General features: G+C 42.9%; 1 protein-coding gene and 1 long non-coding RNA gene across 2 annotated transcripts; one reads left to right on the top strand and one right to left on the bottom strand.

Annotated features, from left to right (window-relative positions):
- Positions 1–3,268: 3,268 nt before the first annotated feature.
- Positions 3,269–13,993, top strand: LOC309610591. The gene is made up of 2 exons (XR_014234063.1): positions 3,269–3,316; positions 3,689–13,993. It is a non-coding gene; the product is annotated as an uncharacterized lncRNA (long non-coding RNA).
- TGIF1 (TGFB induced factor homeobox 1) lies at positions 13,774–22,180 on the bottom strand. The gene is made up of 4 exons (XM_082353610.1): positions 21,606–22,180; positions 21,170–21,354; positions 15,576–15,802; positions 13,774–14,768 (listed from the first exon to the last, which is right to left on the bottom strand). The coding sequence occupies exons 2-4, from the start codon at positions 21,183–21,185 to the stop codon at positions 14,193–14,195; spliced, it is 819 nt and encodes a 272-aa protein (XP_082209736.1). The 5' UTR covers positions 21,186–21,354; positions 21,606–22,180; the 3' UTR covers positions 13,774–14,192.
- Positions 22,181–59,764: the final 37,584 nt, after the last annotated feature.

Genomic DNA, 59,764 nt, shown 5'->3' with positions numbered 1-59,764 from the left:
CCACAAGGATGACAGAAAAGGAAAGAAAGGGCAGTCCATGGTTCCTCCTCCCTCCAGCCCCTCTGTACTCTGTGAGCTGAGAGAATGTTGGAGAACGTTGGTAGGATGTGAGCATATTAAGTGAAAAAACAAGTAAACAAGAATTTACTTTTATGTACTGTTTCCACTGTTCTAGTAAGAACAAAACGTACATGTAGGAACAAGCTACGAAATAGAAAGTGTGTAATTTGGGTGATTTTGTATGTGTTACATGCTGTTATATTTAAAACTGGCATTGCACAATATAAAGATGGATGGTAAAAATTCATGCTATTGGGGCTTCCCTGGTGGCACAGTGGCTGAGAATCTGCCTGCTAATGCAGGGGACGTGGGTTCGAGCCCTGGTCTGGGAAGATCCCACATGCCGCGGAGCAACTGGGCCCGTGAGCCACAACTACTGAGCCTGCGCGTTTGGAGCCTGTGCTCCGCAACAAGAGAGGCCGCAACAGCGAGAGGCTCGCGCACTGCGATGAAGAGTGGCCCCCGCTTGACGCAACTGGAAAAAGCCCTCGCACAGAAACGAAGACCCAACACAGCCAAAAATAAAAATAAATAAATAAAATTTAAAAAAAAATTCATGCTATTAATTTAAAATGGTAGTTTTTCTTTCCTGAAAACAATAAATAATAGAAAACACCATGACAAGTTGACAGAAAGGAGAAAGCTTTACATTTTAGTACCTTTAATGGTACTTTTTTCCTGTTTTTTGAAGTGGTCCCACATGTGCATTTTGCACCAGGCCCTGCAAATTACAGCGCCAGCCCTGAATTTGAATTATGGAGCTTAGACACCTGTATTTGAAAGCCTCCTGCTGAGACATTCTGAAGCAGCCAGAATCTAGAAGCTGGGTGCTATTTCAAAAGCTTCCCAGGGCTCTCTTCCCACCACCCACCCTGCCCCTCTCCCCTTTGGCCAGTAGAGTCCTGAACACAAAGGTTCTCTGAGCACAAAAAGTATCAGCCTTGCATAGCTGTGGCTCCCTCAAATGAGACTTAAAACTATTCTTCAGATGTCCTCAGTGTTAAGCATACAGTTGCCCAGCTACTCTGAAAAGACTGCTCAGTTTTAAACGCACTACATCTTGACTTCAGAGGCTACACATTTTTATTCCTTGGAGTCATAAGGTTCTTTCCTATCCAGTTTCTAAATGCCCCTCTGATTTCTAAGTTTACAATTACAGTCATTTTCCTAATCGACTCCAGGTTTTCTTGGAGCTCTGTCCTCAAGAACTCTCAGGGGCCCTTAAGCTGCTCCCCTGTTCTGTCTCCAGTGAAGGCCAACACACGTGGTCCTGGCAGGACCAGCTGGCACTCCGCAGCCACAAGGCCACGGGTCCCCCTCTCCCGCCTCCGTCTCCTTCTCGTGGAAACACCTCGTCTTCCCCCGCTTCCCTGTCCCCTCCCCCCACCCTGCATCCTCTTCATCAATTCCCATTCCTTCTACCTGAAGCAAAACACTTGGGACTCTCCAATTTGTGTGTCTGTGTGTGTGGCCATGCCACACGGCTTGTGGGATCTTAGTTCCCCGACCAGGGATGGAACCTATGCCCCCTGCAGTGGAAGTGCGGAGTCCTAACCATTGGACTGCCAGGGAATTCCCTCCAAAATTTTAACACAGACTCTTCTCTTCCCTGGACTGAAGCGTCATCCCTAAAGTTTAGTCATCCTTTTGATAGTTTTGCCCAGAGAAAGTAGTCATTTCATCATTTGCAGACCCCTATATTAAACTTTTTACTTACATTCTGTCACACAGTAAACATTTTACTTAAGTTCATGATGATACGATTTTAGGGGACTTTCAAACAACCTACAGTTATCAGATCTATACGTATTAGTATTTATGTCCTTAGAAAGTTAGAGCTTTCAGAGGCTGAAGAGGTAGATTTAACCCAACCTTTTAGCTTTACTGGTGAGAAAACCAACCTGGAGGAGTTACGGTCACCCTGGCCTAGTATCACTCTTAGTTCTTCTGAAGTAAAGCTCAACGTTCTTCCTTCTTCATCAGGCGGCAGCTTCAGTTATAAAGTTTTTACTGAACCAGGTTTGTTCTACCCTACTCGCAGCGAGCCAAACACTAAGACACCAAGCTCTGCAGCAGAGAGGGTTTATGCATAAGACAGCCTAACGCAGAAACAGGAGAAGGAAGTCTCAAAATCACCTCCCAGAAGGCTGAGGGCCTGGGGTATTTATGGGATGAGTTGACGTCCCAGGCGTGGGGATCGCGGAGAAAGGTGATGGGAAACAGGTGCTTCATCCTCGTTCTGCGCAGGCGCAACTCAGCCGCCGCCTGTGTACTTTCAAAGGCGAAGGCACTTGGCGCGATCTGAGGGTGGGGTTTTCGGCCCTCTGACGTCAAAAGGTTACCGAGCACACACTAGAGCATGCCCAGATGGAGGGTCAGTGGTCCCATTGTCTTTTTTCTTGCAATTCTTATTGGAGTATAGTTGATCTACAGTGTTGTGTCAGTTTCAGGTGCACAGCAAAATGAATCAGCCACATATACCTACATCTACTCTTTTTCCTTCTTTCCCTATCCAGTCTTAACCAGCTCAGCTCCGACTAGACACAGCTGATCTAGGTTCTTGGAAAACATCTTATTGTTTAGGCTCCCGAGCGGCTTAGAAGACAAGCAAGGTTTTTGCAGCAACATTTAAAAGGACCTTGATCAGTGAAGGCAGGTTACAGGTGAAACGGATTTAACTAATGATTACCCACGGTATCGCAGTCACCCCTCAGTTTCCCTGGGGGGTTGGTTTCAGGGACCCGTGGATGCTCAAGTCCCTCATATAAACTGGCCGTAATACAGTGAATACAGTTGGCCCTCCGTATCCGGGTTCACATCTGCAGATTCAGAGGGCTGAGTGTATATCAAAACCACAGAAGGCAGGAAGCTTCTGGGTTCACGAAAGCATTCACGTGCAGGGAGGGTGGAGTACCCAGTTCCATGGAGACAGAAGCTCCTGTGCTGGGGACCCTTCCGGACCTCACCCAATGTACCTCTTCATCTGGCTACTGTATCCTTTATAATCTCCTTCACAATAAACTGGTAAAGGGATTTAAAAAGGGGTAAAGAAAGAAAAAAGGAGGGCAAAGAGTGAAGGAAGAGGAGAGTTGAAGGAGAGAAATTTTCCTTGAGTAATGAGGGAAGGAAGCAAAGGCAAAACATCCAAGAATGGACACGTGAGATTCTCTTCAGCCAGTTCCTGTTTCTGGTTAAAAGACTGTGATGTGTGATGAATAGTCTCTGGAGTATAAAACAGACAGATGGGGCTTCCCTGGTGGCGCAGTGGTTGAGAGTCTGCCTGCTAAGGCAGGGGACACGGGTTCGAGCCTTGGTCTGGGAGGATCCCACGTGCCGCGGAGCAACTAGGCCCGTGAGCCACAATTGCTGAGCCTGCGCGTCTGGAGCCTGTGTTCCGCAACAAGAGAGGCGGCGATAGTGAGAGGCCCGCGCACCGCGATGAAGAGTGGCCCCCGCTTACTGCAACTAGAGAAAGACCTCGCACAGAAGCGAAGACCCAACACAGCCAAAAATAAAAATAAATAAATAAATAGATAATATCCTTTAAAAAAAAAAAAAAAAAAAAGTAAAGGATAGATTAATTAAAAAAAAAAAAAAAAAAAAAAAACAGACAGATGAAGAAACTGAGGCTTGGACAAGTAACTTGAAAAGGTTAAGAGACAAACGCAGTTTTCTTATCTAAATAATCCCCAAAGAGCCCTCCAAGAAGAAATGAAAAAAATTTTTCTGTCATAATAAATTTAGCATCTTTCAGAAGAACGGGGAAAAAAATATCACAAAAGGCACAATGAGATCTCTTCAGAGGATTCCTCTTAAGTGAGCCCAGAGGGAGCAGGAGAAAGCAAGTCAGAGGCTCTGGATGGTCAGCCCTTTAGTAACTAAGAAGCAGTGTTATTTTGAACTTTGCAGGAATGATGCCAGTGGTAAAACTTCAAACGGCTAGTTTGAGAGAGATGATGATTACCTAGTCTTCAGCATAACGGCCACCACTCTCTCCAACGTACAACCCGTTTCTGAAGCCCTCATACCCCTGTTTTGTAGAACAGCCTCAGAGAGAAGGCAGTAGGCACAGCGTTAGGGGTGGGGGACCTGAACTGCTGCCATTGTGAAGACAGGCTGGAGGCAGGAAGAACTGGCGGGGCCAAGCCTGGCAGGACAAGATCAAAGGCTGAAACTGGATTAGGAAACTGCCAGGCTGGCTGTGTCAGGCAGGACTCTGCACCTGGCCAGGTAATGGTGGGTGTGTGGAGGTAGATTCATTCTATCTAAGATGCAACAACATTTGTAGATCAATCTGCTTTGCTCTAAAACTTTTAAAGCGTTTTCCCCTCGTTTCTTCATTTAATCATCTCAACAACGTTGAGATTTAGGTTTTATTTTCACCAAATTTAGAGAAGAAGCAGCCAGGCTTAGAGATGACAAAAAACTTGCTTGAGGCTACATAAATTCAAATCTCTTTCACCTGTGCCCCCAGTTCTAAAATACCTCCCGAACCAACATAAAAAATAAAGCTTTTTCTTTTTCTTTTTCTTTGACTGGGCTGCGTGGCTTGTGGGATCTCAGGCTTGCAGTATCTCAGTTCCCTGATCAGGGACTGAATCTGGGCCACGGCACTGAAAGCCCAGAATCCTAACCACTAGGTCACCAGGGAACTCCCTAAAGCATTTTTGAAAATCCAAATACAGATGTATAAAATCCTGGAGGCCAAAATTGCATGGGCCTTGAAAGGGAAATAAAGCCTAAGGACTAGTATTGACTTGTAATTGACTGTAGAATTCAATTAAAAATTTTAAAAAGACTGGATGTAATCTAACCTATCACCCTTGAATATAAATGTGTCTTGGTAAGGAACAGTGCTGTATGTTTGTAACTCAGAATTTCCAATCCATTGACAGAGTCCATATTACCCTCACCCACACCTGTTGAGTGCCATTGTGATGGACAGAATATATAGCACTTAATAGCTGCTGTACTGATAAGAGTTCCTCTACACTGAACTGTTTCTCCTGGTTACTCAGCATCAGGCCAGCAGACATTAATTTAGGTACCCGCATAAATGTCCTTGTAAGTGAGCCTAAGAGCCCTAATCCTCCATTGGCAGAGATTTGAGTTATAAAGAGGGACACCCCTGGACGCCCCCGCCCCTAACCTGTCCATTTAACATTGTGACACCAAGTATTATCATGGAAAATGCCCTTTAACTGAAGAAAACATGCTGTTGTGTGAACCCAGTAGGCAGATGGAGAAACAGGAAGGCTGAGATTAGGGTCTGCTTTACAGTTCTTTTGATGTTTCCCAAGCCAACTGGGGAAGCCGGTGAGGCTCTGAGAGTGATCAAAGGCGCCTCTGCAGGTTCAGATTAACAGGGAGTTGGCGAATCAGGGCAGCACCTGCCTGCGAATAGCAATACACCTCACCAAATAAAGTTAATCTTTTAGTCAAGCTTGGAGGTGACAATCCTTTTAGAAAACTTACTCAGGCTAAGTTTATTCTTGCTGTGTCTTAGGTCTCTGAAGGGAAAATAATGCTCTGCTTTTGTTTCTTCCCATAGAGGTATTTATTTATTTTAAAGCTGATCTTTGCCCCGGGTGTATACCATTTAACACCTCTGGCTCTGGTTTCACAAAAGGTGGATGTTTGGGGGTTTGGAGGAGAGGGGTGGAAAGGCACTGCCATAAATCTTTACTTGCCTTTAAAACTTCAAGTGTTAGGAATTCCCTGGTGGTCCAGTGGTTAGAACTCTGAGCTCTCACTGCTGAGGGCCCAGGTTCAATCCCTGGTCTGAGAACTAAAATCCCACAAGCTGTGCAGTGTGGCCAGAAAGAGAAAAAAAGAAAAAGAAAAAACTTAGCGTGTTATTCGATGAAGCTGTACCTCTGTCCCAGAGCAGTTCCTTCATCTCTATTTGGGGAAATATTGCTTAAAAGACATATTTTTTTTGTACAGAGGAAATTGAAAGGAGCAGCACAGAGTAACTATAGCCACTAGAACAAGTCTAAAAATTCTCAATCAAAATAAAAAACAGAAACATACTAAAAAAGGTAGTAGGCCAAGGTCACAGGCTCAGAAAGCCAATACTTAGGGAAATGAAATGCACTGAATAGTAGATTAAGTGTTAAGACTTAGCACAGAGAAACTACAAAACAGATTTCTTGGCCTTGGAGAGTTCATTATTCCAGGCCCTGGCTCATCATAAGGTTTAGGAAACCAAGAGGATGTGTCACATTCTGCAAGTCTCCGTGGCCAAAAGGAAATGGAGTGGTGGAGGGAAGGGGGAGTTTGATAGCAGAAAAATAAGTGGAGGTACTTGAAAGAGAAAACTTGCATATGATCATCTGCCAAAGCGACCATCAAATCTTTACTGAACAGTCTGATAAAAGTGGGATGGTTCCAAGTTGTTTCATTTCAGGCATAGTATGTGGAAAGTGAACTTGCAGAATCTCGCAGGGAACGTGGCTCTATTACGGCTGGTACCCACACACAAGCTGAGCTCAGATGAGCCTGTTTCCTCAGCTACACAATGGGAATAACATCTCTCATCCGGGTTGTGAGGAGTAAATGAGATATGCACCCAAAGTGTTCAAGAACTGTTGTAATAATAATATAACAAATAATAAAGTCTTCAATAAATACTATAGCTTTTCTTTTCCAAATCACTCTAACATTTTTCATTTCAGTACTGGACTTACAGATGCTACCAGAAAACCACGTTACAATTGGAAGGACCGTTGATGAGAGAATTTAAAGTACGTGATGTTCCAGATTGTGGAGATTGACTGTACGAATAGGCTGGAGGAAAAGAAAAGTTAGCTAACGTAAATATACACATAGGCATTTCACAAACTCATTTGAATAAATCAAATTCCAAAACAAAAATCACTGGAAATAACTTTTTACTTTTTTTATTATTATTATTTTTTTGCCACACAGCACAGCTTGTGTGGGATCTTAGTTCCCCCACCAGGGATTGAACCCAGGCCCTCGGCAGTGAGAGCATGGAGTCCTAACCACTGGACTGCCAGGGAATTCCCTAGAAAGAACTTTAAAGCAACAAAACATTAGTGATCAGATTAGGTAACAAGCCAAAAGGTAACAAAATTTTATTTAAAGGGTTAAAAGTTAAAAAGACTATCTTTTACTGTATTTCAATCTATTTACAGTCTCTAAAAGCCCTATCCTCATATTAAAATTTATACGAAAAGAATACATGCCTTGGCTTCCCTGGTGGCGCAGTGGTTGAGAATCTGCCTGCTAATGCGGGGGACACGGGTTCGAGCCCTGGTCTGGGAAAATCCCACATGCCGAGGAGCAACTAGGCCCGTGAGCCACAATTACTGAGCCTGCGCGTCTGGAGCCTGTGCTCCGCAACAAGAGAGGCCGCGATAGTGAGAGGCCCGCGCACCGCGATGAAGAGTGGCCCCCGCTTGCCTCAACTAGAGAAAGCCCTCGCACAGAAACGAAGACCCAACACAGCCAAAAATAAATAAATAAATTTTTTTAAAAAAGTTACTTAAAAAAAAAAAGAATACACGGCTTTAGTATATTAAATATATATATATTAGCAATAATTTGAGGCAAGATAGAAAAGCTGAATTTGTCCTAAGATCATAAATTTGAGTGATCCAATCAAATGTGACCATGTTCAAGTTTCAGTAATTTATTTATAAAGACAAGTTTGGAATATTAAAAAAACCAAGAGAACCAAGTTGGCAAGGCTTCTTAGGATAAAAATTTACCTTCTAGAAAAACCCCTCTGTTGTTTCATTTTCCGTATCTCTATGCTGTTACTTAAATGTCTGTTCTCTGCAAATCTGAGTACATTCCTATCATGGGATTTGATTCCACTTGTAAGTCACTGACTCAGTGCTTCAGAGTTTGTACATTCTCCAGTGTCTATAAAACATTTCATTCAAGAACTGTTTCCTTGACATTTGGTGAAATCCTTGTAGTTGTGGTCTCCATCGCTTTATCATGCTGCCCTTATTTGTCAGCTGTCCTCTTGTGACCGTCAACCTTAAGTTACTCCTTTTCTTCAGCCACAAGGTATTTGTTGAATATTTTCTGCTTTCAGTCTCTGAATCATAAAACCCATCTCAGATGGCAGTCTGTTTTTAGTGAGAGGTCAAGACTTGACACATTCTCCTCTCACTGAGACTTGTTTAAACCTTGATCTCTGAATACTGCTTTTTACTCTCTGGCCGGGTTCCAGATATAAACTTTATTTTTTGGTTAGATCCAAACCCACGTTTACCTTCCTGCAGTGTTAGGTCTATTTGTTAGTGTCTTGGTTTTACATATTGTATAGGCTATAGGTATACCACAGTATGAGCTCAGTGCCAAATTAAACTCTCATTGGTTAAGCTGACCTGGGTGATAATTCTACAGCAAATTGCATTTCTTTTACAAAAACTGTCAAATGCCCCAAAAGACTACAAAAGCAAATTTTTATAGGTCTGCAAAGAGAATAAATTGTCAACTCCCAGTGTTCTACTTACAAAGAGACACAGTGGCTAAAGAATAGTTTAGGGCAGTGGTTCCCAAATTTGTTTATGTATTAGAATCACCAGGGGATCTTTAAAAAATTCCTAAATCCAAGCCACAGTTGTTTTTAAAGCTTTCCAGGTGATTCCAATGTGTAGATAAGTTTGAGAACTCCTGATTCAGAGTTTAAAAGTAACTAGAGGGGTCAGTCATTCACTTTCAAAAGAAGGGAACTTCGAGGGGGTAAGACGTGCAAGTTTGTACCTTGATACCTGAGGGCACACCTCATTCTTCAGAAGACTAAGGGTGGCAGAGAGCTGCAGCCTTAATGGCTTGAGATATCAAGGACAGAGTTGGGGTTGGTAGTGCAGATGAAGTTAGGAGAGGAATCCTGGAAAGGAAGGAGCAGCAGAAGGAGCAAACCTCAAACTCTGAACCCCAGTGAGTCCACTGAAAGGCAGCAGCTGGAAGCTGAAAGAACTCATCAGAGATCTGAGCTACTACCTACTACAGGCGAGAAGGAGACTGAGGTTTCAGTCCAGCCAAATGACTGGCTGCCAGAACACAAATTAACACTCTTCAGAGGAATGTAGCAGAATCCAGAGTCCTTATTAATGTATCATCCATAACGTCCACTGTATAGTAAAACATCATCAGACAAGAAAAAAGTATCAATACGTGACTCCTACTGAAGCAAAATGCAGTCAAAAACTTTAAGGAAGCTATTATAAATAACTTACAGGAAAACATACTCTTATTTAATAGACTGACGGGGAATCTCAGCAGAGAAATAGCAATGATAAAAAAAGGACTAATTGGGAATTCTACATGCGACAAATACAATAACTGATGTCAAAATTCACTGGATGGCCTCAACAGCACTTTAGAGACAGTGGAAGAGTTGGTGAATTAAAAATTAATACAAACGATCCAATCTGAAGATTAGAGAGAAGCAAGATTAAAGAAAAGGGACTTCCCTGGTGGCACAGTGGTTAAGAATCCGCCTGCCAGTGCAGGGGACACGGGTTCGAGCTCTGGTCCAGGAAGATCCCACATGCTGCGGAGCCACTAAGCCTGTGCACCACAACTACTGAACCTGCACTCTAGAGCCCGTGAACCACAACTACTGAGCCCACATGCCACAACTACTGAAGCCCATGTGCCTAGAGTCTGTGCTCCGCAACAAGAGAAGCCACTTCAATGAGTAGCCCCTGCTCACCCCAACTAGAGAAAGCCCGTGTGCAGCAACAAAGACCCAACGCAGCCAAAAGTAAATAAATAAAATAAATAATTTATTTTAAAAAAAGATGAAAGAAAAACATGATAATCTCAGATAGTGTACTGGAGTTCTAGAGATCTACTGGAGTTCTAGAAGGAGAGGAGAAAAGAGAAAAAATTTTTGAAGAAATAATGGCCAATATTTCCCAAATTTGGTAAAAAACAAAACAAAACAAAACATAAACTTACAGATCCAAGCTCAACAAACCCCAAGCAGGATAACTACAATTATACCTAGGCACATCATAGCCAAACTGCTGAAATACAAAGATGAAAGAGCCAGAGAAAGACATTACATACAAGAGAACAACGATACAAGTGACAACTGATGTCTCTTCAGAAACAGTGGAAGCCAGACAATAAATGCCTTTGAAGTGATGGAAAAAAACAACCCAGAATTCTATCTTTAGCGAAACTATCCTTCAAAGATGAAAGTAAAATAAAAGTCATTTTCAGTGAACAAAAATAGATTATTAGTCACCAGCAGGCCTCCACGATTCTCAAGAAAATTCAAGCTGAAGAGAAATGACATGTCATTCAGACTCACAAAGAATGAAGAACATCAGAAATAGTAGATATTTAGCAAATATAAAAGGCTATAGGGACTTCCCTGGTGGCACAGGGGTTAAGAATCTGCCTGCCAATGCAGGGGACACAGCTTCGAGCCCTGGTCCAGGAAGATCCCACATGCTGTGGAGCAACTAAGCCTGTGTGCCACAACTACTGAAGCCCATGCGCCTAGAGCCCATGCCCTGCAATAAGAGAGGCCACCACAATGAGAAGCCCGCGCACAGCAATGAAGAGTAGCCCACTCACCGCAACTAGAGAAAGCTCACGCACAGCAATGAAGACTCAATGCAGCCATAAATAAATAAATTTATATTAAAAAAAAAAGACTATATACAGGCATACCTTGTTTTATTGCACTCTGCTTTATTGTGCTTTGCAGATGTTGTTTTTTACAAATTGAAGGTTTGTGGCAACTCTGTGTCAAGTCTATTGGTGCCACAGCATTTGTTCACTTCATGTCTGTGCCACATTTTGGTAATTCTCGCCCTATTTCAAACTGTTTCATTTTTATTCTATTTGTTACAGTGATCTGTAATCAGTGAGTTTTCTTTTTTTTCTTTTTTCTTTTTTCTTTTTTTGCCACGCTGTGTGGCTTGTGGGATCTTAGTTCCCCAACCAGGGATCGAAACCACACCCTCGGCAGTGAAAGCCCAGAGTCCTAACCACTGGACCGCCAGGGCGTTCCCTCAGTGATCTTTGATGTTATTAAGTATTGCAAAAAGATTATGACTTGCTGAAGGCTGAGATGATGGTTAGTACTTTTTATCAAATAAAGGATTTTAAAATTAAGGTATGTACATTTTTTTATTGCACATTTAATAGACTACAGTATAATGTAAACATAACTTCTATATGGACTGGGAACCAAAAAACTTGTGTGACTCACTTTGTGATATTCACTTCATTGTGGTGGTTTGGAACCAAACCCACAATATCTCCAATGTATGCCTTTATACATTCTCTTTTCTCTTAATTTTTAAAAAAGACACATGCCTGTTTCAAACAAAAATTATAACATTATACTGTTGGATTTATCAGGTATAGCTATTATATATGAAAAACAACAAAAAAAGAAGAGAGTAAATGGAACCATACTGTTCCAAGTTTCTATATTTTGTATGAGGTTGTATAATATTAATTCTAAGTTGACTGTGATAAATTAAAGATGTATACTGTAATCCCCTAGAACAACCATTAAAAACAATATAGTTTGAAAGCCAATAGAAAAATTGGCAACAACAAAATATTAAAAATATTCAACTAACCCAAAAAAAGGCAAGAAAAGAGGAACAGAGGGAGGAAAAAATCCAAATGGTAAACTGAATCCAAACATATCAGTAGTTATATTAAATATAAACCAACTAAACACACCAAGTAAAAGGCAGAGATTGTTAGGCCAGTTAAAAAAGCACGACCCAACTACATGTTATCTTAAAGAGATGAACTTTAAACACAAATTAAGTTAGGGCTTCCCTGGTGGCACAGTGGTTAAGAATCCACCTGCCAGTGCAGGGGACACAGGTTCAAGCCTTGGTCCAGGAAGATCCCACATGCCATGGAGCAACTAAGCCCGTGTACCACAACTACTGAGCCTGCACTCTAGAGCCTGCGAGCCACAACTACTGAGCCCACGAGCCACAACTACTGAAGCCCACGTGCCTAGAGCCCATGCTGTGCAACGAGAAGCCACCGCAATAAGAAGCCCCAACGAAGAGTAGCCCCCACTTGCCACAACTAGAGAAAGCCCGTGCGCAGCAATGAAGACGCAATGCAGCCAAAAATAAATAAATTTTAAAAAACCACAAGTTAAAAGTAAACAAATGAAAAAAGATATTTCATGCAAATATTAAGCATAACAATTATTTCTATTTGGCTCCAATTTGAATAAACACTTTTTTACATGTACCTTTCCGATTACATTTGTTACACACCAGTTATTTATCAACCTGGATCCATTTGGGGTGATTCTTTTTTTTTAATGTTTGGGTTTCATTTGACCCTTGACATTTATTTTTCTTTTAAATCACTCACATGACTGCTTTCTCCCCTCCCCCCCCCCCCCCAGTATGATTAATGAAATGAAATGTCTTATCAAGGGAAGCCTTTCAGGATTTGCTGGTCTCCCTTATCTGTACTCAAAGGATTTCGGCATTTGATCTAGCTATTAAAGCAGGTAATGATTCTTAATCCCCTTTGATTTTTCATTTTTATTTGTTTACTTTGCTCCTTTTATATACATTATTTCATTTTTGGTTTTGTCTATTTCTGCAACTCTGAGGTGGGGCTAGCCCACTGGAGGCTGATGAGCCCTTCAAAGCTGCCCCCTTCACAGGCTAGAGGCACCACCTTCTCCTCCCTTGTTTTTTCTTCCAACTCCCGGTTGTCCTCATCAATTTTTCTCTTCCGCTTAGAGAAGTCTTTGAGTTTAGCTCTTTCTACAGTAGGCACTTTCTCAACAGAATTTCAAAATTAGACAAACTTAAGTTTGGAAGAATTTTCCTACATTCTTAAACAATACTGAAGCTCTAATGCCCCCTCAAACTTAGACAATTCATAGCTGGGGCAGGGCTGGAAAGAACATGACTATGATAACAAAGAAACCTCATACTAAGCATGACTACAAAGAATGGTTTTGTGGCATGTGACAAATCTGCTCAACCATGTAAGTGAAAGGAACACCACCAATTCCCTTCTAGCCATCCTGGCTTCATAAAGAATTGCCTGTCCCAACAAACTCCACTTGTGTATGGCACCACTTTTCACAAACCGTGACCTTAGGAAAGAAACCTAATAAACTAACAGTCCCATGGGAGACAGAACTCCACTGCTTTAACCACTTTAGACAATGTTTTAAAAGATGCTTTTAAATGTAAAGGCCTTACCTAACTGGACCACTGAACAAAAATTATTTTAGACGGTAACATGCAAGAGGCAATACTAAGAACTGCTTGGGTTGTTGTTTACTTCTGAAAACTTGAGCCATGATCAGGTGCTTTGAGATCTTCCTTTTCAACGTGGGTCATGTCTTAAAATACGCAGACCAGGTCACCAAGGGATTTAGTGGTTAGCTAAACACCGATGGAAATGATTCATTCCAATTTACAGCTTTAAGTAAAGATTTAAGGGCCTGCTATGCCTCCTATCAAGAGTAAATTATCACACATCCTGTTTATACAGACTGGCTTGTCCACAGTTCTTCAAAGAGCTGGTGACACCCCCCTAACTCACACTCCACCCTACCCCCAACTTCCTGCTCATTGGGGTGCTATATTCCTTCTCATTTTTAAGAAGCGCCTCCCTCAACAAAATACTCTGCATTACAGTACTTTTTAAAGAAAATACTTTATTACGTCATGAAAAAAATGCATCAATCAACTAGATTCATACTTGTTTGAAAAAAAATTGAAAATTTATTAATTAGACAGTATGGGCATCCTGTTCCACATGGGAATGAGAAGATGCTATAGGTTCTCTAAGTATTGCACAGTCTGAAAAAGACACCAACAAAAAAGGGGGAGAAAAAAAAAAAAAAAATCACATGATCTTGGGAACCACCTCACATTATGAATAACCTACCAAGAAACATTTAAAAAAGAAAACCCTTTGTTTCTACAGTAGCTTTGAGTTTATAGTTCTTGGAATGACTGTATTCCATTGACAACATCTCAGTAACAGGAAGCTTCATTTTAGCAATCCCATGTGCAAATATTAATAAAAAAATATATAAAATAATGCAATTCATCTCTTGCCATCATCCCAGCAATCATAACATTTCTGAGAACTGTTTTGCTTGAAAAAAGGGGTTAAGCCATAAGTTTTGCCTGAAGCTCCATTTCTGCAGCCCGTTTGAGTGCAACATCTACCAGAAGCTGAAATCCACTAAAATCTTGGTTGAGGTCCGGTGGAGTAGGGGGAGGAGTGTTGAAAAGACCACTCTGTGTGTGTGCACTTGGTCCAGATTTACACGTGTCCTCTGGGTACATGAGGGAGGTGTCTGTAAAGCTGCTGGCTGCCATCTGCTGTATATCTGTGTTTTGTCCCACACCAACTGACTGGCAGAGAGAGAAAGGCACATCTTTCAGTGCAGTCACAGTGGTATGACAGATAACGGATGGACGAGCCAAAATGGATCCTGGGGATGATGGCTTAGGAGACAGTGGCCTCCCTAGGGCTGGGTTGGGTCCAGCTGTACAGGAGTGAAAAGGGCTCTCCTCTAGAGCCGGCATGAAGTTTTTGATGCCTGTCGCTGACTCCACAGAGCTGGCTTCAGATATCTTGGCCCCTCGGCGGGAAATTGTGAACTGATTTGGATCTTTGCCATCCTTTCTCAGCATGTCGGGGAGGAGCCTGCGCCGGGCGTTGATAAACCAGTTACAGACCTGAAATCACACGGGGATGTTTTAAACGCTTTAATGCTCCGCCAACGCGCCCGAGAGCCTTCTTGGGGGCGCCTTACCGCTCTCTCTCTTTGCATTAAAGGAGGCATGAAAAGGCTTATCGGGACCTACAAAGTTATTTAGAGGTATTTGAGCCCGGCCAAGAAAAGAGAGGTGTTTCCTGTCATAAACTTCCTCTTTTCCTAATACAAATCCCCTTTTTGGTCTCTCATCATCCTTAAACCTTTTCAGGAGGAAGGAAAAGAAAGGTATACATTCTCAAACGTTTGAAAATGATTTTAGAGAGGGAATTTTACCTTTTAACTCTCCCCATATTAACCTGTTATCTACCGCCCCAGCATTTAAGTTAATCAACTACAGGAAAACCTTTCCTGTATGAAAAGAGCCACTCCTCCCAGTTACTGATTTTTCCCAGTTCAAATGACTATGTCAACAGACAGAACATGAATTACCTCACTGAAGTCTGAACTTGTTTAAATATCAAACCAGTTTCCTGGGCAATAGAATAAGATTTAACCTCCTTCTTATGTTTGTTGCATAAAGGAAGGCTCTTTTAGGCATTAAAGGAAATGCTTTTTGACAGATAACTGTCAAGTGTTTCTGTTTCTCTATATAGCCAGTTATTAGCTGTTAGCACTATAAAGTTTACAAGAAAAAGATATGCCCCCTTTTTTTTCTTTTGAGTGGGGAGGTACTTAAAGGCTTGCTATACAGGAATGCTGTAAAGCGACTTTGGGGAAAAAACCCACCACACCCCCAGGGAATACAGCTGGCGTTCCTTTCCCTTACCTGTAGTGTTGAGAGGTGTGTTTGTTGGGACAGTAACGCTTTTTCTTGCTCTGAGGGGTAGGCATTGTATCGGTGTTCATACAGCCAATCGCGGAGAATCTGAACGGACTCCTTGGGCAGGTTGCCCCTCCGCCTTCTCTTGCCTGAGCCAGCAGAAGAGGAGAGGTCCAGGGGGCTGTCCATGCTGTCATCTTCCTCGGTCTCACTGCCAGACGCGGCAACAACACCTAGGAGAGGACAGAGGCCAGCCGTCAGACACTTTTATCAGCAAAGCTCACCTCTTTTGACCACTCAGCACAACTGTGTTTTCTCAACTCCTGAGAGCCAAACAAGCGAAGAACCAGTGTTTTCCGTCCTGAAGCACCAGAGCTCATGCGAAATCTCAACAGTAATTCGACTAGCAGCATATTCTAGATTCCCAGCCCACTGGCAGATTCCCTTTCGTACCCACTTTCCTATAGGATTCAACATCTCACATTCCTTTTGAATGATGCTCAGAAATGTCTAATCCAGCAAGTGAGACAAAGCTGCACCTAAAGCGAATAGCTTGCCACGTGTGAAAGAGGAAAGGTGTCATAAGCAGGCGGGATGTGTCTGACAACCTTCTCCGTGAGGTCATTGCTAACTAGGAAAAACAATCCAACGGGTAAACTAATGTACCTTTGAAACACTGTTCTTCCTCCCTCTTCCACTGAAGGTTTTGAAATAAAAGGGAAGATTTTTTCCACTGATATAAGCAAAGAAAATTACACTTGTAACCCAGTTAGTATTCTAAGCATAAAATGCATGGCAGAATTTTCTGCCAATTCCTTTTCTTTTCCTGTTCATTGCTACCTCCACTTATTCAAAACTAGACACCTACTTTTAATGGACAGTACTAGTCACTTTTTACTAAATACAAACAACCACTGAAGTTTTCAGTTTCACTGCATAAAAATATTTTTCAATTTTTAGTACTTAATGTAAGAGGTCAAAAGATGCCTAGTAGTGAATAAATTTTAAAACTTCCGTAAATTTCAACTGCCAGTTTAATCCGAACCCAGGATACTACATATCAATAAGCAGAGATCAGCTTTAAATCGTTACATGACAAAGAAAACTGAATATGCAACCCCCAGAGGAAACTCTTTTGTTTACAAGCGCTTTAATCCTACCAGAAATTTTTAAAAAGTCACACCCATAGGGAATATTTAAATCACACATAGACTGGGTTCTACAAAACTTCAGAGTTGGCCCTTTTAGACACTTAAAGATAATTTTGAACTTTAACCCTTCCCCGTTTCAAAACTACAAAAGGCTACTCTGACTAAAGACGTATATTCTCGTTTTTGAAGACAATTTAGAATTTTTTAAACATAAATAAATTACAAACTACAGTATGCTTGAAAAACCAGTATTTCTATATAAAGGAAATTAAAGTAGCATGACATTTAAAGGTAGGCATTCTTAACTTTGTTGACACAAGCTCAAGTGGTTTACCTTGATAGGAAATAAAAACAGAATATTCCTCAGAGTGATAAACCATTCAACGTATCTTAAAGGAACTTTTCCCAAACCCCATCCTTTCAAAGCATTTTAACACAATGAGACTCAAAAAGCTACTCATTCAAAGATTTGTTGATGAGCTAGCTCGTCAGTTAATTGAGTCTAACTCTTCTTGGTGACACATTTTCAGTTTTGGACTGCAGGGGGCAGAAGATGCTGGAGGGAGTGTCCACAGAAAAGGCAGAACCTTCCAAAGACAAAGTAAAGCAAGTTCTAACAAAAGAGTAGGATGATCTTGCAAATTCACTTTGGCTCAAGGCTTAATTAACAAACAGCCATCAATAAAAGGCCCAGCAATCCTAAATTTTAACCACAGCTGTGTATCTGATGTTTCTCTACCCAGATTTCATTAAACTGCTTAAAAAAAAAGGAGGCACATTTAAAACTGAAAGTGCTTTCACTGTTGAGAAGATGAGAAACTTTTAAAACCTGTGTTGAAACTTGGGTGAAGAACTATTAACAAAAAAACCTTAAGAAATTATAAATGTTCCTGTTTTACATTTGCTCTGATAAAGAAATCTTAACTTTTAAAAACGTGTCAAGTAACTTTAAGACTAAAGCAAATGTGAATAAAGCAATTTGTTTAAACTCTTCAAAAAGTCTGAAAAGCCAGAACTTTTTCTCTAGGCTATTAACCCCACCTCCCCTTTTTAACGTTTTAGAAACAGTGTGAAAGTCTGCTCACTGAACAGTGAATTCCCAACTGTAAATTGATAATCACAAATAGTTTGAAACAAACAAAAAACCCCTAAAGCCTGTCCTTTGATCTGCTTACTTAGTTTGACAAGAAGCCTGATCTTTCAAAACAGGTTAGTGACACAAAAGCAGGTTTCAGTTAAGCAACACCAAACTGCAGCGACTTTACTCTGTTCTCAGTTCATTTAAATAAAAGAGCGGCCAGGCCTCCGGACCTCTTAACAAATATTTCCAATATGTGCACAAAAGCTGACGGAACAGGAAGTTAAGACTTCAGTTCCTTGGCTGTGCCAGCTGATATTTCACTACAGCAAACCACGTTTGCTGCTGTCAGGACTGTTTTCATTAAAACTCTCCCTCCGGATTGTGGCTCAACTTGGAAAAACAAAAAGACTTTTCCAAGTTACTCATTTCCTATTGTAACAGAGCTTTGGAACACTTTCCCGGTTACGACTTGTTTCCAAACGTCTTACTCTGCTCACACTTTAAAAAATGTGGTGGTCGGGGGCGGGGGGGCGGTGCGGTGCGGGGGGATCACAAGCCTCTTTTACTCCATCCACATACAAGGAAATTTGTTTAGAAAGCCACAAGATGGCCTATGAATCCCACAGCCCTAAAAAGCATTTTTTCCCCCCGAATAGTAACAGGGGGAGGGGCAGAGCCCGGGGGAGGGCCAGAGAGACAGTGGTTGTGAAGTTGAACTCTTAAAAAAAAAAAATCTGTAAGAGGCTACAAAAGGATCTGGGAATAAGAATAACCGAAGGCAACGCTTAAGGGTATAAATAGGAAAAAGCAAACCTAACCTAACAGGTTTCCTGATTAGAACATCTCAGGAGAAGCGACGGGAAACATACTTAACCCCCCAGGCACTAAATCCAAGGAGCGCTGGGATGAACCCAGCCGCAGAAGTCTGAAGCAAGAATCCCACATCGTCAGAAACCGGGAGCAAAGAGACTTAGGGGATTCTCCTCAACGATTCTTCTGCTTGTTTGAAAATCTTTTGGGGAGGTCTTTTGGGCATTCTCAGTTTTCTAAGACGAGACACTATTGTCACAAACCAGTCTTACCAAATCCCCGGCTCCGCGATTGAGTTTTTAAGTGCTTTTGTTTTCAACAAAACTTTTAAAGATTTTCACGGACTTTTATAAAACGGACAGTCCAACTCGGCGAGCCAGGCGGGCCAGATCTCTTCCGGAGCCCTAGCGGAGGCCACTGGGCGCGGGGCCCCCAGGTGGCTGGAGGCCGGGGCGGGGGCGGGCAGGACCTAGAGGGACTCGCCTAGGGAGGAGCCCGGCCCGGCCGGCCCGGGAGCTTTTGTTCCGCCAACTCCTCGGCCCCCGCTGAAGTCGCCCCTCCGACCGCACGAGTGAGAGCAAACCCAGGCCTTGGAGTTTCAGATTACAAGAAGAAACTGAAAACGGGGCCGTGAATCTCAACCTCCTCAGGGGCCTGCCCACCCGCAGAGGATTTGCCAGGAAAACCTAAAAAGGGAAAGAAACCCGGGCAACCTCGGCAGTCTCCGCTCCCCCGCAAGGGCTCCGAACCAGTCGCGAAGTTTCCCCTCCAACACGTCACCTTTCATTGTTTCCATGAGTCGGCGCGGTAGCAGTACCTCGCGCCCCGGGGCAGCGCGCCCCGATGATTCCCCAGGGACCGGCGGGTTCCTGCCCCGTCCCCTGGCTGGGGTGGGGGGAGGGCGCCGAGAGAGGGGAGCCGGGAAGGACGGTGGGGCACCGGTACAACAGCGGGGGGGGGGGGGTACCCCAGAGCCTTGCGGGTGGTCAGGGAGGATCATCACTGCCTTCCCCGCCAGAGCCCGAACAATGGGGGGAGCCCGCCCCGGCGCAAGCCCAGCTCTGGTCTCGGATCACAAGACGCACCCGTCAAAAACAACCCAACTTGTTCCAGTCAGTTCACCAGGAGGGAGAGAACGCCTCCCAGGGACGATCTGGACCTGTCAGCCTTCCACGAGTTGACCTGGTCTCCCTGGGCGCCCCCGGGCACTCCCCGCGCGCCTTTTCTCGCCGAGCCCAGTTAAACGTCCAAACCTCTGAGCCCCCGCTCTCGCCCTTCAGGGTCCGCGGGGAGTTAGTTCCACTACAACTACCAAGGCCCCGGGGTGGACGTTTACTTTGACTCCCGCCCGCAAAGCGGGAGGTGGGGAGCTCCGCGTGTTTCAAAGGCATCAGCCCAGGATCAAACGAACAGAAGTCCAAGGTGAAAATGTGGCCGAGGGAACCCTCTCGGCTTCGAGGCTGCCCCACTCTAACGGGAGTCTGTTCTAACCGTATTCGCTCGACGAGTCTGAAAGAATGTGGAGCTGGAGAAACTCTGGCCGCAGCTGGGCATGCGCAGTAGTCACCCCTCCCCCCACCCCGCCCGCGCTGGCTTCCCCGAGCGATTAACTTCTGTTTTGAACCACTCGACATAAATCACAACCGAAAAGCCAACTCCGGCCCACGACGGAACATTCGGGGGTACCTCCCTGCTAGGGACTGAAAAGTTAACTTCAAGAGGGAGTTAACATTCTTTGACCTTTCGTGGTGGTCTTTTTTTTTCCTTTTTCTTTCTGTGTATTTTGTTTTTAAACCAGACTGACGGCAAGTTTTAGTTATAAAGCTTCCAGAACGCTTCGTGGAAACAATGACAGACTCACTCTTTGCATGTCACACTTGAACTCATTCTGACTGCACGCCGCTTGCCATCAGTCCTAACTCTTCCTCCTGCCCCAGATACATCGTGGGAAAACTTGTAGAGGCTGGGAATTCTGAAAAGTCTAGCTTTCCAAAGGGACCGACACCCGGGGCGACCTGGGGTCCAGAGTCGCCTTCCTCCGAAGGTGTAAACGCCCCATCCCTGGAGAAGACGTGCCCGGCCCAGCCGGGAGTGAGCGGGGGCCCAGGAGCCCAACTTTGAGACAAAGGAGCCGCGGCTCCGCCGGCCGGGCCGCCCAGGGTCCCGACGGGGAAAAGCGGGGCAGGGGTGCCCCCGACCCGGACCCCACTCCCCCGCCCGCGAGAAAGAGCAAGAAGCCACGCGGCGAGCGTGGGGTGTCGGCGGAGACAATGAAACTTGGAGGCGCACAAACAAGGCGGCGAGCGTGTTTCTTGACAACGTGCCAGCAGCGTGGAGAGGCCCGTCTCCCCACAACAGCCCCTCGTGTTGTGTCTAGAAGGAAAACAACAACTGCCATTTCAGACGCAGCCTCAACAAAGAGAACGGCCGCCACTCGGGCCTGCGAGCCCCGGGGCGGAAAAGTCCACCAAGTCACTCTCGCCCCGAGCCCAGCGCCGCCCCTCACGCACGTTTCCCTGGTACTCGCGTCCACGGCGCGCGCAGCCCGCGAGCCTTACCTTTCTTGCTTTTCATTCTGGAGCTCCCCTTCCAGCGCGAGGCGACGCTGGGGTCTCGAGGGGCTAGGAGCGAGGGCGGAGGGGCCGAGCGATTGTCCTCCTTCCCGGCCGACTCTCCCGCAACTTGTAGGACGCGCTCCAGCCGTTATTGCTAAACAAGGCGCTCGGATCCCAGGCTCCCGCTCCTTGGGTGGAATTCAAGTGACACTTGGGCTTCCTCCTGCCGGGATCTTCTGGCAGCCGGCCGGGGGCTCTCCCTCGCCCAACTCGCTCCCCTCCCCACTCCGCTCCTTTGTTCCCCGCTCCTGCTCGGCGCACCTCGGCGCTGTCAGAGTGAGCGAGGCGAGGAGGGAAGGTACAGGAGGTCCTGCCTCCGCCCCCAGCCGCCCGCCCCGTCCCCCGCCCGCCCCGCCGCTCCTCCGCCCCTCCCCCGCACCTTCCAGCCGCGGAGGACGGCACCGAGCGCCGCGGCCGCGCCGCCTCAGCCCGCGTCCCCGGGCCGCTGTCACCCGTCCCTCGTGGGGGCGGCCGAGCCCAGAAACGCGATCGCTGCTCCCCACTGCGCGCACGCCGCCTGCATCCCCGGCTCGGCGGCGGCGACACCAGCCGAGCGCCCCGAGTTTCTACTTTAGGCCTTTCTTCCCGGGGCTGGCGAGGGTGCGTTTGGTTAGGAAATTGCAACAGATGGAAAAGAGGCCTTCTCCTCCTCCCCCTCCTCCACCCCAGGGAAGAAAAGGCTCCCCTTTCGTTTTTGACAGCTGCCCCAACTCCACCGTCCCCGCTCTGGCCGCAGGAGAAGACAGCGGCTGCTGGTTCAAGGGGCGGGGCTCCGTAGGAAAAGTATTCGGGACAAGAACCAACTTCTTCCAGAATGCGCGGCTGCCACTGACACGCGGGCGCGGCGCGGCGCACCCTTCTCCTCCGGGGGCTCTTCCTCCACAGCAACAGTGGGGGGCGGGGGGGGGGGAGGATGAGACACAGACACCCCGGGCGAAAGTCTGTTTCCCCCGGCTAAAGCTGCGAGTTCCGGACTGGATTGCAAGGCAGTTTCGAAATCTAACATGTTGCGGACAGACACTTGTCATACTCACATGCTCTTTAAAAGTCTCTGCCTGGGGACGGCCCGGACGCGCGCCCGCCCCGCCGAGACTCGGCCTGACATCCGCACTCCCGGACCCGGGCAGCTGTGCCGCCTTTATGGGAAGGGGGCTACCACCCCGGGGGCGCTCATCTGTTTCGGTGAACAGAGTCTACTTTTAGGACTTATATCCTGCTAGGGGACCCTTCTCCCCACCCCCCCACCCCCGGTACTTCAAACAGAAACTAACCATTAAGTAAATACATGTTCCTGTTGCTTTATTTTGGTTGAGAGGAGGACTCCAGTAGGAGTTCCTAGATGAAATTACCCTTTAAAAAGACCAGATGCTTTAGGCTCATTTCAAGAAACGCGTGCCCCCTCCCCGCCTTCTCCTCTGCGTGTAGTCTTCGCGTGTTTGTCCCCTTCGTTGTTTTGAAGTAAACGAACTGTCACATGCCACACTAAGACTTTCCCCATCACTTAAAAAAAGAAAAAAAACCCAAACGTAAATAATTTAGCCTAATAGAGACGTCAGCTCCCGAGTCTGCCTCCAGTTTCTGCTCTGTGCTGTTTTTGTTTTGTAATCTCTGTGAAGAACCCGGCAGAAGCTCCGTGGAAATAAGGTTCAACCCAAGGAGGAATAAGGCAGCCAAACGATGACTAACTAGATTTTGGAGCCTCTGTTTTAGGATTACACTGAAAATTAAAGCCAGCCTCCCACCCACTCACCCTCCCAAAAAAAAAGACACCCCCGCCCCGAGAGTGAATAAGGCCAGAGTTTACAAAGCTTGGGTGGTTTTTTCCCATTACAGGACTTAAAATGCATAAACAAGGAAAACAGCGTCACTCTAAGAAGGGAGCGACCTTACGATTTTTTTTTTTTTTTTTTTTTTTTCCTGTGGTGTGCCGACGGCTCGGCACCTAAGAGAACACACATCTAAAAGGGCCAAGGGGGTAACATGGTCCTGGGGGAAACCACCAGCCTGGAAGGGCTCCCCTGCAACTTGCCGGTGCGCAGTTCCTTCCCGGCCTGGCTGCAGATGAATCAGCGGCTGCGCCCGCGCGCAGGACAGATGTGGGCCGGGGAGGGGCCCGTTAGAGGGCCGCTCCGCTCCCGCGTTTGAAGGGTTGTTTGTTGCTGGGATTGGTGGCTCACATCCGTTGGGGACCGGGAGAAGGGGGAGGAGGGACGCAGGAGGAGGAGCCGGAGCGCCGGCGCTGCGCCTCAGCGGTCGGAGTGGCAGGAGCCTTGTCTGGAGCCGGGCGGTTACTGGGGAGACGCTTTGTTTGCTAACTTCGAAAGCCGCTTCGGCTGCCTCGGCCGCTTTCGAAGCCGGTCCACGAAACCCGCCTTCGGGTCGGCTTAACCCTCCCCCTGGCCGTTTGCACCAGCGCGAGACAAAACTGTTTCCTTCTTCCGCGTGGTTCTCCGCGGCCACGCGGTGGCTCTCATTATGTACACAAAGGTATCTTTTCCTTCGTCTAATGAACTTGGCTGATTATTGCGATTCTCAAGCAACCGAGATGGAAACCGAGGGTTGCAGGGAGTTTATAGCTAGAAAACAAACTTTACCGGAGAAGGGGAAGGGGCGCCAAGAATTAAAAGCCTCTTTTCAAATGGCCAGGAGGAGAGAGTCGAACTTTCAACTCTCTCGCTGGAGGTCCGGCTTGATCCGGGCAATGCTCACCTTTGGCTCGAGCGAGTCACACCGAAGCAGTTATTAAAGCTGGCGAGATGCTCCCGAGAGGAACACGGGCCCCCTCCCCCGGGTCGATGTCCTCCCTCCCACATCCCCAAGGCCCGTCCCAAACTTGTTTGAAGCTTTGGATTGTTGGTGCATTCTGGGAAGAAAGTGCCTGGAGTCTGCGTAACACAGGCCAGGAAAACAACCCGAAAGAGTGGGCTTGAAAAACCAGCAATTGCTTAGGATATTTTTGTTTATTTGCTTTTCTCAAGGTGGAAAAACAAGTTTCAGTTCTGGCTCTGTGAGTCCCTAAATGTCCCAGGTAGGGCCTCTCGGTGAAACTGATCCAGTGTCCTTTAAGATTCTTCCCGGGTGCTTGGGGGGAAAAAATTGTGGATTCACATTTACTATGTATTATTTGCTGAATTCATATGGATGTTACTAATTATATTGGAAAATTGTATGAATGAAAAGTGAGAAAGTGTTTGGTACTTGATCATCGTTTTACACCATTATTTTTTCCCTCCAGGCACACAGTTCCATTTGGTGTCTTATCTTCCCAGGCTGCCTCAAGGCCAAGAAAAGACACAGAGTTAAGTTACTTTTCACAGCTGCAAACCCTTCAAAAGCAAAAACTCAAAAAGAAACTTGGAAAGGCACATAAGCCAGAAAAGTGTATCAATACTTGCAGTTATTATTATTTTGATACCTGGTCCATCAAGTGATTGGAGACTATTTATTTCCTTCATCTCAGTGACCGTTGATAAAGTCTGATTCCACGCGGCACTGTCTTACACGGAGGAATGATGACTCACAGTCACTGGATCCCTTTTGCTTCTCCTCTCTGGGGAACAGATATTTTTATAAAATATGCAGACTGCGGGGCTCCAAGCACTGCACAAGCGTTCTATAATCATCTCTTGACATCTCAGGTCAGGGGGTCCTAGGCTGCTTAAGGAGAAGCCAACCATTGTCTTTTCAAGGGCCTGGGGCTGGGCTACAACCATCTTGTGGTGATTTTTATCTGTCCCATCAACATGACTCTCCTCCCCTTAGTTACATGAATAATGTAACTTGTGCTACTACTTTTGTTTGTAATCACTTTTCTCCTGGCCTGCATTTCCCTTCCCAGCCCTTTTTTCCCTGTGTAGCCCAGGCCTTTTTCTTTTTCTTTCCCTAGAGGGGATTTGAACTCAACAGGACAAAGCAGAAAGATAATTGTTGAGCACAGCCTCTAACCTCTCTATTCTCAACATCATGATCTGTACTGTGTTTTACAGTTTACGAAACAATGTAAATGACCTCATTTAATACTCAAACTAGTAAGCTAGGTTATTATTTTTTTCCTAAAGTCAAGATAACACATCCAAATATAACAAAGCTAAAAGGTATAAAACCATGTACTGGACATAAATTACCTGGCTGTAAATCAAGTGTTCTCCGGCATCATCTGTGGAGGGTCTGGTGGATGTGGAAGGCAGTATAGGGCAGAGACTGACCACAGATTACGACACCAGGGCCACCTGGACACATGGAGGTTGCTCTAAAACCTGTCTCTTCTCTGAAATCTACCTGGAGTTTTACCAGAGGCTCTCTTCCAACCTGCCTGCTTTTTGTGCTTTTTTTCTTTCCTCATTTTTTAATTACAAAAAAAGGGGCGGGGTGGGGTGGAAAGTAGACTGTTCTCAAAAATCCAAGCAAGAAAGAAGTATACATAGTGAAATAGGAAAGACCTCTTAACTGACCCCTTCACTCTCCATATGCGCATATGTATACTACACTCAAATGTAAGAGGGTTTTCATTGTTATTTGCTGTTTTCAAGTCCCCTCTGCCTGGGATGGCCCCATAGCATTTGCTGCCTATCTGGCTTTTTCTCACCAGTCAGAATTTGGCCTAAATATCATCTTCTCAGAGGAGTCTTCTGTGACCACTTGACCTAAATTTAGTTACCTTTGCTGCCACCATCTAGCTCAGGGGTTCTCAACCGCAGTCCTGTTTGGGGCTGGATAATTCTCGGTTGTGGGGGGCTGTCCTGCGCATTGTAGGATGTTTACCAGCATCCCTGGGGGCTAACCAATACTGGCTGGTAACACCCTCCCCCCAAGTTGTGACAAACATCTCCAGACATTACCAATGTCCTCCAGAGGGGACAGAAATTGGGGTAGGGGGACACCTCTGGCAGAGAACCACAGGTCTCGCTCAACCCTTTATTTCTTTCTTCCATAGCCCCACAATTTTTTTTTTTTTGGCTGCGTGGGCTCTTAGTTGCTGTGGGCGGGCTGTTCACTGTGGCGTGCAGGCTTCTCTCTAGTTGTGGTGCGCAGGCTCTGTAGTTGCGGCATGAGGGCTTACTTGCCCTGTGGCATGGGGGATCTTAGCTCCCCGACTAGGGATCGAACCCACGTCCCCTGCATTGGAAGGCGGATTCTTAACCACTGGATGGCCAGGGAAGCCCCATAACACTGCAAGTTTTAATTATTTTGCTCATTTGACTGTTAGTGTGTTCGTTGTCCTTTGACCCCCCCCCCCAATAAAATGTGTGCTCATTGTTAAATATTCCTGCACTTGGCACAAGGCCTCAACCATAAAGGGACCCAATAAATATTTCTCAAACAAAATAATGCGTGAAAATGAGACTGTAAGAATCATTAATGAGAATACAATCCGTTATTGTAAATAACATGCCAGGCAGCGTTAAATACTTCACATATTTTAATCTTTATTCCTGAAAACATCCTAAGAAGCATGCCTTATTATTATCCCCATCTGACAGACGAAGAAGGGCAGTTCAATCATTTGTCCCACCATTCTGATCCCTGGTCCATGATCCAAACAATAATGATATTCTGCAGCTTGCTTTTTTCATTTTAGTGCTGAGCATTTAAATAGTGTCTAATTTGTAACTAAGCACAAAAAGAAAGTGCAATTATAGTTAAAATATTCAACAATTGATAAAACATAGGCACCAACCAATGCCAGGAGCTCCTTTGGATTGTAAACGAGGGCGAACTAAGCCAGTGTGTCTCAGCAGAATGTCAGCTTGTATGCAGATTTTTGGGGGCTTGTGTGAGTATATTTGTAGGAGTCCCTGGAAGGTAGACTAGCTGAGTCAAAGGGCTGTGCATTCAAAATTTTCACAGATGTTGCCAAATTGCCCTCCAAATCATCTTACATATTTAAATCCTCTTTCTCTGCACCCTTGCTAACACTGCACATTATCAATCAATTTCATATTTGTCAATCTAGGCAAATACATGACACCTAATTTTTATAAGGTTTGCATGTCTTGGTTTGAGAAGGTGAGAGCACGTTCTTGTGCTTTTTGTGCATTTATTTCTTCTTTTCACCTATTCATAACTTTCGTCAAGTTTTCTACTGTGTTCATTGTTTTTCCTGTTCTTTTTTTCTTCTTTTTCTTTTTCTTTTGGCTGCTCTGCTTCCAGGATCTTAGCTGCCTGACCAGGGATTGAACCTGGGCCCTCAGCAGTGAAAGCACGGAGTCCTAACCACTGGACCACCAGGGAATTCCCTTTCTTCCCTTTTTAAAATGGTGAGAACCAGCCTGTTTTTGTATTAGCCTAAAAGCATTTGACAGAGAATTAAAGGAACAAGGTTAGATGGGCCAATCATGAAGGCAGGGGGGGTGATGTGTCCTGATTTTAAAAAAAAGAAAAAAAATATATAGTTTGGAATAGTACCATATTTATGGGGTAAAAGTAAGACCTTCAGAATACTGTACCAGTTTTTAACTGAGTCCCTTTCTCCTCTTTCCATCAAAGGGTTAATCCACTCATATGTTTCCATTTATCACCATTACCTCGTCTCAAAGCTGTAGAGGACCCATTTATAATAGCAATAAAACGATGAAATATCTAGGAATAAAATTAACAAGAAATATGTGCAAGTTTTATGAAGAAAACTTTAAAACCCTACTGAGGGACATAAAGGAAGACTTAAGTAAAATAAAAGATATAATTTATCCTTTCCTGCAAGATTCAATACCGAAAGCATAAAGATGTTTATCTTCCCCAAATCGATCTTTAAATTCAAAGCAATTTCTATTAAAATTCCAACAGGATATTTGTTTTTAAATTGCTACACTTCATCAAAATTAAACAACCACACAATAGCCTGGGAAATTCTGAAAGAAGTGTTGGGGAATGGGAGGAGGGCAGGGGAAACCCCTTCAGATATTAAAGTGTATTTTGAAGTTAATAATAATTAAAATGTAAGTGTTCTGTACTGAGAATAAATAAAGAGGAAACAAAGAACAATGAGAGTTTAGAATATGATATGGACATTTAGATTTTGGCAAAGGTGACTTTTCAGATCAGGGGTAAATTGAATTGGGACAATTGACTACTTTTAGTTAAAAATCAAGCTGGATCTCTATCTCACTCCTTTAACAAAAATAAAACTCATCTGAATCAAAGACTGAAATGTTAGAGATTGACATGTTAATTAAAAATGCACCCCTGTATGTTCTAGAACAGTGGTCCTCCAGGCGGGATGTATGTGGCAACTTTGCCTCCCAGGGGACATTTGACAATGCCTGGCGACATTTTTGGTGATCACAGCTGGAGAGGAGGGCATGCTACTGGCATCTAGTGGATAGAGGCCAGGGACGCTGCTGTTTTACCGCACACAGGACAGACCTCCCCAGAAAACTCATCCTGTCTGGAGGGTCAGTCGTGCTGAGGTTGAGACCACTTGTTCTGGAAGGAGGCATGAATATGATCGTGGAGTGGAGAGGCCTTTCTAACAAGGACACAAAATTGAGACCCAGTAAAAGAGATCCATGTGTATAAGCATTTTGTATTTTTAAAAAACTTGTGTATGGGGCTTCCCTGGTGGCGCAGTGGTTGAGAATCTGCCTGCCAATGCAGGGGACACGGGTTCGCGCCCTGGTTTGGGAAGATCCCACATGCCGCGGAGCAACTAGGCCCGTGAGCCACAATTACTGAGCCTGCGCGTCTGGAGCCTGTGCTCCGCAACAAGAGAGGCCGCGATAGTGAGAGACCCGCGCACCGCGATGAAGAGTGGCCCCCACTCGCCGCAACTAGAGAAAGCCCTCGCACAGAAACGAAGACCCAACGCAGCCAAAAATAAATAAATAAATAAATAATAAAAATAAAGGAATTCCTTTAAAAAACAAACAAACAAACAAAAAAACTTGTGTCTGAGGAAAAAAATCATAAAATTTTCAAAAGCAAAAAAACTGGGAAAAAATAACTGGCAGCACATGTCAGGCACAAGACCTATTTACCGAACTTATGGAGAGCTGATACAAATCAGAGGAAAAAAACCCTGTTTTTAAAAAGTAAAGTTGGGCAAAGTCTATAGATAAGCAGTTCAAAAAAAAAGAAAAAGAAATCAAAATAAACAGAAACATGAAAAAAAAAAAAAGCCACCATGAAAACTTTATTTTGCAGTCATTACAGCAACAAAGTAAATCAGACTGAGCTGATATAGAAAGATTACTAATATATGTTGATAAGCTTTTTTGTTTTTGTTTCTTGGGGGGTTTTTGGGAGCACTGTGAGGCTTGTGGGATCTTAGTTCCCCCACAGGGAATTAAACCTGGGCCCTCGGCAGTGAGAGCTTAGAGTCCTAACCACTGGACTGCCAGGGAATTCCATGGTACGTTGTTTTTAAGCAAGGCGAAGAACATTATAGTATTACCCCCTTTTTAAAAAATTATTTATTTGGTTGCTCTGGGTCTTAGTTGCGGCTCTCTGGCTCCTTAGTTGTGTCATGCGAACTCTTAGTTGCGGCCTGCATGTGGGATCTAGTTCCCTGACCAGGGATTGAACCCTGGCCCCCTGCATCGGGAGCTCAGAGTCTTAACCACTGTGCCACCAGGGAAGTCCCTAGTATTGCCCTTTTGTGTAAAATGTTTTATGCCTATATTTTTTTGGAACGATACTCAAGGAAACATTAACAATGGCTACCTTTGGAGGAAGAGAAGGGTAGAAAGGAATGAGACGCATGGCAAGGAGGGTTTTTTTTAATCTTATACTTTTTTGTACAAGTCTGAGAAATGAGAGAGAGACAGACAGAGACAGAGGAAGAATATGAGCTGGAGTTGGAGAAGGCAGGTGCCCAGTCTAGACTGGTCTTCATCATTTTATTTTACCTTCACTTATTCCTTCTTCCCAGCTCTTCCTTTTTTTAATGGAGATCTGAGTTTCTGGCTTAGTTTCCTTCTCTTTAGAGAACTTCTTTTAACGTTTCTTACAAGGCAGGTTTACTATCATCATTTCTGATGACTAAATAATAGTTCGTTGTAACTATGGATATAATGTATGTACCAATCCCCATTTATTGGACACTTAGGTTGCGTTCTGGTTTGAGTTAGAAGGGATTTTCAAAACTCATATAAAAACCTGAGCAGGGGTCTAAAATAGGATGAGCTATATTTGGGGCTTTGAAGTCTGGTTCTACAGTTCAGGAGCCAGGGGTGGTTAATCATTAGCAAGTGTGAATAACCCCCAGTGACACCCTGGGAGTTCATTATTCACTGCTATTTACAGGAAGTATCAAAGGCTGTCAAACCATTTGAATTGGATTGCCAAATCTGCAAAACTGGAAAGGTTAATCCTGATGCAGGTAATTTTTACAGAAAATTGGGCCAAGCATTATAATATGTAAAAAGAGAGCAAGATGCTTTCCTCAGAATGAATGAATAAAAGCTGTCGATGTATGGATGGAGTCCGCATACCCCCTGAAAGGCACGCAACATTTAAGGAAAGGCTTTCTCTTCTATTGGTGTGTTCTTACCAGGGGACAATCTGCTTCCTAAAGTGTTTCATCAGGCCTCCACAGGATGTCGTGCAAAAGCCAAAACGATTATTCCGTATTACCTTAAAAGGGAGGAAAACATATTCACTTCCAAGCTACTTGGATAAACTTTATCTTTAAAACTTAGGTATATTTTATTTTATTTCTCCAACCCATTTTGGAAGCTCTCCTCAGCAACACACTTACAGAGTAGATTAGCGGGGGCAAAATAAATTTCTAAATCAGTCCATATTTGTCTCTCCCCTTCCGTTTGTGCTTGGCAGCAATTCATACACATATCTACTAGTCTTGAATACATTTTATTATTTTTTTAAAAAAACCTTAAAAATAGCCAGGTGACCTCACAAACAAGGGCTTTGTCCTGCCTAGAATGTCTTTGTTTTTGTTTTTTTCACTTTTTTTGATGTAAAAATGTAAATATATCTAATAGTGGAGATCCTAGTGTAATAAATCCCCAAATATTCATCACCCAGCTTCAACAATTACCAACCCATGGCCACTCTTGCTTCATCTATACCCTCACATACTTCCTTCTCTCCTATGTAATTTTGAAGCAAATCCCAGACGTTCTGTCCCTTCTGGATAAGCTCTCGTAGTTAATGCTCTGCTTGCTTGCCTAACACCTTCCTCCCTAGGCTCGATGGTTTGTTTACTAAAGGAGCTAAGAAGTCCCAGAATTATGCCTTATTGTATTTTCCTTTCTAGCTATTTCTCTTCCTGTGGTTAAGCATTTTCTTCTTGCCAGAGAGAACAATTACATTTTATCTTTAGATGGGGCTTTAAAGCTTTTAGTTCTACTAGCCTCTGTTAGACCAATAACTGAGGTACATTTTCTCTTTTGCACAGTCCTACCCTCAAGCATTTATATCAGTTTCTCCCATTTGAACTTGTCAGACAATTGCCCTGATTTTTTTTTTTTTTCCCTTGGTTCAGGAAGCATGTTCACCAAATCAGTATCTCACTTTGAGGTCTCTAGAAATATTGTTCTACTTTACTGACAAAGGAAAACATTACTTTAAAAATTCATGGCTACAAATGACTTTAAGGCAAATTATTTCCTTCTCGTGTGTGTATGTGTGTGTGTGTGTGTGAGAGAGAGAGAGAGACAGAGACAGAGAGAGACAGAGACAGAGACAGAGACATACAGAGGAATAGGAAGATGGGGGAGTAAAGTCTAGAAAGATTTGATACATCTAGTATGGAGTTGTTTTCAGCCAGAACAGCCAAATGGTAACATTAAAACACAAACAGGCCTTATTTAAGTTTTAAAACATAATATTCTGACCATTAGGTTTGAAAAAAGTAGAATCATCAATAGCTTATCTGAATGCTTTCCCTCCCTCCCTCCCTCTCTCCTCTTCCTCCCTGCCTTCCTTCTTTCCTTCCTCTCTCCCTCTCTTTCTGTCTCTCTCTCTCTCATAATTCTTGGACACATTATCCCTCATTGGAAATCACAAATCTGTGACTAATCCTAAATACTTTATACTTCACAAGAATCCCATTTAGTTGTTAAAACTCAACAAACCAACTATTCCCAAAAATGGTTTCTAGATTTCTTGAGTTAGGTACACTTTGCCTTCATCTAATAAAATATGTTCATCCTACCAGCTTTTTTATGGGAAAGAATAAACCCATACCTACACAAACTTCTATTTGATTAGTCATTTGTCACTTATTTGTCTGCTTGAAAAGTACATTTTCCAAACGTTCTGTAACCACAGTGCTTTGCCTTCTATCATTTTTTTGAGCCTCCAAGAATTCTTGAGACATCATCACCCCAGTCTAAAATATAAGCCCCTCCATGGAGCTTTGAAATCCAATTCACAAAGTAACCTACCTATTTTTCAAACTAAGGATGCTGTTTAGACAAAGTTTCCTCTCCCTCACCTACCCCCCAAATTCTTCTCTTATTATTTTGCAAACTGCCATCAAATCATTTCTGCTCAGAAAATGAAAAATCAACTTTAGTCCAGGAAAAAAATAACGTAAATTTTGTTTGTTGGACTTCAAGTTGTGTTAAGAAGATTTGAGTAAGTTACTCTTAAGGAATCCTTATCTGGTAACAGGCGGTCTAAACTGGAAACAAACAAACAAACTGAAAATACTGGAGTGGGAAGTTTACACTCATTCCTCATTGATTAGCTGTGGGATTAGAATGCCTCACCTCCACCGGCACCGCCCCCTCTCACAGAGCAGAAGGCCGTTATCAATTGTTCTCAAGAAGTACAGCTGAGAAGGTTTGCAAGACATGCAAAAAGAGTTTATACTCTTACTTCCGGGATAATGAAATTGAAGGTTTACTTCCTTTTACCTGGGGGTCTCGAAATCTACACTCTAACCTACATCCACTCCAGACCTTATTTGAATGTCCACAGAAATAAAACAAAACTAAACTAAACTAAATTTGTGTGCTTCTCTTCCAGGATTCAGCTTTGTCTATTGCAAAATTTGACAATTTATAGCCTTAAATGTCAATGCCTGTGCCCGAGTAGGTGGGATTTTGCTTTCCCATTCTCTTGCAAATTTTCTGCAATGAGCTTGGATTCCCTTACTTTTAATCAGCATAAAAAGCCATACATTTATTTTTTAAGTTTTAAAAAAAAGCTGCCTATCCTTGGCACCAGAGTATAGATACAATTACAGGTTCTACATGTGAACTGAAAGAGTGATATTATGCATTTGACAAATATTGGCAGTGATTCTTGAGTGCTCACTATGTGTCAAGTTTTTAAGCTGGTTGGTGTGAAAATAAAATAAGTAAGCAAAGAACAATAGGTGAATGTGCCCAGGGGGACAAAGTAAGAGAAAAGATAAGTAGTTCAGGGCATTTCAAAAACTGGAGGAAGCAGAGTTTGCAAGGATTTGAGGAAACGGAGGCCTGTTGCTCAAAGCCAGTGACAGAGCAACTCACCAAAGTACATCTACAGTCTAGAAAAGGGGTGTATTCTTTGATCCAGCAACTATACTTTGGGAGATTTATTCTAAGGTTTGGTGGTCTGATTTGGCAGATACAGAAGGGAGTCATGGAAGGTAAACCTCAAAAAGTATGGATATATCGAGGGACTTCCCTGGCAGTCCAGTGGTTAAGACTCTGTGCTTCCACTGCAAGGGGGTGCAGGTTCGATCCCTGGTCAGGGAACTACGATCCCACATGCCGCATGGTGTGGCCAAAAAACTCCACAAAAAACAAAAAACATACTAATAAAAAATGTATATTGAGGTCAAATTACCAGCCTGAGGTGGGGTCAGGCCTTATTCTGCAGGAAATGATGACTATTCGGCCATACTTCAGGGAGATGAAGTTTGCCGTTTTCTCTAGAATGAGTTAGAGGCAAACAGCCTGCTTAATACGGTTTTAAAAGATTAAAGGCCCAAGATTTCATTGTGCCTGTGAGAATGGGAATGATTTTTTTCACTTGGCAGTTTTAAGTTTCTAAAAATAAAATTTACTGAGCCTATCTGATAGCCTATTTATTACAAACACTTAAAATATAGAAAACACTTTACCATCGTTTATACTGTAAAAAGATAATGAGTAACCTAGATAATGCGAACCACTCCAGGCCAGGCTGGAGCCAGAATTTTGACTGCATAAGTCAGCTGTGTTACGTGGCTTTATTTTTCCTGTTCACACTGCAGAGGTCAAAGGGTGTGAAAGGCTTGCAAAAGGCTAGATTTCTCAGCTTCTCCAAGCATCCTTGGGAGGTGTCAGCCTGCAAACAGGAGGTTGGCTAATTACCGTGGTTATGAAGTGCCTCCTGGGCCTGCTCATAACTATTTTTTAAATAGGCTGTTTCTCACCTTGATTGGCAAGATGTTACCAGATCTCTGATGGAAAAGAGGCTGTTCCTTAACTGTTTTTGCAGAATGAAACTGCAGAATCAGTTCTGGGGAAGTCGAGCTGATGTGGGGTTGAAGCATTTAAATCTGGGGCTGCCAACCCTCTTTTTTTTTTTTTTTTTTTTTTTGTATGTGCGGTAAAATATATATAACATGAAATTTACCATTTTAGCCATTTTTAAGTGCATGGTTCATTGACATTAAGTACATTTGCATTGTTGTGCAACCATCACCACCATCCAATTCCAGAACCTTTTAATCTTCCCAAACTGAAACTCTGTTCCCATTAAACACTAACACTCTCTCCCCTCTCCTCAGCCCCTGGTAACCTCTATTCTACTTCCTGTCTCTATGCATCTGACCATTCTAGGTCCCTAATATAAGTTGAATCATACAATATTTGTCCTTTTGAGTTTGGCCTATTTCACTCAGCATGATGTCTTCAAGGTCCCCCCTGTTACAACATGTGTCAGAATTTCATTACTTTCTCATTTACCTTTGTTTTGGAACTTTTTATTTTAATATAATTTCAGCCTTACCAAAAAAGTGGTCAGAATAGTATAAAGAAATCCCATATACTCTTTACTACCCAGATTCCCCAGATTTGGTTCATTATTTTACACACATACGCAAGCATTTCTCACGTATACCCTTTTTTCCAAGTTGCAGATATGTTGCCCCTTGAGCCCTAAATACTTCAGTGTGTATTTCCTAAGAATGAGGACATCCTCTTACATCATACAATTATCAAAATTAGGAAACTAACGTTGATAGAATGCTATTACCCAATATTCGAACCAGATTCATATTTTGCTAGTTGTCAAATAATGTTCTTCATAAGCAAGCAAAAATTTCCTTCAGAAGAAAGCAAACATTTCCTTCAGAAGAAAGCAAAAATGTCTAGACTAAGATCTGATCTAGGAGCACGCGTTGTATTTAGTCAGTGTATCTCTTTAGTCTCCTTTAATCTGGAACAGTCTCTTTGTCATTCACGACCTTGGCATTTTGGAAGAGTAAACCCCTGTTATTCTACAGAATGACCCTCACTTTGGCATTGTCTCCAGCTTCTTCCGTTAGATTGAGGCTGTGCATTTTTGACAGATCGCAACAGTGACATCAGTCCCTTCTCAGTGCATCATATTAGGTGGCAAATGATTTCAATGTTCACGTGTCCCCTTACAAGTGAACGTTACATTTGATCACTCTGTTAAGGTTGTGTCTGCTGGGCTTCTCCACAATAAAGGTATTATTTTTCCCTTTGTAATTAATAAAGAAAGGTCGATGTCCTATTCGTAACTTTCACCCTCTAGTTTTATAATCCATTATGATTCTAGCTTGAATCGAATATTACTATCATATTTATCAACTGGTGATTTCTAACACCATCATTTCTCTTACATTTATTTGTTGGCATTCTACTGTATGGAAGAGCTTTTCTTTCCCCATTTCTTTCTTTGCTTGTTTATTTACATCAGTATGGATTTGTGGAGTTATTATTATTTGTGGAGTATGTTATTCAGTGGGTTATAACTGGTTACTATTTTTTTTAAACATCATAAAATTTAATTGTATCAATTGTGCACTCATCATCTGGTTGATAAATGATTACTTAATAGCGATGTTGTATATGGCCTTAGCTCCTCATTATGAATGGGCCAATTTGATATTTTATGACTTGCAGAGTAGCTGCAAAAGAGATACGTATGTTGTATAGTATTTCTCTTTCCAATATTTCTCACATTTGTTAATAATTGCAGCCTCTCAAAAATCCCTCAAGTGAAGAAGTGCAGACATATTGAAATACTTATTTAAATAAATAAATTAGAGAGGATGCCTTTGAAATACTGTTACTCCATTCTTTGAGGACTTTCTTATTTTCTGGTACAACAAAATGTTCCAGGCTCATGTTGGCTTTCCCTGCCTAACCCTGGAATCTATCATTTTTCCAAGAAGCCCTAGTTACTTTCAGTGAAAAAGGATATATAGACACCAAGATCTGGGCTCTAAATGTGCAATGTGCATATTACTACTGGAGTGTCATTGCTTCTAGGTCCTCTCAGTAGACAGAGGTAGAACACACACACACACACACACACACACACACACACACAATATCCAGTTGAAAACCATGAATTCACACTAATACCTCTGATTTCAATCCAATACCACAGGCTTTATTTCAGTCTTCCTATTTTTCATGGTTGTAACTCTTCTCTGACAGTAAGAAACCTGTTTCCCATTACTCCCAAGATAGTGACTACTTGTTCAATTGTAGAATATACCAGCCGTGCCTCTACATGGCATGACTTATAATTCAATATTCCTTTGTTTCTTTTCTTTAATCTGAGGTTATAAGGTCAAAATACCATGTTCAAAAGTTACTTGAGAGCTTCCCTGGTGGCGCAGTGGTTAAGAATCCGCCTGCCAGGCAAGGGACATGGGTTCGAGCCCTGGTCTGGGAAGATCCCACATGCCGTGGAGCAACTATGCCCGTGTGCCACAGCTACCAAGCCTGCGCTCTAGAGCCCGCGAGCCACAACTACTGAGCCCATGTGCCACAACTACTGAAGCCCGCACGCCTAGAGCCGGTGCTCCGCAACAAGAGAAGCCACCGCAATGAGAAGCCCACACACCACAACGAAGAGTAGCCCCTGCTCACTGCAACTAGAGAAAGCCCGCACACAGCAACGAAGACCCAACGCAGCCAAAAGTAAATAAATAAATTAATTAATTAATTAATAAAAAAGATTTCTACAAAAGTTACTTGAGTCAGCTCTTCCTTCTGTCCTCTCCAGTGTGACTGTAACTCTTTTGAAATACATTTAGGTTTATTTTTTAAATTTATATTCCCTTCTATAGTTGCCCCACATTCTTTTGATTTTATCAGTATTATGATAATGATGACTTTTTTGGTATGTAAAACGTTAGCGTGATTCCAAAATCAATACTGAGTGGAAGGCTCACGCAGAGAAGTGTCAGTCCTTCAGGTCATTGACAACATATACTATCAATTGTTTTGCTTGAAGAGATAGGCTCACCTCACTCATATTTGAGAAAAAAACTGTCAAATACCCATGTCTGAATAACAAGTTTGTCAATCAGCTGTTCTTTGAAGTAAAAATGGTGTTCCATTAAAAACTGGCTACTTCAGCTTGTAACTCAAACAGCAGAAGTACTTCATGGGTATTTCCCATTTAGTCACACAGAATATTCAAAAGACATGTACTCAGGTCAAGTTTGATAACATTACTAATTTTTACAGCTGCTTCAAGAATATTCTTAAGGGAAACTGTTTTTTTTTTTTTTTAAACCAAGAGTGTGTGTCACTAAACAGTACGTGCCACAGCCTTGATTTGTGGTGGCCCCTGCAGTTTTACCTCCATTGCTTTCGCACCATCAGTGTCAATGTCACCTCTCTGAAAAAAGGCAAATAAATGGCTTCATATTATTAGGAAAATAGTTTCGATCTCATGGACCACCTGAAAGTGTCTCAGGGACCCCTAGGTGTGTGTGGACCACATTTTGAGAACTGCTACCATAGATAGATTTTTGTATTTTCCTTTTTTTCACTTAATATATTCTGGAAATTATTCCATATCAGTTTATAGAGATCATCCTTATTACTGTTATTTAATAGTATCATAGTATTCCACTGTATGGATAATACCATCCTTCAATTACTTTCTTATGTTTGGACATTTAGACTGCAATTACAAACAATGTTGCAATGAACAATCTCGTGCATACATATTTTCATATTACTGAATGTGTTTCCTGGGACAGCTTCCTAGAAGTGCAAGTGCTATGTCAAAAACAAACACCTGTGTGGTTTTGTTAGATGTTCCAAACTCCACTTCACAATGGTTGTACCAATTTGCATATCTACCAGCAATGAATAGGAGTTCCTGTTTCTCCACGGCCTTAGCAACAAAGTATAATATGGGGGACAGACATGTAAATTAATCAGACATTAAATGACCCATAGGCTATCTATAAAGGGGACAGCAGCCTTTTCTGGGAACTTTCTCCTCCAATACCAGTCTGTGGGTTGATAGAATTAACTGGACCCTAGCCAAAGCTGGGCCAGATTCCCTATGCTGGGAACTCTGAAATTAGGACTGATGTCCCACTCTGTCTCTGTTAGGAAATGATGTAAGCTTGGGGTCCGTTTTATCATATTTGGTCATATACCAACTAAAGTGGAGAAAACCAGTTTGCAGAAGCAGAGATGAGACTAACCTCAGTTCCTGATGGGCCCTCTAATTCCTATGCTAGCTCCTGCAAGGCCTGCCTGAACTTCCAGCCCTTGGATTACAGTCGAGACTTGCTACATGTTATTATTTGACGATACTCTTCTTATTATCACTAATTAGCTACTTATAATAAAAAGAAGCATAATTAAGAAAAATAGTTACAATACAATGAGATGTGACACTTGATCATAAGCCTATATTAATTAGATTATAAGCTTGAGTTGCTCTAACAAAGACCCGAATCAACATGAAAGAACTTTATTTCTCTCTGTGTCACAGACTGAACATAAGCACTCCAGGGCCAATATGGCAGCTCTGAGATTTGGGGGACCCAGACCCTTTCTATTTTATTGCTCCACCATGGCTACTCCCTTGTAACCTAAGAAGGCTGCTTTAGATCTTACTATCTATCAACCTCTTGGCCACTGAGAAAGGAGAAAGGAACAAGGCGAGGCATGTCTGTTTCTTTTAATAACCCAAGAATATTTGGTACATATGATTTCTTCTCACATCCCATTAGCTACTACCAAGTTACATGGTCCAACCCAGATGCTAAGGAGGCTGAGAAATACAGCCTTTGGCTGAATGGCCATGGGCTGATCTAAAATTCAGGTCATTCTATTGCTAGCAGAAGAGGGAAGAAAGCATTCAGAGAGGCAACTGGCAGCCTCAGCTACAGTGCACCCCTTGATCACTCACATATTTCTGCTCATCCTTCTTCCTAGATATAAAGCACACTTTTCCCCGTTCGAGTGAGGCAACACAATGTTCCACCTGGCTGCTGCATTCATTTCAAAGTCTAGGACCTCTGAGTGATATGCATTCCCCTCATCAGGACCACCTGTGACTCTCACGTGCATCTTCTGAAAAACAAGTCATCTGTCCTCCCAACCTCCGCCCACCAGAAACATAGTGGTAAATGAGGAACAGGATCATAAAAACGCTCTTTCAGAAAAGGAAAGAAAGGGGGGGAAACAGCAGTCACTGGACCACTGCAATGACGTTAACGCCCACTGAGATTAGAGGCTCCCTAACCTGGCAACAAAGTGTGTTTCTCCACTGGACCCTGGCTCTGCCAAGGAATTTCCCTGTTCATTCATTATCATCTGTGGCCTTTGGCTTTGCCTCTGGGAGGTTCTTCCATCAATTATCCTCCATAACTACATCTGAAGTGGTATTGATAAGTATGCTGTCACATAGATTCAGTTGTGAGGACCCTGAGGATTGCATGAGGGGGTTAAAGAATTACAGGTTCTTGAAGGATTCTTAATATGTTTCTGGTATATTTCCTTCTATTTAGTTCCTTGGTCTAAAGGTTCCTTTGTAACTGCAGCCATATATCTTGTCTGGAAAAAGTTCTTAAGCCTGAGGAATCTCCTCTTTTACTCACTGGCTGGCACATGGCACAAACCCACATGTGAAATACTGTGATGGATACCCCGAGGCCATGTGAAGTAACAGGCTTGGGTTGGAAAGGAACCAAACTTTATTAATCTATCTGGCTCCCATTGTCTGGTAAAGAGCGCTCAAGAAAAAGACTTTCCAAAACCTCCTTAGTGGAAATGTATTCCGTTCCACCGTGCTAACTCTTGCCTGGACTCATCTCTCTCATAGAACTTAGCTAAAGGCAGAAAAAAGCAGCCAACAAAAATAAACATTCCAACTTTTCTCAAACACTTCTCTTAGAGCTATGGACCTGATTGGCATAAGCACTATATTCCAAGATAGTGCAGGAGATAGTTTATCTAAACTAATTTAGCTACTGCAGCTTTCTTTTAGTCAGTGTAGCATGGTTTATCTGTCTCCATCCCTTTACTTTTTAAAAAAAATTATTAATTAATTTTTATTTTTGGCTGTGTTGGGTCTTTGTTGCTGTGCGTGGGCTTTCTCTAGTTGCAGTGAGCAGGGGCTACTCTTTGTTGTGGTGCATGGGCTTCTCATTGTGGTGGCTTCTCTTGTTGTGCAGCACGGGCTCTAGGCATGTGGGCTTCAGTAGTTGTGGCACATGGGCTCAGTAGTTCTGGCTCATGGGCTTAGTTGCTCCACGGCATGTGGGATCATCCCAGACCAGGGCTCAAACCCATGTCCCCTGCATTGGCAGGCAGATTCTTAACCACTGCGGCACCAGAGAAGTCCCTCCATCCCTTTACTTTTGATCTGTGTCTTTATATTTACATCGGATTTCCTATAGACAACATATAGTTGGGTCATTATTTTATCCATTCTTATAGTCTCTGTTTTTTAATTGGTATATTTAGACCATTCACATTTAAAGTAATTATTGATATGGTTGGATTAGTATCGACCATAGTTATAACTGTTTTTGGTTCATTGCTGTCCTTCTTTGTTTCTTGTTGTCCACTCGTTTCCTGCCTTCTCCGATTTTTTTTTCTACCACGCAGTGTGGCATGTGGGATCTTAGTTCCCTGACCAGGGATTGAACCTGTAACCCCTGCATTGGAAGCAAGGAGTCTTAACCACTGGACCGCCAGGGAAGTCCCTCTCTGGTTTTAATTGAGCATTTTGTATGATTCAATTTTCTTTCCTTTCTTTATTTTTTTCTTTTTTTTAATAGGACAAGGGAGTTATTAAAATATTTTATTTATTTATTTATTTTATTTAGTTTTGGCTGTGTTGGGTCTTAGTTGTGGCACCGGGATCTTTGTTGCAGTGCACGGGCTTCTCTCTAGTTGTGGCACGCGGGCTCTGTAGTTGTGGCGCATGGGCTTAGTTGCCCTGCAGCTTGTGGGATCTTAGTTCCCTGACCAGGGATTGAACCTGCATCCCCTGCATTGGAAGGCGGATTCTTTACCACTGGACCACTGGCGAAGTCCCTCTTTCCTTTCTTTGTATATCAATTATACTTCTTTAAAAAATTTTTATTCATTGCCCTACAGTTTGTAATATACTTTGACGACTAATCTAAGTCTCCTTTCAAATAACATTATACCATTTCATGGGTAGTACAGGTACTGTGTAACAGAATAGTTCCAATACCTCCCTCCCATCTCTTACAACATTGCTGTCATGCACTTCACTTATCTATAAGCTATAATCATCTAATATATTGTTGCTACTATTACTTTAAACTAATGGTTAACTGTTAAATCCGCTAAGAATAAGAAAAATAAAAGATTTTATTTTACCTTCACTTCTCAATGCTTCATTTCGCAAACTTTCTTTTGTTATGTAGATCTGAGTTTCTGACCTATATCATTTTCCTTCTCTCTGAAGAAATTCTTTCAACATTTCTTACAAGACAGGTCTACTGGAGACAAATTCCCTCAATTTTTCCTTGTTTGAAAAAGTCTTTATTTCTCCTTTGCTTTTGAAGGATAATTTTGCTAGATACATAATTCTAGGTTGCTGATTTTTCTTTCAGTGCTGTAAATATTTTACTCCACTCTTCTTTTGCTTGCATGGTGTCTGAAGAAAAAGACGATATAATTCTTATTCTTGTTCCTCTATAGCTAAGGTGAGTTTTTCCGCCCTCTCTGGCTTCTTTCAAGATTTTCTCCTTGTCTCAGATTTTCTGCAGTTTGAATATGATATGCCCAGATGTATACTTTTGTTATTTATGCTGGGTGGTATTCTCTGAGTTTCCTGAATCTGTGGCTTGGTCATTAATTTTAATCCGATTAATTTTGGAAAATTCTCAGCCATTATTGTTTCAAATATTTCTTTTGTTCTTCTCTCTCTCTTCTTCTTCAGGTATTCCAAACACTCATATGTCACACTTTCTGTCACTGTCCCACAGTCCTTGGATTTTCTGTTGCAACCTTTTTTTTTTTTTTTTTTTGTGGACACACCACCCAGCATGTGGGATCTTAGTTCCCTGACCAGGGATGAACTTGTGCCCCCTGCAGTGGAAGCACAGAGTCTTAACCACTGGCCCACCAGGAAGTCCCTGTTGCATCTTTTTCATTCTTTTCTTCTCTTTGTTTTTTAGCTTGCGAATTTTCTACTCATATCTTCAAACTCATTGATTCTTTTTTCACTATGTCTAGTCCACTGATGAGCCCATCAAAAGCATTCCTCATTTCTGCCACAGTGCATTTGATTCCTTTTTTTTTTAATTAATTAATTTATTTTTGGCTGCGATGGGTCTTCATTGCTGTGCATGGGCTTTCTCTAGTTGCAGTGAGTGGGGGCTACTCTTCGTTGTGGTGCGTGGGCTTCTCATTGCGGTGGCTTCTCTTGTTGCAGAGCGCAGGCCCTAGGCACGTGGGCTTTGGTAGTTGCAGCGTGTGGGCTCACAAGTTGCTCCGCGGCATGTGGGATCTTCCCGGACCAGGGCTCGAACCCGTGTCCCCTGAATTGGCAGGTGGATTCTTAACCACTGCACCACCAGGGAAGTCCCAGTGCTTTTGATTTCTAGCACTTCCTTTTGATTCTTTCTCAGAGTTTCCGTCTCTCTGCTTATATTACCTGTTTTTGCATGTTGTCCATTTTCTGCATTAGATCTCCTAACATATTATTCATAGTTATTTTAAATTTCTGGTCTGATAATTCCAAAATCTCTGCCAAATTTAGTGGCCCTATCAAAAAAAGTAAAAGTGAAAAGAAACAGGTGATATATTAATTTTAATAATATATTTTACTTAACCTAATATGTCTAACATATTATCATTCAACATGTAATCAACATAAATTAGATATTAAAAACTTTTTGCACTAGGTCTTCGAACCCCAGTGTGTATTTTTTTGTTTGTTTGTTTTAACGTATTTTTAAAATTAATTAATTAATTAATTTTTGTCTGTGTTGGGTCTTTGTTGCTGCATGCAGGCTTTTTCTAGTTGCGGCGAGTGGGGGCTACTCTTTGTTGTGGGGTGCGGGCTTCTCACTGCGGTGGCTTCTCTTGTTGCAGAGCACGGGCTCTAGGTGCGCAGGCTTCAGTAGTTGTGGCACGCGGGCTTCAGCAGTTGTGGCTCGCAGGCTCTAGAGCGCAGGCTCAGTAGTTGTGGCACGTGGGCTTAGTTGCTCCGCAGCATGTGGGATCTTCCCAGACCAGGGCTCAAACCCGTGTCCCCTGCATTGGCAGGCAGATTCTTAACCACTGCGCCACCAGAGAAGTCCTGTATTTTTTTTTAATTATAGCACATCTCAATTAGTACTAATCACATTTCAAGTGCTCCATAGCTACCTGTGGCTGGTGGCTACCATGTTGCTGGTGGCTACCAGCTCAGGTATAAGAAATCCCTATCTCTGATTCTGAAAGCACAAACACTGTGATAAGACTTATATATATATATATATATTTTTTTTTTTTTTTTTTTTTACTTTTAACTGTGGCAAAAAACCATATAACATAAAATTTACCACCTTAACCATTTTAAGTGTACAGTTCAGTGGAAGTATATTAACACTGTCGTGCAAACAATCTCTAGACCTCTTTTCATCTTGCAAAACTGAAACTCTGTACCCATTAAACAGCAACTCTCCATTTACCTCTCCTCCCAGCCCCTGGCAACCACCATTCTACTTCCTGTTTCTATGAATTTGACTACTTTAGATGTCTTATGTAAGTAGAATCATACAGTATTTGTCTCAGAAATGGGATTGCTGGATCATATGGTATTTCTGTTTTTATTACTTTCTGAGGAACCACTGTGCTGTTTCCTATAGCAGCTACACCATTTTACATTCCCACTAAACAGTGCACAAAGGTTCTAATTTCTCCACATCCTTGCCAAAACTTTTATTTCTGTATTTTTTTTTTTAAATAGTAACCACCTTACAATCAACAGGTAGAATATGGTGTAATGTGATATCTCATCATGATTTTGATTTGCATTTCTCTAATGATTAGTGATGTTGAGCATCTTTTCATATGTTTGTTGGCCATTTGTATATCACCTTTAGAGAAATGTCTGTTCAAGTCATTTGCCCATTTTTTAGTCAGGTTATTTTTTTGCAGCAAATACAATCAGATACACACCTAGGTAGTCCAGGATGGGAATTAGAAGACATTACTTGGATCACTATCGTACTTAGCAACACATAAGATCAACATAAAGAAAACTACTTCATAACAAAGGATACAAAAAACAAACAAACAAACAAAATTGAAAGTACTCTCCTGACCTAATATAAATACAGCCCTCTGCATGTGGTATATGGTTTGCGGTTCTGGTTGAAGGTCAATGAAGATATAATTAAGCTCAATAAGGTACAGAGATCTGTGGAATGGGGAACCAACTAAAGCAGAAGTTACAGTCTAGCGGCCATTTTCATCGATATTTCCCTATAGACGTTTCAGTCTTTAAGACATCTGGAATATGTTTCGTTATTTAATCTGACTTTTTTTTTTTTTTTCCAAATGGTTATCCAGTTCTCAACATCATTGACTGAATAATTCACTTTTTCACCTACCTGAATTTGAAAAGCTACCTTTTTTTACATGCTTAAATCTTATATGAATTTGAGGCAGTTTTTGTTTTTCCTAGTCTACTCCATTATTTATTTATTCTTGTACCTGGATCATGGTATTTTAACTATTGTAGCTTTATAATACCTGGGGAAAGAGTCTATGAATTGATGCCCACTATTCACTCCTCCTTCTTCCTTTTAGCAAGAATCCCTTCACTCTAAATTTTAGCTGAACATAGATATATGGCTGAGAGCTGGGAATTATAGATCACAGCCTGCTCTGCAGACTGGTGTGGTCACATGACTAGACTGAAGCCCATGATGAGTGAAAATGAAGCGTTTAACTTCCAAGTCATCCCCTTAAAGACAAATCTACTTGGTCCAGACTCTCCTATGGGCTAGAATGTGGATGTGGAAGTGAGCCAGCTTCCATGTGAAAAGGACAACAACCTAGATAGTAGCAGCAGGAGACAGAAGAAATCAAGATCCCTAAATAACGTCCTGGAGTACAGCTTCATTGTAACACTGGACCATTCACCTCTAGACAGTTTGGGGAAATTAAAAAAAAACCTTCTATCTTATTGGAGCCCTATATCTGGTGTCTCTTTGCCTATAACCTAAATAACAAAAAGCTGTTAAGAATAACTTTTTTTCCCATTTTAAATATAATAAAGTGTAGGGACTTCCCTGGTGGTCTAGTGGTAGAGAGTCCGCCTCCCAATTCAGGGGACGCAGGTTCGATCCCTGATCGGGGAACTAAGATCCCACGTGGTGCGGGGCAACTAAGCCCCCGAGCCGCAACTACTGAGCCTGTGCACCTCAACTAGACAGCCCGTCTGCCACAAACTACAGAGCTCATGCGCTCTGGAGTCTGCGCGCCGCAACTAGAGAGAAGCCAGCGCCGCAATGAAGATCCCGCGTGTCGCAACTAAGACCCAACACGGCCAAAAATAAATAAATAAATAAATAAATATTAAAAAAAATAAACGTAATAAAGTGTATGTCAACTACAGAAAGTTCAGAAAACAATGAGCAAAAAGAAGAAACACACCATATTTCTTCATAATTACACCATCAAGAGGTGGATATTTGAGGATATATATTTGTTTTCTGTGATTTCTATACTGACAGACAGAAAGAGATTTATAGTCACATACTTATATAGAAGTGGATATATCTATCTATAACAAAAACGGGATTATACTCTATATTTTGAGTTGTGATACACTATTTCACGTAACAGTGTATATTATGAACTTTGCCATATTATGAAATATTCTTTTGGATGTAGTATAATTTATTTAACAAACTGCCCATTGTTGGACATCTAAATTGCTACCAATTTTTAACCATCATAAATAACATTGAAATAAATAACGTAAAAAAATATATTTGTGTTTGTCCATGATGACTTACTTAGGATGAATTCCAACAAGTGAGATTTCTGGGTCAGGGAATATGCAAAATTCTATGTTTTTTTATATGCATTTTCAAACTGCCCTTTAGAAAGAATATAGAAGTATAGTGCAGAAGACTATCACCTTCTCCAGCCTTTCTGACATTAGGTATTGTGGGGTTTTAATTAACAAAAACGTTTGCCAATTCCTCATTTTCTTTGTTTTCAAAGATATTTTAAAGGGAATTTGGGAGAGACTTCAATGTGGTGTGTTGGTAGAAGGAAACCGTGAGCTTCAATAGGATGGGGTCCTGAGGCCTAAAGAGGACACGGAGATGAGGCACCTCTTTTTAAAACTTCATTGTTAGAGTCAAGAGGCATCACTGGAAGCAGCATCATAAGGAAGTACCAGGTAAGATCCAGGGTTAACAGAATCACCCATCCAACTGGGGCTAGACTTAGAGCTGAAGGCTGGCTACAAAGCCTGGAAATTTAGGGGAGGTGGTAAAGGAGAAGGCGTTATTGTTAGTTGATTACAGCACCACATACTCTTGCGCACTGAGGGTATGAGGGTTCAGGAACATTTAAGAGATGACAGTTGTTATTTAACGTTTTACTATAATTTTGACCAGTTCAGTGTAGCATGAAACAAAAATAGAAGGAAAGGAGTAGATAAAATTATCATTTTGTATAAATGATTTGATCGTGCATCTAGAAAATGTGAGAGAAAGTGCTCAGTAATGAACTGTGTGACCTTGGGCAATTAATCTCTCTGAGCTTCAGTTTTTTCATCTTTAAATTAGGATAATAATGATAATTGACTTACAAGGTTATTATGAAGAGTCGATGGGAAAATACATAAACACACAGCACAGTGACTGCCATTTGGAAACTGATCAATATTGCTACAATTGTATCACTTATTTTTATTGTAGCAGTTAGAGGACAAATTTTTTAAAAAAATTTATTTTATTTATTTATTATTTTTGGCTGCGTTGGGTCTTCATTGCTGCACGCGGGCTTTCTCTAGTTGCAGCGAGAGGGGGCTACTCCTTGTTGCGGTGCAAGGGCTTCTCATTGCGTTGGCGTCTCTTGTTGTGGAGCACGGGCTCTAGGCACGCGGGCTTCAGTAGTTGCAGCTCATTAAGTCTTGAGACCAGGTGTGATCTCAGTTAAAAGACCGTGGGTTCAAGTCCCAATCTGGGTTGCAGGGTTTCAGAAGGCTTGTTTGTTTTTTGTTTTTTTTTGGCTGCGTGGCATGTGGGATCCTAGTTCCCCGACCAGGGACTGAACCCGAGCTCCCTGCATTAGGAGCGCAGAGTCTTAAACACTGAGCCACCAGGGAAGTCCCTGGAAGGCTTGTTAGACCAGACTACATTCACAGGTATTCTGACTCATTATGTCTGGGATGAGGCCCAAAAATTTGCCTTTCCGACAAGCTTCTAGGTGATGCTGATTCTGCCGTTATGGGGACCATACTTAGAGAACCACTGGTCTAAGTGAAGCATGGCCACTGCAGTAATTAGGATATTGCTCTGGCTGCTTTAATAGTGATCAAAATAAAAGGACAGAAGTTTATCTCTCTGTCATGCAAAATACAAAACTAGTAGGAGCGGAAGAGGGTAGTGCAGCTCAGCTTCACAAAAATGTCTTGGGTGCCAGGTTTGTTCTACCTGTTTTCGTCACCCCCTAAGTAATTGCCCTCATCTTCATGTTTGAAGCTGACTCAGTACCACCAAACCTTCATGCCAGCAGAGGGGAGGACCTGAGACGGTGGAGAGCACGCTTCTTCTCCTTCTTTTTTTAAAAAAAAAAAAATTTATTTATTTATTTGGCTGTCCTGGGTCTTAGTTGCCGTACTCGGGATCTTCATTGCGGCATGCGGGATCTTTAGTTGTGGAATGCGGGCTCTTAGTTGCAGCATGCAGGATCTAGTTCCCTGACCAGGGATAGAACCTGGTTCCCCTGCGTTGGGAGTGTGGAGTCTTAACCACTGCACCACCAGGGAGGTCCCAGAGAGCACACTTTTAAAGGAATAATGCAGGGACTTCCCTGGTGGTCCAGCGGTTAAGAATCCACCCCCCAATGCAGAGGATGTGGGTTCGATCCCTGATCAGGGAACTAAGATCCCACATGCTTCGGGGCAACTAAGACTGTGCGCCACAACTACTGAGCCCACATGCCTCAACTAGAGAGCCCATCTGCCACAAACTATAGAGCCCACGCGCTCTGGAGCCCACGCGCCACAACGAAGAACCCGCATGCTGCAACTAAGACCTGACACAGCCAAAAAATAAAAATTAAAAATTCAATAAATAAATAAATAAAGGAATAATGCAGAAATGGCCCACATCATCCCCAGTCACATCCTAATGGCCAGGACTTAGCCACATGGCTACACCCAAGTGGCTTCTAGCTTGGTGATTCTATTTCCAGATAAAATTCAGAGGAGTTCTCTACAGAAAGGAAGAAAGAAGAGAGTGGATATCTGGGAGCAATTAACAGTCTCTGGTTCCATTCTCCTTTCCAGCAATTGTTTAAAGGTGCACATAACACAGTTTTAGCCAATGAGGAGGGGATGCCTACAGAGGGCTTCTGGGAACAGTTTTCCTCTCTCCAAGAGAGACATAGTATCCTCTTCAGGGTTGTGTCGTTTTGGATGTGAACCCTGAAAGAGCAGGGGAGCCAGCCTTTAGACAAAGCTTACAAGGTAAAGACGACAGAGAGAAAGATGGAAAGACCCTATATGCTTGATGAAGACCCAGAACCACGGAATTAAGTCAACCCGGAAGCTTCCCTGCTTGTAGAGCCCTTGTTGTGTCAGATAACAAATTTCTTATTCTTTAGGCCACAGTGAATTGGTTTTCCTGTTGTTCGCAGCCAAATCATCTTAATGAATAAGGTGACTTTTTAAGTGGCTTTCTTTCTTTTTACTTTTGCATTGAGGGCCTCTTTATATTATCCTAAAATCTCAAAGTTAGTGTGAGATTTAAGAATACACAACCTCTTCCCTTTTTTCTCCAGATAACGTCTTCTGAGCGTCTGTTGCTTGCTGGCTGAGACTCCCCTAATTGTTTACCTCATTTGAGACCACTGTTTCCCGGCTGCCATTGTCTTTTCTCTGGTTTATTCCTTCATCTTGCTGGGGCGTATCGCCACACTCCTTCTCAGATGTGGCTTCTCCTCCCATCCTTCAGGCTGGGGTTGCCCCCACTCCGTGTTTCTCTAGTTACCACTTCCTTCTCTGTCTTCCAGAAATTTATTGAGAATCAGATCACTGATGGCCCCTTCCTCATCTCTTGATTGGTCCTTGATTATTCCTTTTTATTTCTTTACTATCATTTCAATGGGGTCTCAGGAAGCAGATCACATCAATATGTCTTTCCGTCATCTTGAACCAGAAGTTTCATGCCCTTTTTTTTAAAATTTTTATTTTTTTATTTTTTATTTTTTTAATGCTATTCTTGTCTGCTTACATTCTTTTTATGTATGTATGTATGTATGTATGTATGTATGGCTGTGTTTGGTCTTCGTTTCTGTGCGAGGGCTTTCTCTAGTTGCGGCAAGTGGGGGCCACTCTTCATCACGGTGCGCGGGCCTCTCACTGTCGCGGCCTCTCGTTGCCGAGCACAGGCTCCAGACGCGCAGGCTCAGTAATTGTGGCTCACGGGCCGAGTTGCTCCACGGCGTGTGGGATCTTCCCAGACCAGGGCTCGAACCCGTGTCCCCTGCATTGGCAGGCAGATTCTCAACCACTGTGCCACCAGGGAAGCCCTCATGCCCTTTTAATAAGACATATATCATTCAGACTTGGAAACCGAGTCATTAGGTTGGGTAATTCACATTTCATACTCTCTGAAACAACACCATCTTTCTATTTCTCAAAAAAGAAAAAAATTTTTTTTAGCATATTCAAGATATACTTAGGGGACTTCCCTGGTGGGCCAGTGGTTAGGACTCTGTGCTTCCACTGCAGGGGGCGTGGGTTTGATCCCTGGTTGGGGAACTAAGATCCCGCATGCCGCATGGCTCAGTTTTAAAAAAAAAAGCTATAATTAGATGAAAAACCATTGTATTTGCCTAGGAATTTTCACCCACCACATCTACCATGTGGGATACTGCCTTTTCTAAGCATTCTTCTTTTTTTTTTTTTTTTTAATTTATTATTTATTTATTTATTTATTTATTTTGGCTGTGTTGGGTCTTCGTTGCTGCGAGCGGGCTTTCTCTAGTTGCAGCGAGCGGGCTTCTCATTGCAGTGGCTTCTCTTGTTGCAGAGCACTGGCTTTAGGCGCGCGGGCTTCAGTAGTTGTGGCTCGCGGGCTCTAGAGCACAGGCTCAGTAGTTGTAGCGCACGGGCCCAGGTGCTCCGCGGCATGTGGGATCCTCCCGGACCAGGGCTCGAACCCATGTCCCCTGCATTGGCAGGTGGACTCTTAACCACTGTGCCACCAGGGAAGCCCCCCTAAGTGTTCTTTGAACTGCAGTGAGGGAACTAGAGTTTCTATGGCTGAACAAAACTGTACAGCATATATTAGAAGTTGTCTATTTTCCATTAATTATGAAAAATTCCTTTTTTTATCATTACTGCCAAAAGTGTGACTGAACATGCAGGTCGCTAGAAATCGACAGTTCTCAAAGAAGTCTTTTTTTTTAATTATTGAAAAGAAACAGATCTTAATTCAAGTACAATGGAAAAAGCATGTAAACAATAACATCCGGGCTTCCCTGGTGGCGCAGTGGTTGAGAATCTGCCTGCCAATGCAGGGGACACGGGTTCGAGCCCTGGCCTGGGAAGAGCCCACATGCCACGGAGCAACTGGGCCCGTGAGCCACAACTACTGAGCCTGCGCTCTAGAGCCTGTGCTCCGCAACAAGAGAGGCCGCGATGGTGAGAGGCCCGCGCACCGCGATGAAGAGTGGTCCCCACTTGCCGCAACTAGAGAGAGCCCTCACACAGAAACGAAGACTCAACACAGTCATAAATAAATAAATAAAAAAAGAACGTGAATTTCTTAAAAAAAAAAAAAAAAAAAACAATAACATCCAAAGGACTGAATATTCATGGACCACTTAAATATGCTCATATGTAAGAGATGCAAATTAGGCTTTCTTGAGAGCCTACTATGTGCCTTGTAACTTTCCTATATTTAATAATTAATGCCCCCAACAATCTTGTGAAGATCTTATTTCTATCTAATGCTGAGGAAACCAGTTAATTTCCACTTAGGCTGAACCCCCAAGTCTGTGCCCTTTGCCCTTCATCACCCCACAAGACAGCGGGGGAGCATCCACTGCCATCCGTCTCCTAGGGCTGCTGTAACAGTCCACAGCTGGGTGGCTTAAACCCACAGAATGTCATTGTCTCCATTCTGGAGGCTAGCCGTCAGGAACACAGGGTGTCACAGGGCCATGTGCTCTCGAAGGCTCCAGGGGAGAATCTGTTCCCTGCCTTTTCTTCGTTCCTGGTGTCGTGGGAAAGCCCTGGGGCTCCTTGGCTTGCATTGCAACACTCCAGTCTCTGCGTCTGTGGTCACATGGTGGTGGTGTGTGTGTGTGTGTGTGTGTGTGTCTTCAGATGCTGTCTTCTTGTAAGGATATCAGTCATAATGGATTAGGGCCCCCTTGCACAGTATGACCTCATCTTAACTAGTTATATTTTCAATGACCCTATTTCCAAATAAGGTCACTTTCTGAGGCCCTGGGAGTTAAGACTTCAACATATCTTTTTTGGGGTAACACAGTTCAACCCATAACACCATCTTAATTGGGTTTCCTTCTCTACAAGGGCTCTATTTCAACCACTTCCTGATGAATGAAGGTATTGTTAGTGAAAAATTCTCTGAATTAGCTTACACAAACACCTACACAGTATCCTAAAAAGATGGTAAAATTCCTTTCAAATGCAACCTGATTTTTAAAATCTTGAAGCTATATTAGAATCATATTATTGAAATATTTTACTTCAATGGATGATTTTTATTTGCGCTAAATTTTTTCACACATTACAATACTCCCAGGAATTATCATTATCCCATTAGAAGTAATGGAACTACATTCATTCCTCCAAAAGCAATTTCAGGGTATTAAATAATGCACTGTGGCCCGTGAGCCGCAACTACTGAAGCCCACGCACAACAACTACTGAAGCCCGTGTGCCTAGATCCTGTGCTCCGCAACAAGAGAAGCCACTGCAATGAGAAGCCCGCGCACTGCAACGAAGAATAGCCCCTGCTCGCCGCAACTAGAGAAAGCCCGTGTGCAGCAACGAACACCCAACACAGCCAAAAATAAATAAATAAAATAAAATAAAAATAAATGTAAAAAAAAAATGCACTGTGTTGAAAACTAGGTCTTTTTAGAATGTAAAGATTACCTTCAGAGGACTGCTTTTTTTGTAGACTCTGAAGTGTAACAATGACTAAAATAAATGTGGAGCTCATCTTAATGCCAAATCTCATTATTGTCACTTAAATATTTACACTATTACTGTTTCATTGCTGACGGTTCTTCCAGAAACATCTAGATGCTCATTAAGACTAGAGGTACTGTGTACTAATGTTTTATTTCTTTTAATAGACAGTAGGTTATATCAAAGATATAATTAGGACTATTTCACAAATGCAAATAATGAAAGGCTGTTTTGGATGACTAAGATCCCTACTGTATTCTTTATAAAAATGTATGTCAACAGAGTCTGAATTCTGGCTGGAACAGAGATCTATCTAGGCTATACAGCACCAGGCCCCTTTTAAGTGTCTAAAATCATCAAGAGGGACAAAGTCGGATTTGCAAAAAGGCACACATTTACATGTGGCTTGCATAAATCACTTTTCTCATAGTTGCAGTTCTGTTACTTCTGTGGTTTCATTTCCCTTAACTTACTGTGGATCACCGGCCCCCCATCTTCCACAGAGACAGTTTTAGCGTGAGGCTGTATCATTTTCTGGTTTTCCACGTTAGTCTTCTAAGATTCAGGACATGTGGAAGTTCATTCATTCGACAAAAGTAACCCGACGCCTCCCCAGGCCCTCCGGCTTTCCAGTGTGCTCACATGTGTGTGCTTAGGCGTGCGTGTGACGGGGAAGGAACGCTTCTACTTACAACCTACATAAGCAGCTGCAGCGCCCACCCTGCTTGGCGGCAGGTCCGAGCTCCCCCCACAACCATTGCTGGGGAGCCCTGGGGTGGGGGATGGGTGCTCGTCCCATGTCCGCACTTCCGTCCTGGGTGTCGTCTCACCTTTCTCCCCCCCACGCTTCAGGCTCCTCTGTCATTCACCTCCGGCTGTTTCATAAGCATTTCTCTACACAGCTGCTTCTCCCTCATCTCTTCCCCTCTTACACCACATGCAGAGCCCTTTCTCTTATTTCCCAAAGGATGTAGGCAAGGCTGCTGTGTTTAACAGACTTGCCCAAGGTCTGAAACTAACACAAGGGAACTGTTCTGCAGAAAAGGCTGCATTATCTGTCATCACTGTAAGTGGCATCCACTGGCCACACCCCTTCAGTTGCGGTCCCTTTGGGCCATCTGTTCTCTACCCCCAGCCTACCGTACCGCCATCTTGTTGGGGCTCAGTTCCTCCTTTTCTACTGCCTCACCTCCACCACCTTTAGGTAAAGGAGCACAAATCCCCTGAGGATTAAAAAAACAACCCAGCTCTCTGCTTGAAACAAAGACCCTCCACTGTTACATTACTGAAAGGCGCAATAACAGCAGCATTGCAGTATTAAACAGCACCTACCATCCCATCCTGGTCTGAAACCCGTGCAGGTGGATTGCTCAACTGCTAGGCTTCCCTGAGAACAAGGGACAGAAAGGACTCAGGAAAGGTCCCTCCTGGAACAAACTGAAAGGTCTCATTCAAGCTTCTCTGCCGAACGCAGACACTGTTCCAGTTTTACACAAGCCCTTGAAAATTCTTCCTGCTACCAAAAGCTTTCAACACTATCTACTGAAGAGCTATTATGGGTTACGAATTGCCACATTAGTGATGGGAGAGATCGCAAAGAACAGGGACTTCCCTGGCCTCCAGAGGCTCCATCACGTGGGGGACCACGTGAACATGGTTTCTAGTCCTGGTTGTCACATGTTAACTACGTTCCTTGGACAGGTCACCTGAACTCTCAGAACTTTACTTATCTCACCTTTAGGATGGGGAGAATAGTACTAGCCTTGACATGCTTTCAGGATTTCCCAAGAAATGAGAACATTTGTAAAAAAGTAAATACTTAAAAAATTGTTTATGCACGCACATTGTTCTAATGACTAAATCTTAATCCATTCTAAGAGATTCTTGTGATGAGCAGACATAATTGTGGAAAGTGTTTTTTAAGGATTCTGAGATGTTTCTAGAAGCTGGTTGGTAGCTAGAAGGAAGAAAGGGACTTTTTTTTTTTTTTTTTTAAGGGACACTTTTGAATGCAGAATCATTTATAATATTCAAAGGTATTATGCCAAGCTCCTGGGCAGATGGAGGTACTATTATAAACTCAAAAAGGGAAGGCCAAGGAGTGAGCTCTAGAGGTGAGTCTGTGGCACCTCTATTGGAGCCTCCTGGGTAGCAGTCAGGTTTCCTGGGTTCACAACTGTCCACTGACACTTACTAGCAGTAAGGCCTTGGCCGAGGTACTTAACTTGTCTGTGTCTCACTTTCCCATCTGTAAGATGAGGCTGTAAGAGCTCCCATTTCAGAGTGTTTCTGTGAGGATGAAGTAAGCTACTAATGTAGGCCCTTAGAAGGGTATGTAGGAAATGTCATAACACAACAGGGTTGAACCACTATTATTATATCTGGATAGCCCACTGATGGAGTGTATCCCAGATTTGAAGAGACTTTTCTCATCTACTTAAGTTCAGAATGCTTAACTGAAACAGTTGAGTTTGATGATTGTACTTGAGCTTCTGCTAAGGAATGGTGTGAACTAACCCCCATAATCCTTCCCTTCTCACTCTTCCTCACTATTTCTTTAAGTGTCAGCCCTTGGGTATTTATTGATTACTGCTGCACTTCAATAAAACATCTTCGCTGTTATTCACTCTTTCCTCATAGTTTGTTTTCCAGATTTCATGCTGTCATTGTGGCTCTCTTTACAACAGTATTGCACTTGTGTCTTCACTAGAGGGGACCAAAGAAAGAGGTAGAATTGTCTTACAAACAATGCTTTCATTGAACATTCTCAAATGGGGTGTGTGTGTGTGTGTGTGTGTGTGTGTGTGTGTGTGTGTGTGTTCTGTTGCTTTGTTGACTCATATCCAGCTTGTGGTCTGCTTTCTTCCCTGGTTGCATCTAACCAATGGTTTCCCAGTTTCTGTTTATGAAATTTATTCCTTCCTTATCCACAAGAATCTACCTCCGTAACCTCGAATATATGTGGGTGTGCCTGTCAGGGACAGACAGTCCGAGGTGAGGTGTCTTTGAGACAACCTCTGTGCTGTATGAGATCCTGAGACATGAGCATTCACTTTGGGCCAGATGTCAGTTACAAATACAAAGAGCTGGTCCTGTAGTTGAATGATCTCAGAGCTCTCTGGGGTGAGGAAGTGGGAAAGGTAGGCGGGCAGTTTCAGGCTGAACCTGTTTGGCTTCTTTTTGCTGCACCCAGGTGATCACATTTAGGGTTTGCTTTCTCTGCTCTGAAGTTGCAGAGCTTCCCTGCTGAACTTGGAGGTGAATGAGGTAACTGTCTCACTTTGTCCAGACAGGGGCTGCTTTGTAAACCAGACAGCAGCCTAGTATTCCAGCAAGACGGGGGCCTGTTCTGAAGAAGACAGACACACTTGGGAGGGCATCACCTTCCCTTTGCTGAAGCTTCCGAATCCTAAGTTGGCTTTGTAGGAGCCCAACAAGGAGAGCTAACTCTGTTATCTAATATTTTTTACCAGAATGTAAGAACCTATGATGTGTTTGTCTGCTCTGGGATCGTCTGCCCCCTGGTCTGAAACCCTCTTCCCCAACACAGATGCAGAGAAGCATTTTTTTTTTTTTCCCTTCCTTTTTTGTTTCTAGAACTCCTTTGATTGGCACTTTCCAGGACAACACTGCACATCTTTTCTCTTTCTCTTCAGTTTTAACTTCATATTTCCTTCTCATCATCTAAAAATGCACACTATGTTCCTTTAATATACGATGTGTTTAGAATTTTTATACTGCTTTTTTTTTCACTTAGTATATTTTGGGCATTTCCCCATGTTATTAAATTCTTTTGGAAACATAACTCTTGATGTTATACAATATTACTACTTATGTACTATGGTTGCTTAACCTTTTCTTTTGACATTTGGGGTGTCATTTTTCAATACTGCATCTAATTCAGAGGTTGGCTAGCCCTCTCGTCTGTATGGGATGACTCTGGGCGACTCCCTGCCAACTATGACACAAAATTCAATAAAGTCATATTGGTTAATAAATTAATAAAAGCATACCATTCAGGTGTGTCTGCTGGAGGGGAGGGAAAAATGTTTTTCCTCTATGCGTCTTAGGTTCATCTTGGGGCCTGCGAATCAGACAAACAAGACAGATTAACAAGAGACACAAACAGAATCTCATTTAATGCATGTGGGTATGTACACAGGGAAGCAGCCACTGATGAGTAACTCAAAGCAGGTGGTTCAAACTTGGGCTTGTATAGCATCTTAACAAAAGAATAATAATTTTGTAGAAAAGTGACAAGACAAAGGAACACAACTGAGCTTCTAGGGATGGCCAGGTGTGGGGAGGCAAATATATGGGGAAACTAAGGAAGACAAGGCCTGGGACTTCCCTAGTGGTCCAGTGGTTAAGACTCCACACTGCCACTGCAGGGGACGTGGGTTCAATCCCTGGTTGGGTAACTAAGATCCCGCAAAACAAACAAATAAACAAGGAAGACAAGGGCTAGTTAGCAAAGTTTGTTACATCAGTTCCTCAGTGCCAACTCAGGGCTGATAGGGTCTGTTGTCGGTTGTCTCTGGTAATTAACTTCTGTGCTTCCTGGTAGAGAGGTGGAGGGGAGACACCTTTAAAAAGTTATGACCTGCGTTTTGGCAAATGTGGGAGGGCGGAGGGCTTTTCTTGTATCTGCTTCTTCTCAGCTATCTTCAGCTCAGAATATCCTTATGCCAAAGTGGCATATTTTGGGGTGCCGCATTTTGCTACCCTTCACTGTGTTTAAGGCTAGTCATCTTCACTGATGCTCGAACCCTATTCTAAGGGGACTTCTGCCTCTGAAGACCACTGCAGTGGAGGCCAACTTCAGGGGGCATTATGTGAACCCCATGAGCCCTCCTGCACCGGTCACAACTGACTGGCCCAGGGGTGGACACCGAGCCTAGGGCAGGCCAGAGACAATGGTGTGGGCCAGTGGGGAAGGACCACTGGGTCAAACTGAGAAACTGTGTGAGCAGAAAGCAGTTACCCAAGGGAGGCAAAGATGAGAAGATGCAGAGAAAAGCCTTGAGGGAGAAAGCACAGTGGGAGATATAGACTGGAGATTTAAGTTCCAAACCTGGCTGTGCCCCTTGACCCGGAGGAATTTACTTAACCCCTTTAGACCTCCGTGTTTTCATCTGTAAATTGGAGATAATCATACTTACCTCACAGGGTTTTGGGGAGGATTAGAGATAGCGTATATAAAGTGTATGTATCATAATAGGACCTCTTCCAATGGTAGCTCTTATTACAGTAAAAGTATTTTTTAGATGGAAATCAATACAGTAAAATCTTCTAAAATCATCACTTATAATGAAGCCCATGGAGGAAGTAAAGACTTATACAACACAAGTGCTAGATTTTACACTCTTAAGAAACAGTCTGTTTTAATCACCCATGTTTACGCTCAGTACTTAGCCCAGTGCCTGACAAATCTTAATGCTCAATAAATGTAAACTGCTTTCAGTACATAGCTTTAGAGCAGGATTTTTCTTTGACTCTAGCACCACTCAGATACCTAGATGCTGGAGCATTTTCATCACAAGTGCCTTGTCAGGACTGGCCTCCGTGTAACTCACTGAGCCCCCTGTATGTGGAACCACCTTGGCAACTACAACTTCCCTTTGAAAGGCTGGGATTTATGAGACCGTTTCTCTGCATCTTTTTCCCTTTTCTTATTACTTCTCACTTGCTCTTCAGTATCCACATCTCACAGGCAAGCAAACACAAACAAACAAAAGACTGTTCATAAAAGTAACTTCCTCCTGTAATCTACTGGGGAGACAAAAAACAATCGTGAAAGAGAAGAAAACACAGGCTGATGTTAGTTCCCCAAACCTTTAATAGGAGGTAAATATTGATATTTAAGTGAAAAGGTTCTGAAAGGCCCAGGAAGTGATCCTTAACGAAAGTCAGGATGAGCCACCGGAGAGAAAGGGAGCATGGCAGGGGCACATTTCCATACCAAAGCGTATGAGGTGTGGAGGACATCTGTCGCTTTTTTTTGTCTCCTCAATACTAAACTCCTCTTTACACGGGGGAATCGGTCTTCACAGAGCCCAGAGGATTCCCAAGGGACTGGCTATGGGGCTGGGTACACCATCCACCCCATCCAATCATGACACCCCAGCCATGTCTGCACAATGCAACTGGGCACTGACCCAAGCAAGTCCAATCATATTTCTTCCAAGAGATCTGGTACATGAAATGTCGGGAAAGAGAGAGTGTCTCATTCTTGTACCATGAGTTTGAGGGTTATCCATAGGATTGGGGCTACCAGTAGCCGTATTTCCTGCCACATCCAATGAGCATAGTTGCATCAGAAGAGAATTGGGCCACATACAAAAGGAAAACAAAAGCGAAAACAAAAAGCAGAGACAAACATAACCTGAGAGGAAGAGTGGGAAATATGATCTTGATGACATCATTTGAACCCCTGAATGCACCTGTGACTAAAGCCTTTGTTCGGCTGAACAGATTGTAAGAGTAGAAAATGACTTCTAATGTCCCCACGCCCACCACACTCCCATCTCCAGGCTTCTCAAGTTGGTAAGAAGGTTTTCAAGAAAGAGGGAAGTTACTGTGCAAAAAGTCAGGAGAAGAATTTGGTCCTGGGGCAGCCATCCAGGATGGACGGGATGAGGAGGAGAAGTGGGAGGAGCTGCAGTGAGAGAATGAGGGAGATGACAGGCCACACCCCTGTGATATAACCCTTCCTCGAATCTTTTCAAATCTTAAGTAAATTCAACTAAAAATCACTAT

The sequence above is a fragment of the Balaenoptera borealis genome (assembly GCF_965194805.1).
Source record: "Balaenoptera borealis genome assembly, chromosome: 14".
Lineage (NCBI taxonomy): Eukaryota > Metazoa > Chordata > Mammalia > Artiodactyla > Balaenopteridae > Balaenoptera > Balaenoptera borealis.
This window is presented reverse-complemented; position numbering and strand designations above follow the sequence as displayed.

Coding starts and splice junctions, on each gene's coding strand:
- TGIF1 (XM_082353610.1), bottom strand. Junction 14,769..15,575: donor CACACCTCTCAACACTACAG/GTAAGGGAAAGG, acceptor GTGTGATTTCAG/GTCTGTAACTGGTTTATCAA.